The 72,089-nt window shown below is 43.5% G+C and overlaps 1 protein-coding gene and 1 pseudogene across 1 annotated transcript; one reads left to right on the forward strand and one right to left on the reverse strand.

The window, feature by feature from the left end:
- Positions 1-21,544: 21,544 nt before the first annotated feature.
- LOC105499966 (putative E3 ubiquitin-protein ligase makorin-4) lies at positions 21,545-24,687 on the reverse strand. The gene is made up of 2 exons (XM_071088431.1): positions 24,500-24,687; positions 21,545-24,460 (listed from the first exon to the last, which is right to left on the reverse strand). The coding sequence occupies exons 1-2, from the start codon at positions 24,685-24,687 to the stop codon at positions 23,185-23,187; spliced, it is 1,464 nt and encodes a 487-aa protein (XP_070944532.1). The 3' UTR covers positions 21,545-23,184.
- A 2,010-nt stretch (positions 24,688-26,697) lies between these two features.
- Positions 26,698-29,058, forward strand: LOC105464121 (TNFAIP3-interacting protein 2 pseudogene; annotated as a pseudogene).
- The last annotated feature ends 43,031 nt before the right edge of the window (positions 29,059-72,089 follow it).

Genomic DNA, 72,089 nt, shown 5'->3' on the forward strand with positions numbered 1-72,089 from the left:
AGATGCTAGGGTATGCTTGGATGACTGTCCAAATCTAACAGTCTTGCACAACACTGATTTCCTCCCCTTCTACCAGCCCTCTTAACCTTAAAAGAGGATAAAGGCTAGCACTGTGCTTGGCCAACCCTTCTTCCCTTCTTGTCTAATATGCTGTTATTGTATACTATACTATACTATACTATACTATACTATACTATACTATACTATACTATCCATACTATACTATACTATATTATACTATACTATTCTGTTATAGTCTACCAGTCACGAAGTCCTTCTTTGTTTTTTTATGATTACAACAGTAATCATGCCCTGCCCAAGTCCTATTACACTTTATGTATGTTGGCTTTTTATTGTGCTCTAATTGTTTGGTCTTTTTTTTTTTCTTTGAGACAGAGTCTCACTCTGTCGCTCAGGCTGGAGTGCAATGGCACAATATCGACTCACTGCAGCCTCCACCTCCCGGGTTCAATTGATTCTTGTGCCTCAGCCTCCTAAGTAGCTGGAATTACAGGCACGTGCCACCACGCCCGGCTAATTTTTGTATTTTTAATAGAGATGGGGTTTCGCCATGTTGGCCAGGCTGATCTGGAACTCCAGGCTGATCAAGTGATCCGCCCGCCTTGGCCTCCCAAAGTGCTGGGATTACAGGTGTGAGCCACGGCGCTGGGCTTGTTTGGCATTTATTCATCAATGTTCTTTTGGTGACAGGTGACCAAAGCCTAACTTGATCTAGCTTAAATGGAAAGCCAATGTATCAGCTCATATAAGAGAAAAGTGCAGGTGTACTGACTTCATTCAAGTATGGTTGGATCCAGGTACTCAGATGATGTCATCAGAAAGACACCTTTCTCTGCTTCACTTAATATTGATTTCCTCTGTGTAAGCTCCATTCTCAGGCAGGCTCTCTCCACTTGGTAGTGAAAATGGCCGTTCTAAAGATGCGATGGCGGGGGAGGGGGAAGGGATAGCATTAGGAGATATACTTAATGTAAATGACGAGTTAAAGGGTGCAGCACACCAACATGGCACACATGTAATACACAAATACAGAGAATTTGCCCAAGTCCCAGAGCTAATAAGAGGCACAGATAAAAATACAGAGATTTCTGACACTAGAGCCCATCAAAAGATTAGACAGTAGATAGAGTAGATATATAGACAGATGGATGAACAAACAGATAGACAGACAGATAGATGATGTTCATGAGGAAGAGAGTCTCTACTCTTAGCTCAAGAGAGTCTCTACTCTTAGCTCTTAGTGGTTAACGAGAATCACAGACTTATTTAGGGAGGTGGTCAAGTTGGTTACAAGTTGAAACCTGGAATTCTCACATGGTTGCCCTGGTTCCCAGAGCTCAGAGCTGCCATAAAGAAGCCCCATATGTAACAAACCTGCACGTTCTGCACATGTACCCTAGAACTTAAAGTATAATAAAAAATAAATAAATAAATAAAAAGAACAAAATCATGTTCTTTGCAGCAACATGGATGCAGCTGGAGGCCATTATCCTAAGCAAATTCATGCAAGAACAGAAAACAAAATACTGCATATTCTCACTTACAAGTGCAAGCTAGATATTGGGTTCTCATGGACATAAAAATGGCAACAGTAGACACTGGGGACTAATAGAGCAGGGACGAAGGAAAGGAGGCAAGGGTTGAAAAACTATTGGGTACTATGCTCACTATCTGGGTAATGAGATCATTCATATCCCAAACCTTAGCATTATTTCATATACCCTAGTAACAGTCCTATACATGTACCCCCACAAATCTAAAATAAAAGTTGAAATTTAAAAAAAAAAAAAAGATGCGATAGGTTGAGAATTTTAAATTCTATAGTACTTTGAAATCCTCACCAGATAATTATGTTTCACATTATGCCTGGGACCTCAGTCAGCCACATTTTAAAAGCCGCTTAAAATGTCAGCCACATGTTACAGAAACTGAGCCCCAGGAAGTGTAAAACCATAACAGAGAACAAAGACAAGCCCTGGAAAGCAAAAATGATGGGATATAAAGACCTCGCTCTGATCTTTTATTAATGAATCTTTTAGAAATGGACTGTTACAAGTCCCAAAGCATTTTGACTCATTTATCAGACATTTACTCACTACCTACTATGTATCAAGTATGGTGCTGGGGGTTCAGATGAGTAAGACTTGATCCCTCTTTTCACGATCTCAGAAGGTAGTAGACAAGATAGGCACACTACCAACCATATTGCAACATAGCGAGGGCTACTGTGCAAGTGTGGGCTGGGCAGGTGCTTGGTGGTACAATATTTAGGAAAAATCGTGTTGAAAGTTTTCTAAAGTCCCTTTTAGTTTGAAATTTCTGCAGTTTATTTCTGTTTCTGAAGTCCTCCTTTCTATTGTAACAGGGGCATTTAGCTCTGTGGGGATGTGGGTGGACTCCAGCTAGATCTACTTACAGATCACCTTAGGAGTTTTCTCGCACGGTAAAAGCCGTTTCCAGGGCCACTGTTTAAAATTACTTATGTACGCTCCAGAAGAAAATTACTTGGAATGACAGAAGCAAAGCCTCGTGACTTGTAGAGAGAATGGAAAGTAGGTGTGTTCGATGAAAATGTTAAAAGAACTGCAGAAGGAGAAAGACCAACTGCACAAGAAGAATTTAATTTGAATAGCCCAATCTAAAATTTACAATGCAAATACATGCTAAGACAAGGAAAGGACCTTAATTTTATTTTGGTCTTTATGTGGAAACCCATGGAAGTTTTGTGCTAAGCCTTAGGTATTGTAACACATCAAAATTTGAAGTGTTTCTGTTTCTTAATCTCTTGTATGTGGCCTTTTCTGTTCTTCCCATTAGCTATTAGAGAGCTATTAGTCCTGCAGAGAGGAGATATCTGCATAATAGTGGCCACCATTCATGGAACACTTAACATAGGCCACTGTGCCTTTCATCCTCACATTTAAAAATACTTGACTCATTTAATCCTCATTCTATGATTGGTAGGCAGGTAGTGACATTATTATGCCCATTTTTAAGGTGTAAAAAGAGGAACTCGGAGAAATTGAATTTGCCCAAGTCCCAGAGCTAATAAGAGGCACAGATAAAAATACAGAGATTTCTGACACTAGAGCCCATCAAAAGATTAGATAGTAGATAGAATAGATATATAGACAGATGGATGAACAAACAGATGGACAGACAGATAGATGATGTTCATGAGGAAGAGAGTCTCTACTCTTAGCTCTTAGCGGTTAACGAGAATCACAGACTTATTTAGGGAGGTGGTCAAGTCGGTTACAAGTTGAAACCTGGAATTCTCACATGGTTGCCCCCAGAGCTCAGAGCTGCCATAAAGAAGCCCCATTAAAGCCCAGAGTTTAGCCTGGCTGGGGACCCTTCCTCTTTCAGCTTCTACTTCCCAGAGGAATTTCTAAGGCTCTTGAGGCAATGGATAATCCTATTTCCCAAACCTTTTGAATGATAATCACCTGGGGTAATTTTTAAAATTCAGAGTGTATGTTGAAATGATTACATGTTGAAATGATAATATTGTAGTTATACTGAGTTAAATAAAATATTAAAATTTAACCCATTTCCTTTTACTTTTTAAAATGTGACTGCTAGAAAACTGAAAACTACATATGTGGCTTGCATTATATTTTATTGGAAAGAAGTACTCTATAGAATATGCTAACTTAGAAGGTTAGTTTTAAAGGTACTAAAAGTGTCACTGGGATAGGCAGGGAAAAGAGATGGGACAGGAGTTCAGTGTGAAGCTGTCTTCATAGACAGAATTAAGAATAATTCAGGACAGAAATATAGTCATAATTAAGCATTAATCAGGCTGCACTTTGGCCCACTTCCTTGCAACCGAAAGTCATGTAGCACTAGATACTGACCATTTGTATCTCCACTGTTCTTATAGATAGGATTTCTGACATTAGAATCATAAGGCTTTTAAGAATTACTTAAGGCCAGGCGCAATGGCTTGCACCTGTAATCCCAGCACTTAGGGAGGCTGAGGCGGGTGGATCACTTGAGGTCAGGAATTCGAGACTAGACTGGCCAACATGGTGAAACCCCTTCGCTACAAAAAATATAAAAATTAGCTGGGCTTGGTGGTGCACACTTGTAAACCCAGCTACTCGGGAGGCTGAGTGAGGAGAATTGCTTGAACCCTGGAGGCAGAGGTTGCAGTGAGCCGAGATTGCACCACACTGCACTCCAGCCTGGGTGACAGAGGGAGACTCTGTCTCAAAATAATAATAATAATAATAATAGTAGCTTAGTATGTTTTTCAGATCCTGAATTCCATTAGGACAACAGATGCCAACCGGCTTGAAGACCCCCACAGAGGAACCGAATCAGCGTGAGAATACAGCTGTTTCTTCTCCCTGTCCCATGACTTCACCCTGCACTCTTCAACCCATCAACAATCTCAACACTTCGGCCCACTCCAACACTCTTGAAATCCTTAGCCCCAAACTCCTCAAAGAGATGGATTTGAGGTTCCTTTCCATTTCCTCATTTGGCGACCCTGCAATTAAACCTCTTTCTCTGCTGTAACCCAGTGTCACAGCCTATTGATTTGTCCCTCACATTGGGCAACAAACCTATTACGATTACAAGGGAGGCTTCTTTTTCTTCCCCATCGTTTCCTACTCCTTCAACTTCCTTAAAGCAAAAAGGGCAAGTTATTCCTGGGTGTTTCATAAAACCCAAGGGCAGGATAAAGCGGGAAAGAAGTTGGGGCTAGAATGTTCTCTGTCCCTTGTTTCTGCCTCTTTCTGTCTTTTTCCATCTGCTCCATCTTCTTTCTTTTTTTTCTTTTACTTGAGATGGAGTCTCGTTCTATTGCCCAGGCTGGAGTGCAATGGCACAATCTCGGCTCACTGCAACCTCTGCCTCCTAGGTTCAAGTGATTCTCCTGCCTCAGCCTCCTGAGTAGCTGGGATTACAGGCATGTGCTGCCACACCTGGCTAATTTTTTTTTTTTTGTTTTGTTTTGTTTTAGTAGAGATGGGTTTTCATCACGTTGGCCAGGCTGGTCTTGAACTCCTGACCCCAAGCCTCACAAAGTGCTGGGATTATAGGCATGAGCCACCACGTCCAGCCTGCTCCATTTTCTTTCTTACAGCAACCCTATCATCCCTGTTTCCTAGTCTATATGACAGAAAATGGCCTCCACCAAAGGCCCACAATTTAGATTTCCTTAGTTAGATAGAAGAGCTAAAGTGAGTTTAAGTGTTAAGAGTGTCTATAGACAATACCAAATATAAAAAAATAATAATAAGAGCCACAATTTCCAGAGAAGGATTGTGATTGGCACAGCTTGCATCTAGTCCCTTTCCTGGATTCATCAGCTGTCCCCAGGGTGCCATGGGCACAGTGTACTAAGTTAGTAGTTCTTAAGGTAATAACCTCATTACCAAAGTGGGAGGGGCAGGGGTGATTCCCAGAAAACCAGGGAGGGAGAAGGGAATAGGAACACATGAAGCAGACGAGCACATAATTGGCATCCACTCGGTGCAGGGCTGTGTTGGCACCTATGCCCGCACATAGTGCTGGCTGTGGGAACCAGCACAGATGGTGCAAAGAAGCTCTGTCAGTGCTCTGTAACTGCGAGTGTTTGTTATGAATTGAATTGTGCCCCGACTCCCAAATTCGTATGGTGAAGCCCTAATCCTCGATGTGACTGTGTTTGGAGATAGGGCCTTTTAGGGAGGTAATTAAGGTTAAATGAGGTCATAAGGGTGGGGCCCTAATCCCACAGGACGTGTGCCTTACATGAAAAGGAAGAGAAGCCAGAGTGCTCTCTCTGGCTCTCTCTCTTTGTCTCTCTCTCTCTGACTCTCTGTCTCTCTCTTTCTCTTCATGCACACAGAGGAAAAGTCAGGTGAGGATATTATAAGAAGGGCAGCTATTTACTAGCCAGAAAGAGAGGCATCACTAGAAACAAGTCCTGATGGCACCTTGATCTTGAACTTGTAGCCTTCAGAATTGTGAGAAAATAAATTTCTGTTGTTTAAGCTACCCAGTCTGTGGTATTTTATTATGGCAACCCAAGCTGACTAATACAGTGTTGTCATTAAATTTGAGCTTACTGCCCTAAGCTCTGGTGTGATTTCTCTGAAATTAGTAAAAGGCTTTCATGAAGTGCCTTTTAGAGAAAAAAAAAAAAAAAAAAACATAGGAGATGATCTTCTGGATCTAGAGCTAGGCAGTCTTAGACTTGATACCAAAAGCATGAGCTACAAAAGGAAAAATTGATAAACTGCACCTCACTGAAATTAAAAAAACTTTTGTTCTGTGAAAGCCCGAGTGAAGAGAATAAAAAGACAAGTTACAGCCTGGGAGAAAATATTTGCGAACCACATATTTGACAAAGGACTACCATCTAGAACATCTTTTTTAATAACTCTCAAACCCAACAGTAAGAGAACAAACAAGTCAACTGGAAAATAGGCAAAAGACATGAAGAGACACTTCACTGAAGAGGATGTACAGATGGCAAATAGACACATAAAAAGACGTTGAACATGATTAGCCATTAGAGAAATAAAATTAACACACAATGAGATATCACTACGCATATATCTGACTGGATACAAATTTAAAAGACTGACAACACCAAATGCTGGGGAGGATGCGGAGAAACTGGATCACTCATAGATTACTGGTGGGAATACAAAAATGATATAGCCACTTTGGAAAACAGTTTGTCAGTTTCTTTAAACACTAAATATACAACTGCCATACAACCCAGTAATAGCACTCCTGAACACTTATCCCAAAGAAATGAAGACTCATGTCCAAACAAAACTGTCACAAATGTTCTTAGAAGCATTATCTGTAACAGCCTAAAACTAGAATCAGCCCAGCTGTTCTTCAACAGATGGTTAAACAAACAATGCCGCAGTATGGAATTCTATGCTGTGTAGTATTTTAACTACTTAACAATAGAAAGGATCAAACTATCGATACTCACAACAACCTGGATTAATCTCCAGAGAATTATGCAGAATGAAAAGAAGCCAAACCCAAAAGGTTTGTGTGATCCCATTTATGTAACATATGTTGAAATGACAACATTTTCAAAATATAGGACTGATTAGTGGTTGCAGGTAGTTGGCAAATGGGGGTGAGAGGGAGGTGGGTATAATTATAAAAGGGTAAGAGAAGGGATCATTGTAGTGATGGAAATGGTCTGTATCTTGACTGTGATGGATGATGATGTGGATACATGAGCCTACACAGGTGACAAAATTGTTTAGGGCCAGGCTCAGTGGCTCATGCCTGTAATCCCAGCACTTTGGGAGGCCAAGGCAGGTGGATCACCTGAGGTCAGGAGTTTGAGACCAGTCTGACCAACATGGTAAAACCCTGTCTCTACTAAAAATACAATATTAGCTGGGTGTGGTGGCGCATACCTGCAATCCCAGCTACTTGGGAGGCTGAGGAAGGAGAATCATTTGAATTCAGGAGGCAGAGATTGCAGTGAGCTGAGATGGCGTGAAACTCCGTCTCAAAATAAATAAATAAATAAATAAATAAATAAATAAATAAATAAAAATAAATAGTTTAGAACTTACACACATAGCACACAAACATACATACACATACATGAGTACAAGTAAAACTAGAGAAATCTGAAAAGGCTCAGTGTATTGTATCAATATGAATATCCTAATTGTTGTGCCAGGTGCAGTGGCTCATGCCTGTAATCCCAGCACTTTGGGCTGAGGCAGGAAGATTGCTTGAGGCCAGGAGTTTGAGACTAGCCTGGGAAATATAGTGAGACCTCATCTTTAAAAAAGAAAAATTATTTTTAAACTTAGCTGGGTATGTTGGTGCACACCTGTAGTCTCAGCTACTTGGGATGCTTGAGGCCAGGAGTCGGAGACTGCAGTGAGCTGTGATTGTACCACTGCACTCCAACCTGGATAACAGAGCAAGGCCCTAACTCTTGGAAAAAGAAAATCCTAGTTGTGATACGACAATATAGTTTGCCAAAATGTTAACATTGGAGGGAAACTGAACAAAGTGTACAAGGATCGCTCTATATTATTTCTTACAACTGTTACTGGCAGCAAATCCATATGGGTCTGCAGCAACCTCAATTCTTGCCTCCTCAGAAGAAAGAATTTAACTAAGGGGCATAGGCAAAAGGAGAGACCAAGGCAAGTTTTAGAGCAAGAATGAAAGTTTATTAAAAAGCTTTAGAGTAGGAACAAAAGGAGGGAAAGTACACTTGAAAGAGGACCAAGTGGATGACTTGAAAGACAAGTGTGTGCTTTGACCTTTTGACTTGGGGCTTTATATGCTGGCCTACTTCCGGGGTCTTGCATCCCTTCTCCCCTGATTCTTCCCTTGAAGTTGGCTGTCCGCATGCGCAGTGGCCTGCCAGCACTTGGGAGAGGAGCATGCACGGTGTGTTTACTGGAGTTGTATGCATGCTCACTTGAGGCATTATTCCCTTACCAGCCAAATGTCCCTAGGAAGTCATATATACCAGTTAAACTCTGACATTTTGCCATTTTGTGTGCATGCTTGAGCCCATTCGCCCAGCTCCTGAGATCTTATTGGGGCGCTACAGATCACCAGTTTCGGGTGTTTCCTCTCTGTAGGGAGACTGCCTTTCCCTGGCACTGGCTGCAACGAATTAGTATTTTAGAGAGACAGTTAACAACCGCCTGACCCTCACCTGATGGTCGCCTGACATTCCTGGTTGGGAAGGCCCTCTCCTGCCTTGTTTATGTCTGACTAGCTACCTACATAACACAACTACATGTGAATCCACAATTATCTCAATAAAAACATCAATTAAAAATGTGGATTACTTACTGTGGGATAAGGCAAAGGATTTGAAAGCTATTACAGTGCTGTGTAAGGAACTTTAAAGTCTTATTCCCCAAACAAAATTGTACTGTTTCTTCCTCCGTACTTCCACTATAGTGTTTATCACATTGTTTGCTTTCTTTTTTTTTTTCCTGAGGTGGAGTCTTGCTCTGTTGCCCAGGCTGGAGTGCAGTGGTGCAATCTCTCTCGGCTCACTGCAACCTCTGCCTCCCAGGGGTTCAAGCGATTCTCCTGCCTCAGCCTCCCAAGTAGCTGGGATTACAAGCACCCACCACCATGCCCAGCTAATTTTTGTATTTTTAGTAGAGACGGGGTTTTGCCATGTTGGCCAGGCTGGTCTTGAACTCCTGACCTCAGGTGATCTGCCTGCCTCGGCCTCCCTAAGTGCTGGGATTACAGGCTTGAGCCACCGCGCCCAGCCTATCACATTGTTTTCTAATTGTAGACTGTCTGTCTGACTACACTGAGCTAATTAAGGTAGGGGCCATGATTCATTCTTTATAGCCTTAGTGCCAGCTCCATGTGAGCCTCAATATGCTTTGGCCAAATTAAATCATTCTGCTCTATGTACACCATACAGTTTGGCATATAATAAATCTTCAATAAATTTTGTTGGCTTGAACTAGGTTGTAGTACAGTGTTGTCAGTGGCATGTGAACCAAAGCAACCCCATCTTAAATAGGGGCTGGGTAAAACGAGGCTGAGACCTACTGGGCCACATTCCCAGATGGTTAAGGCATTCTAAGTCTCAGGATGAGATAGGAGGTCAGCAAAATATACATGTCATCAAGACCTTGCTAATAAAACAAGTTGGAGTAAAGAAGCTGGCTAAAATCCATCAAAACCAAGATGGCAACGAGAGTGACCTCTGGTTATCCTTACTGCTACACTCCCATCAGCACCATGACACTTTACAAATGCCATGGCAACATCAGAAAGTTACCCCATATTGTCTAAAAAGGGGAGGCATGAATAATCCACCCCTTGTTTAGCATATATCAAGAAATAACCATAAAAAATGGGCAACCAGCAGCCCTTGTGGCTGCTCTATGGAGTAGCCATTCTTTTATTCCTCTACTTTCTTAATAAACTCGCTTTCACTTTACTGTATGGACTCACTCTGAATTCTTTCTTGCATGAGATTCGAGAACCCTCTCTTGGGGTCTGGATCAGGACCCCTTTCCTGTAACAATTCGATTTCAGAAATGTTAAAAGCTTGAGGTCATTGTGCCCCTTTGACCCAAGGAATGACAGTAATGAAAGAAAGTGACATTGCAGTCTGAAAAGCTGCCTTTTGTCCTGGGAGATGCTGACTAGTTTCCTGAATTGGCTATTGTATTGCAAAAAAAAAAAAAAAAAAAAAAAAATTTCCTCAAGTATAGGGGGCAACTACTGGAGAAAGGGGCAGGTCTGAAGTGAGCTAGTTACACCATGAGAACAAGAAAAGTCTGCAGTATTTTCTTAGTTAACATCACCCACTAAAACCAAAGGGTGGGAGGATTATGCGTTCCTGCTGGCTGATGCTGCTGACAGCACGCTGTTTGGACAGAATCCCAGGCACTGCTGGCAGAAGCAGAATTTCTCTCACACAAAAACATGGGGGGAAGGGGCAGAGATTCAACCAGAGCATTTAGCTATGGAAAACGGAAAACGAAAAATGTCTCTTTAAATGCTAGTGCGGTCACTCCCATTGCCTTTCCAAATTCAGGCCTCCTTAGGGACTTTGCTGAAGTCTTCAAGATAGCTCTTGTCACTAGTTATGACCAAAATAAAATCACCTCCTTCTATGGGATGATTTGGTAGTTGCTCCCTGAAACAGCCTCTGGCCCCTTCAAAAAAATTCACCTCACTGGCCAGCAACAGATGCTTGAAATTCCTCTTTGGCAAAAGGAATTCCCCCTTTCAGACTTCACTTTTTTAAATGCAAATAATGCCAGAGTGGGGGTGCCACTTACTGTAATGTAAATCAGTTTGTCAGAGATTATCAATGGATTCTCACAGGAACAAATATAATACAAAATGGAAATTGTACGAATAAAGGACTGCATTAAGGACTGTGACCTCTATAGCCTATTGATAGAGAATAATTTCATTTGCACACGTACTTTCTGGCATTTGTGGAGCAACGCTGATGAAGTGCAACAATGTTAAGGTAAAGTACAATCTGGCCCCTACCATGTTTCAGGCACTGAATGAGGTACTGGAGATAGAAAGAAATGGTTTCTCACCATAAAGGGCAAGGGACAAAACACGTGAAGGACAATTACAACATGAATGCTAAGTGCTATGATAAAACTATGTATAAGGTGGGACATCTAATGGGGGCTGGGATAGACAGTCAGGGAAGGCTTCTTGAAAGACTGATGGCTAAGTCAGTCCTGAAAGATAAGTATGCATGTCCTGGGGGAAATAGATGGGGAGGTCAGGCACCTCAAATAGCAGAAACTGTGTTAGCAAAGACAAAGAAGTGGGAAAAATCACACTAGGCAGCCACGGAGGTGAACTTGCTTCTAAGATCTCCCTTCCAGAAAACCTGCTATAGGAAGTGTAGTTGGTCAACAGCTTCCAGATACCTCACTTTCAGGATCTGCCATTGCATTCATGCTGAGGCCAAATTTTTTTCTGCTTTACTCCCGCCAATGATCTAGCATGGCAGGAGTGTCACTGGAAAAGGGGTCTTGCCCCAGACCCCAAGAGGTCTTGGATCTCACACAGGAAAGAATTCAGGGTGAGTCGCAGAGTATAGTGAAGTTAAGATAGTTTATCAGAGATTACGCTGTTACAGGGTAGGGCATCCTCAGAAAGCAAGAGGAGAAACTCCCCGATCTTAAGCATAGTGCTTGCTTATACAGGCTGTTAAGAATAGTGTACAAAAAAGCTTGTGATCACAAAAGCTTGTGATCAGCTTGTGTTAGGCTATCAGTATTGTTATTTTCCTATGTTACTATTGATTTCAACAAGAATTTACAAGTGTACTATTATCTTCAAAACAAAACCTATTCTTAAACTAAGAATGCTTTTTGTTCTTTTTTTTGAGATGGAGTCTCACTCTGTTGCCCAGGCTGGAGTGCAGTGGCCGGATCACAGCTCGCTACAACCTCTGCCTCCCGGGTTCAAGCGATCCTCCTGCCTCAGCCTCCCGAGTAGCTGGGATTACAGGTGCCCGCCACCACACCTGGCTAATTTTTCTATTTTTAGTAGAGACAGGGTTTCACCATGTTGGCCTGGATGGTCTCGAACTCCTGACCTCAGGTGATCCACCTGGTCGGCTCCCCAGAGTGCTGGGATTACAGGCATGAGCCGCTGCGCCTGCCAGGCTGCTTTTTGTTCTTAATATATTTGGACATTTGCATAAGTTCTGGTTCTTTACTTAGTCAGCGTCACTGACCATAAACATCTTGTGACCAAGAGAGTCCAATTCCCTGGGAATGTAACCCAGCAGGTTTGACTATATCCCACTTGTTTTCAAGATGCAGTCACTCTGGTTAGGATGCTTCTGACAGGAGTTCTAGAATTGAGCCATTTCTTGCTGATGAGGGATTCCCTAGTGGTCAGTGTTTACCCTGGGGTTCTCAACCTGCCTGACCAAGACTTTCTCAGAGAGCTGCACTGCAACCTAAGCTCCTCCTGTCCAGTTCTTCCTTCTATCCTTTTCTTCTTTCATAGGTGTTAGAACTCTATCACAGTTTGAAGGCTCTGTCTGTCTATTCCCACTCCCTCTGCCCTTTATCCTTCTGAGGTGTTTCCCTGAATAAACCTCATGTGCATCTACATCTGTCATTGCCTCTGCTTTTCAGAGCCCTTGAATTGACACAGCGTTTATGGAACTACCAGGAGTTTAGTGTTGTTGGAGGGTAAAGGGAAGAAGGGTGGGGCAGGAAGAGATGTCCATATCTAGTTTGGGATCCTAAAGGAACGACCTCATAAACTAAGCTAAAGAGAATGGACTTTATCATAGGCAGTGAGAAGCCACTGTAAGGTTTATGTGTAACCACCAACAGGTTAATCTTGCCCACTGCCCAGATAGAGCCAATTTATCAAGACAGGGGACCTGCAATAGAGAAAGAGTTTCATACATGTAGAGTTGGCTAAACAGAAGACCAGGTTTTTTGTGTGTGTGTGTTTTTTTTTTGTTTTGTTTTGTTTTTGTTGTTGTTGTTGTTGTTGTTTTGAGACAGAGTCTCATTTTGTTGCCCAGGCTGGAGTACAGTGGTGCAATCTTGGTTCACTGCAACCTCCACCTCGACTAGGGTTTTATTATTACTTAAATCAGCCTCTCTGAACATTCAGAGGCTAGGGTTTTTTAAAGATAGTTTGGCAGGCAGGGGGTTAGGGAATGGGTACTGCTGATTGGTTGGAGGTGCAATCATAGAGGTATGGAAAATGGTCCTTGTGCACTGAGTCTGTTTCTGGGTGGGGGCCACAGGACCAGTTGAGTCTTGAGTCTTGGGTCTGAGTGGAGTCATCTGTTTGTCAGAAATGCAAAGGTAGGAAAGGATGTCTCAAAAGGCCAATCTTAGCTTCTATAATAGTGATGTTATTTATAGGAGTAATTGGGGGAGATACAAATCTTGTGAGCTCCAGAACAATGGCTGGTAATAGTTTAACTATACCTACATCTTAGCAGAATTCAGGCCCCTTTCATAATCCTAAACTTGTGGCCTTTAAGCTTTATAAAGGCAGTTTAGTTTTGGGAGGGCTATTATCATTTAAACTATAAATTTCTCCCAAAGTTAGCTTGGCCCATGCCCAGGAGTGACCAAGGGCAGTTTGGAGGTTAAAGGCAAGATGGAGTTGGTTAGGTCAGATGTCTTTCACTGACATAATTTTCTCATTGTTAAAATTTTTGCAAAGGCAGTTTCATAAGCTGAAGAACAATAGGGTCATATTTGTATTTTACAAATATTCTGAGTATTGTGTGGCAGATGGTACAGAGGGACACAATGTTAGAAAAAAATGAAGCTTTTATTAAAACTCTGAGGCCAGGTGCAGTGGCTCACACCTGTAATCCCAGCACTTTGGGAGGCTGAGGTGGATGGATCACGAGGTCAGGAGTTCAAGACCAGCTTGGCCAACATGGTGAAACCCCATCTCTACTATAAATACAAAAATTAGCTGGGTGTGGTGGTGGGCGCCTGTAATCCCAGCTACTTGGGAGGCTGAGGCAGGATAATTGCTTGAACTCAGGAGGCAGAGGTTGCAGTGAGCCAAGATTGCACCACTGCACTCCAGACTGGGTAACAGAGCGAGACTCTGTCTCAGAAAATAAAGAAAGAAAACTCTGAAGCACTCCACACTACAAACTGCAGATTGCCTCAACTGAAGAAGTAGCAATGGTATTGGAGAGAAGAAATTGATGGTGGAGATATGTAGGCAATAATATGGCAAAAATTGGTGATGAATTGGTTGTAAAAACATGTCTTTTTTATTTGTTTGTTTGTTTGTTTGTTTGTGTTTGAGACTGAGTCTCACCCTATCATCCAGGCTGGAGTGCAGTGGTGCAATCTCAGCGCACTACAACCTCCACCTCCCAGGTTCAAGTAATTCTCCTGCCTCAGCCTCCCAAGTAGCTGGGATTACAGGCACGCACCACCATACCTTGATGATTTTTGCATTTTTAGTAGAGACAGGGTTTCACCATGTTGGCCAGGCTGGTCTCAAACTCCTGACCTCAGGTGATCCGCCCACCTTGGCCTCCCAAAGTGCTGGGATTACAGGCATGAGCCACTGTGCCCAGCCATAAAAACATGTTAAATTAAGTTTAAAGCTGCCTCCTAACATATTTTAAGTTCAGCCTAAACATTTCTCCATACATAGTGAACTGTAGCCTCACTGGATGTATAAATATACTATAACCTACTCTGTGCCAATCACAGAGCTTCAGCCAATCACAGGCAGCCAACTGTTCAAACAGTATTTAAACAAGGCAAACACTGAGCTGCAATCAATCCAGCTGCTTCTGTACCTTACTTCCATTTTCTGTACATTGCTTTCCTTTTTCTGTTCATAAATATTATCTGACAATGTGGTAGCCCCAGAGTCACACTGAACCTATTCTGGTTCTGGGAGCTGATTGATTTGTGAATTGTTCTTTGCCCAGCTAAACTCTGTTACATTTCTTTTGTCTGAAGTTTTTTTGTTTGTTTGTTTGGTTTTGAGACAGGGTCTCGCTCTGTCACCCAGATTGCAGTGTAGTGGCGCGATCTCAGCTCACCACAACCTCTGCCTCCCAGGCTCAAGCAATTCTCCTGCTTCAGCCTCCTGAGTAGCTGGGATTACAGGCACATGCCACTACCGCCCAGCTAATTTTTGTATTTTTAGTGGAGACGGGGTTTCACCATGTTGGCCAGGTTGGTCTTGAACTCCTGACCTCAAATGATCCACCCACCTTGGCCTCCCAAAGTTTGGGATTACAGGTGTGAGCCACTGTGCCTGTCCTAAAGTTTTTTGGTTTTTGTTTTTTTTTTAAACTCACATGAAGGGAGCGTATAAAAGGAACTAAATTGCCAGCATTATATAAAAAGATAGGGTAAATTCCTCTGTCAACCATGATGGAGCAACAAGTACAAGACTTGCCTTTCTAATGTAAACAACTAGAAACTGGACAAAATACATGAAACAACTTTTTCTAGACATTGAACACTAGGCAGCATGGAATTGCAATATCTGAAAGAAAGTAACCAAATGAAGAGATACCTACTCACTGGGGGCACTTTCCAGAATGCAGTGTGAGAGGGGAAATCCAAGCACAGCACAGAAGTCTTGATGAGTTGAAGAGATGAAGATTGGAGTTCAGGAAAGCTGAGATAGCTGGAATTTGGGGAGAAGACTACCAGAGAAGAGTGAGCTATGCAGAGAAAGCTAAAATGATCAGCTGACTTCCTTTGGCTGACTATAAATTAATGCATACATAATAGGTAAGACCCCACAAGATTAGGCAAAGGATAACTACCACATAAAGGAGTACCACCAAGGAGCTGTTAGCTGAAAAATTCTCAGAGTTTTCATAGGACTGGGAGATGTTTGACTTCTACCACTCAGAGTGGAGAAACACCAGGGTATTCAGTAGACCCCAGAAAGTTTAAGCCTCAATAATAGGTCTAAACTAGCCCTAGATGAAAGGCTATTCTAGACCTGCCGTAAGAGAGCTAAAAAATAAGCCATGAAAAGATCAGCCTGAACTGTATGGAACTTAATTGTGTGTCAAAACAAAACTCAGCATGCCTTAAAGAATATAATAAAATCCAGACCTCAACAATGTAACATTCATAATGTTCAGCATCCAGTCAAAATTACTAAACTTGCTAAAAGGCATAAAAATGTGACCCATATCAGGAGAAAAATTAGCCAATAGAAATAGACCCAGAGGTGACAGAGATTAGGGAATTAGCAGACAAGGACTTTAAACAGCTATTATAAGTATGTTTATATACTTAGAGGAAAACATAACATAAAGAGGAGAAAAATAAAAGACTTTTAAGTTTTACTTATTTATTTATTTAGAGACAGAGTCTTACTGTGTCACCCAGGCTGGAGTGCAGTGGCGTGACCTTGGCTCACTGCAACCTCCACTTCCCAGGTTCAAGCAATTCTCTTTCCTCAGTCTCCCGAGTAGCTGGGATTACAGACGTGCGCCACCACACCCGGGTAATTTTTGTATTTTTAGTAGAGATGAGATTTCGCCATGTTCGCCAGGCTGGTCTTAAACTCCTGGCCTCGAGTGATCCACCTGCCTCAGTCTCACAGAGTGCTGGGATTACAGGTGTGAGCCACCACGCCCAGCCAGAAGACTTTTTAAAAAGAACCAAATGACAAATATTATATGATTCCACTTATATAAAGCAGTTAGAATAGTCAAATTCACAGAGACAGAAAGTAAACTGGTGGTTGCCAGGGGCTGGGAGGGAGGGAGAAACTGGGTGTTTTTGTTTAACGGGTACAGAGTTTCAATTTGGGAATATGAAAAAGTTCTAGAGATGGATGGCAGTGATGGTTGCACAAGAATGTGAACATACTTAATGCCACTGAACTGGACACTTAAAAATGGTAAAAATAGTAAATATTATGTTCTGTATATTGTACCACAATTCTTTTAAAAAAGAGCCAAATGGAACTTCTGGAGCCAAAAAATATAGTATTTGAAATGAAATATTCACTGGATGGACTTACCAATAGATTAGAACCTACACAAGAAAAGGTCAATGAATTCTAAAAAATAGCAATAGAGTCTGTCTAAACTGAAGTATAAGGAGAAAAAAGAGGCTAACAATGAACAGAGCCTCAGTGGCCTGGGAGAAACAATATTAATGATCTAACAGATGTGTAATTGAAGTCAGCAAAGATGAGATTAATAGTAGATTAGATGCTGCAGAAGAAAAATTAGTGAACTTGAAGACATAACAATAAAAACTATCCAAAATGCAGCAGACACAGAGAAAAAGACCGAAGAAAAAGAAGAAAGGAAAACGACCTCACTGACCTGTGAGACAATATCAAGCAATCTAGCATACTCAAAATTGACTTTCAGGAGAGGAGAGAAAGGGTAGTAGCAGAAAAAAATATTTGAAGAAATAATGGTCAAAATTTTAAAAACTGGGCAAGGCACAGTGGCTCACACCTCTAATCCCAGCACTTTGAGAAGCCGAGGTGGGCGGATCACTTGAGGTCGAGAGTTTTGACAAAACCGTGTCTCTACAGAAAATACAAAAATTAGCTGGGCATGGTGGCACGCACTTGTAATCCCAGCTACTCGGGAGGCTGAGAGGCACGAGAATCACTTGAACCAGGGAGGCGGAGGTTGCAGTGAGCCCAGACCATGTCACTGCACTTTAGACTGGGTGACAGAGTGAGACTCTTTCTCAAAAACATTTTTTTAAACTGGATGAAAATTATAAACATACAGATATGCAGCTATGAGAAGCTCAATGGTCCCAAATAGAATAAACATTAAGGAAATCATACCAAGGAAAATCATAATCAAATTCCTATAAAACAATGATAATGAGAAAATATTAAAAATAGCAAGAGGAAATGGCTTTGCAGAGGAGCAAAAAGAGAGAGAAATAGAAAATAAACTGCAGACTTCTCATCAGAAATTATGCAAACCAGAAGAATATGAAATGACATATTTAAAACACTGAAAAAAAATTTCAACCTAGAATTCTGTACACAAAGAAAATACAGGTAAAATATGAAGGTGAAATAAAGACTTTTCCAGATAAATAGCTGAGAGAATTTGTTGCCAGCAAACATGAACCACAAGAAATGTTCAAAGAAGTTATTCATGCTGAAGGAAAATAATACCAGATGGGAACTTAAATTTATACAAATGAATAAACAGCACAGCAATGATATAAATATAAAATACCTTTTCCTGGCTGGGTGTGGTGGCTCACGCCCGTAATCCCAGCACTTTGAGGGGCTGAGGCAGGTGGATCACTTGAGGTCAGGAGTTCGAGAACAGCCTGGCCAACATGGTGAAACCCCGTCTCTACTAAAAATAGAAAAATTAGCCAGGTGTGGTGGCGGGCACCTGTAATCCCAGCTACTTGGGAGGCTGAGGCAGGAGGATCACTTGAACCCAGGAGGCAGAGGTTGCAGCGAGCTCTGATCCGGCCACTGCACTCCAGCCTGGGCAACAGAGCGAGACTCCATCTCAAAAAAAAAAAAAAAAAAAGAGAGAGAAATGGGCCTAATGGTAGGTGTTGGGGTAACGGGAGATGCATCCCTCATGAATAGAGTAATGCCCTCCCCATGTGGAGTGGGGAGTGAGTGAGCTCTCACTCTATTAGCTCCCTTGAGAGATAATTGTTAAAAAGAGCTTGGCACCTCCCTCCCGTCTCTTACCTTCTCTCTCACTGTGTGATTTCTGCCAGCTCCCCTTCCCCTTCCACCATGAGTGCCAGCAGCTTGAGGCTCTCACCAGATGCAGATGACAGCACTCTGCTTCTTGTACAGCCCTGCAGAACCATGAGTTGAATACACTATTTTTTGTTTGTTTGTTTTTTGTTTTTTTTTGAGACAGGGTGAAAGGCACTTTGCAGGTGTGATTACGTTAAGGATTTTGAAATGGGGAGATTTTTCTGAATCTAGTTGGGCCTGTTATAATCACAAGGTTTTTACAAGATCAGAGTCAGAAAAGGAGACATGATGACAAAAGCCGAGGTCAGAGTGATGTGATTGCTGGTTTTGCAGGCAGCCTCCAGAAGCTGGAAAAGGCAAGGGAATGGAGCCACCAGAAGGAACCAGTCCTGCCAACACCCTGATTTTAGTTCACTGACATCCATTTTGGACTTTCGACCTCCAGAACTGTAGCCTCAATGTCCTCATCTATAAAGTGATAAGATAAACTCATAAGGTAGGTACTATTTTATTAGAGGACATGCCAGATAAAGAGGGAGCCAGATAAAGGCTGTTATACAAAATGGGGAGAAAGTCAGATAGAGGCTGGGCAAGTTGTCAGATCGTGACGCAAGACTAACCCAAAGTGGAGAGAGAGACAGAAGGTCAAGACTAGGAAACATCCTAGACTACCATGAAGCCTAAGGAAGTTTCAGCAAGGACTAGGGGGAGCCTCGAGCCAAAGTCAGCTCACAGAGGAGTCCTGTGTATCTGAGGAAAGTGTCAGCCTTAGTATCCTTGCTGTCACTGGCTGGGAGTAACTCATGGGAGGTGTGGCTTTAGTGCAAACATGGCAACGGATTTCAGACTATAGCATTGGGGGCCCTTGTTCAATTATGCTCTCTGTCATTGCAAGTCTGTGAGGTGCATTTTTGTTTTTTCTTTTGAGACGGAGTCTCACTCTGTCGCCAGGCTGGAGTGCAGTGGTGCAATCTCGGCTCACTACAACCTCCTTTCCCCAGATTGAAGAGATTCTCCTGCCTCAGCCTTCCAAGTAGCTAGGACTACAGGCATGGACCACCATGCCCAGCTAATTTTTGTATTTTTAGTAGAGACGGGGTTTCACCATGTTGGCCAGGATGGTCTAGATCTCTTGACCTCATGATCTGCCTGCCTTGGCCTCCCAAAGTGCTGGGATTACAGGCGTGAGCCACTGTGCCCGGTCCTGTGAGGTGCATTCTTACAGCCACTGCATAACCTCAAGCGGTCCCCAAGTCTAGTCAAAGTGAAGTTGTTCCATGTCCTAATTCATGGGTGCCACCAATGACTCTGACGGCACCTTTGAGAGCCCATAGCAGTCTTTTCATCCTCTGAACCCCTAGTGGCCTTGTGGGCTGTTCCCTTGTTTGTTCCTTATTTGGTTTGTACTGTCCTGAATTAGAAGCCATTTCTTGCTTTTTTTCAGTCACTTAAAAACTTAGTAATCCAGTTAGGAATTAGAGGCACGCCAAATTGCTAATCACATGTGGGAGTATCAAATCACCTAAGGGTTATCACAAAACATTTTTTTTATTTCTTCAGGTTTTCATTTTATGATGAAGCTGATATATTCCAACTGCAAAAGTATTAGTAACCATAATGGCTGGCCACAGTGACTCATGCCTGTAATCCCAGCACTTTCGGAGGCGGAGGGGGAATGGATCACTTGAGGTCAGGAGTTCGAGACCAGCCTGGCCAACATGGTGAAACCCCGTCTCTATTAAAACAACATAAATTAGCTGGGTGTGGTAGCGCACGCCTGTAGTCCCAGCTACTTGGGAGGCTGAGGCATGAGAACTGCTTGAACCTGGGAGGCAGAGGTTGCTGTGAGCCGATATCATGCCACTGCACTCCAGCCTGAGCAACAGAGTGAGACTCGTTCTCAAAACAAAAATATTAGTAGCCATAACTATTACTGACATGCAGACAGTAAAAAGTGAGTGAATTTTTTCCTATTTACTATACCTTTGTTTAGAATGCTTTTGTGTTATATAAACACATATACATACACATTTCCTTTTATGAAAATGAAATTATTGGGGGGAGGGGGGAGGGATTGCATTGGGAGTTATACCTGATGTAAATGACGAGTTGATGGGTGCTGACGAGTTGATGGGTGCAGCACACCAACATGGCACAAGTATACATATGTAACAAACCTGCACGTTATGCACATGTACCCTAGAACTTAAAGTATAATAAAAAAAAAAAAAAAGAAAATGAAATTATTCTATACACACTACCTGCCACTTGCTTATTTCCCTTATGTGTTATGGACATGTTAGTACTTATTGATGGAGCTAATTCTACACAAAATGCCATTGTATACTATTCTTTACCAGTCCCTTTTGGTAAGCATGTAAGTTATTTGCAATTTTTAATCACAAACAATCTAATAAACATTCTTGTCTATACATTATCATCAATTTATGAAAGAAAATCAGTAGCACAATTCTTAGAATTACCTTGTTGAGTCAAAGAGTATTCACATTTAAAATTTTGCTAGCTACTGCCAAAGTGCCTTCCAAACAGTTGTATCAATTTATACTCCCATGGAATGACAATTTTTTAAGCTCATGTCTTTCATAGGACAAAGATGCTTTTCTGAACCAGATATTAAACTTCAAGACATTAAAAAAAAATTTCCTGACTTGCATTTACTATGATTAACTTGTCATTATAATTATTATAAAAGCACGGAAAATTAAATATTGGTCTCCACTTAAAGTATGTGTATTGGTTGTTTATTGCTGCTGTAACAAATTGCCACAAACTGAATGCCTTAGAACGCAGTTTTATTATCTTGACAATTCTGGAGGTTAGAAGTCTGGCACAGGTCTTATTGGGTTAAAATCAAAGTGTCAGGCTGCAGTAACAAATTTCCACAAACTGAATGGCTTAGAACAACACAATTTTATTATGTTAACAATTCTGAAGGTCAAGATTCTGGCAGGGGTCTTATTGGGTTAAAATCAAAATGTCAGGCTGCTGTAACAAATTGCCACAAATTCAATGGCTTAGAACAACACAAATGTATCATCTTAACAATTCTGGGGGTTAGAAGTCCGGCACAGGTCTTACTGAGTTAAAATCAAAGTGTCAGGATGGGCGCAGTGGCTCACGCCTGTAATCCCAGCACTTCAGGAGGCTGAGGCAGGTGGATCACCTGAGGTCAGGAGTTTGAGACCAGCCTGGCCAACATGGTGAAACCCACAACAAAATGCCCCAAATGAGGACAAATGTTTTTCAGAAAATGCCTATATTGGAAAGACTAGATCGTAAAACATTAAATACAACTGTGTATCCAAGACCCAGTTTGGGTTAATATATGGGATAACCAGGTAGTTTTAACCTCTATGGCTAACTCCATTTCTCTTATTTATATAAACATAGCTAGTACTGCTATATTGACAACTACCAATATACTGCTTTGTCCTTTAAGATCTAACTGCCATACAAGACTTAAACCACTAAACCAAGGTCTTCTACCAAGGCCAATAATACTGCATCTATGCAGGTTTGAGAAGCTTAGAAGGCTACTGGCCAGCTTAGATCCCTTCACCCATCACTCCTATCATTGGATCCCAAAGCAGGGCCACTGCTTTTAGTTTTGAACCTGGGGTCCTCAAAGTTAGTGTGTGAAAAGTCCATAAACACAATCTGGTTGAAAACAGATGATGCAACACACCTAAACTAACTGTCCGACAGTTAAATTCGTGTTACAAAAAAACTAACTTTAAGGCCGGGCACAGTGGCTCATGCCTGTTACAAAAAACTAACTTTAAAGCCAGGCGCCGTGGCTCATGCCTGTTACAAAAAAACTAACTTTAAAGCCAGGTGCCGTGGCTCATGCCTGTTACAAAACACTAACTTTAAAGCCAGGCGCGGTGGCTCATGCCTGTTACAAAAAACTAACTTTAAGGCTGGGCACGGTGACTGACACCTGTAGTCCCAGCATTTTGGGAGGCAGCGGCAGGTGGATACCTGAGGTCAGAAGTTCAAGACCAGCCTGACCAATATGGTGAAACTCCGTCTCTACTACAAATGCAAAAAAAAATTAGCTGGGCATTGTAGCATGCACCTGTAGTCCCAGCAACTTAGGAGGCTGAGACAGGAGAATGGATTGAACCCGGAAGGCGGAGGTTGCAGTGAGCCAAGATTACGCCACTGCACTCCAGCCTGGGTGACAGAGTGGGACTCGTGTCTCAAAAAACAAACAAATAAACAAACAAACAAAAAAACTAACTTTAAGACTTATTTTTGTAACTTTTTTCAACAGGGAAAACAACACACTCGTTGGGGAAAGGTGAGGGGGTTGAGAAGACAGGCCCTGGGTAAATATTCTTACCACAGCACCTGGAGTTGATAGGCCTGCCTAGGAGAGAACACAGGCACTGCCACACCACCCCAGGGGACAGCTGCTGTCTGGGGTCAGCAGACCAGCTCACACACCACGCAAGGTTTCTATAGATCTAAGACACAAAATTCTTCATCACAAAACAAGTCCCACACATCTTCAGAGCCTGTCAGTTCGTCGTCCCCACCTGCAGTCGAAAGCATAAGCAACATCTCTCCCAGCTCAAAGGTGACAGCCTCTTCTTCATCATCAAAGGGGTTGCTGTTCGCTCCTTCCTCAAAGAATTCCACGAAGTGGTTCCTTCCTTGGGCCTGGTGTCTGCTTGATGTTTCCTCTTGCTGTCTCTGTGGCTCCTCTCTACGGCCATCAGGGTACACATGCTTGTAAAAACAATTCTCCCCAAATGGGCAGCTCCCACGTCCTTCATCAAAATACCTGCATGCCTTGTTGCTCATTGCTTTCTTGTATTTCTGAATGAGTTTCTGCTTCTCTTCTTTCTCCTCCACCCAGTACTCACTTGGAATGACAAAGTTAGATGTGATTCGGCATTGTGGGCAGGACTTGACGATCCTGCTCTCAAATTCCTTAGCACTCCTCCACTTGCGAATGCACTTGAGACAGAAGGTGTGGTTGCAGTTGGAGAGGATCCCGAAGCGGTGCTCGCTGGGGTTGGCTTTCTCATAGACCACCTCCATGCAGATCCCACACACCCTGTCCTTGCTGCGCTGCACAGCAAATGAGAACTCCATAGCCTTCTCATGGGCTTCAATGCACGATTGTATATGCTGTGATCTCTGGGCAGCATCCATCGGATGCAGGGCCTGCAGCCCACATATGTCACATAAATCTCCGTGGAGATACACACAGTTCTCCCCATATCGGCACTGTCCCACTGCAGCATAGGGGCACAGCTCCTTCGTTTCCACCGCGGTTTGCTCTTTTTCTGATTCTTCCTTGGTCACTGGGCCCTGCAGGGGTGCTTCAGTGCAGGAAGGCACAGTACGGCCACAGTAGGGTTGCCCAGGAACAAACTCAATGGCATTCGCCCAGTCCTCTGAACCTGCTCCTACAGTTGCAAAGTTTGAATTTCTTGACTCAGATTCGTTTGTATTCATTTCAACAAGTGGTCCAACTATCGAGGAGAGACTTGAGGAAGCAGCAAGGGATGATTCTGTAGTTAGCTCTGTAGCAGTTGCTTCTTCCTGTTTCAACGGCTTACTATGTTCACATCTGCAGCGGTCTCCATAAAGACAGTACCCTCGCTTAAAACAACTGCACACTACTCCACACGGACGGTCAGAGAGGTCATGCGAGTAGCGACAGTTATCTCCTTCCTTACAAATCCCATACACAAAATACCTACAGGTGACCTGTTTAGTCCAGCTGTTGCCGCTGCCGCCGTACGCGCCGCTGCCGCCGCACGCGCCGCTGTCGTCGCTCGCAGCACTGTCGCCGCTGCCGTCGCTGCCGCCGACCACTCCGCCCGCCCTCGGGGACGGGGCGGTGACTGTGGGGATCGGAGTCGGGGAGACCGCTGCCGCCGCCTCCGCCGCTGCCGCTCCTGCTCCTGATGTTGTGGCTGTTGTTCCGGGAGCTGCAGCCTCCGCCATTACTGCTTATCCAATGCTCCAAAGGCCCTGGAACGCCCAGGACAGCCCCAGAAGGCCCCGGAACTTCCGGGATCACATAGGTCCAAAGGCTCCGGAACTTCCGAGATCACATAGGGCCAAAGGCCCCGGAACTTCCAGGATCACATAGTTCCGGTCTGGCTGTGAGGAGAGGATGGCGAGGACCAGGTGAGGGGAGGGGAAGGAGACTGAGGCACCTGCTCGGTCCCTGCCGGCTCCGCCTCTTTTTGTTTAAGAGAGTTTTTTTCTCCTTCTGTATGTATCCTTTGTTGGGAGACAGTTCTTCATAGCTCTTGTGTGCTTGCACATCTTGCAAGTAAGGCACTGTGCTGTCCTGTGTTCTGGACTATGTTTTCAAGGATATTTGTATAGAGTGCATCCTTGAAAGACAGAGGTAGTGTCTCCCTCCAAAGAAAAGGGCAAGCATGCTTACTGTCTAACATAGTAAAGATAATGTTTACATCTGAAGCAAAGGGCAGGCATACTTACTGTCCACTATAATAAAAATAGTCTCCCTCTGGAGTGAAGGGCAGGAATGATTACTGCCCATTATAAAAGGTTCAGATTCCCTAAGTCCAGGGTTTCTCTCCTATAATGCAATCCACTGCACATGCAGGTGTTACCTGGTCCTCTTTAGAGTTGTGAGAATGTGTTGAGCAGGCTTACAGATTTGACTGGTAAGGGGACAACAAGCACTGATTAGATTCAGACAGTTTATTACATAGACAGAAAAAGAACAGCATGGTGTCAGCTCCCTGCATTCCTTGTCCCACAGTAGGACACCAAAACAAAAGAGGCCAAATGAGAAGAAACATGAGTGTTGGGGCACCCTGTTGCTGAGGAGTCATTTCATTATTCTTTCTTTTTTTTTTTTAATTTCTTTTTTTCTTTCTTTCTTTCTTTTTTTTTTTTTTTCGAGACAGGGTCTTACTCTGTCGCCCAGGCTACAGTGCAGTGGGGCATGATCTTGGGTCACTGTAACCTCCACCTCCCAGGTTCAAGTGATTTTCCTGCCTCAGCTTCCTGAGTAGCTGAGATTACAGGCACACACCACCACACCAAGCTAATTTTTGTATTCTTTTTTTTTTTTTTTTTTTTTGAGACGGAGTCTCGCTCGGTCACCCAGGCTGGAGTGCAGTGGCCGGATCTCAGCTCACTGCAAGCTCCACCTCCCAGGTTCACGCCATTCTCCTGCCTCAGCCTCCCGAGTAGCTGGGACTACAGGCGCCCGCCACCTCGCCCGGCTAGTTTTTTGTATTTCTTAATAGAGACGAGGTTTCACCGTGTTAGCCAGGATGGTCTCGATCTCCTGACCTCGTGATCCGCCCGTCTCGGCCTCCCAAAGTGCTGGGATTACAGGCTTGAGCCACCGCGCCCGGCTAATTTTTGTATTCTTAGTAGAGACAGGGTTTCACCGTGTTGGCCAGGCTGGTCTGGAACTCCTGACTTCAAGTGATCCACCCATCTCGGTCTCCCAAAGTGCTGGGATTATAGGCGTGAGCCACCTCGCCAGAGGAGCCATTTCTATACTGTAGCTAAGTAGTTTTATAGCCTGCAGCTTAGCCTCCCTAAGGGAGAAGGGACAAGCTGGAAATTCCCACACCTCATTGAAACCAAGAGGCGATGAGAAACTCCCTCAAGATAGAGAGCCGGCGGGGCCCGGGCACGGAAGTTGCTGGTGGCCGCACGGCCTCCCAGGCAGGCCCACAGTCACGTGCGGGGACCCGGGGTCGGGCGGCTGGGAGGGGGCCCAGCGCGCAGCTCGGAGCTCTGCGGCCTATACTACGAGGTCGGGTAGTGGCTGCGGCGCCTGCAGGACCAGCTGGCCGCCTGCGACTTCCTCATCGCGTGCCTCCGCGCTTGGCTGACCGCGCTGGAGGGGGACACTGCACGGTCCCTGGTGGACGCGCTGCTGGAGCAGGTGGCCCGCTTCCGGGAGCAGCTGCAATAGCAGGAGGACGGCGCCGCGGAGGCCCAGATGCACCAGGAAATAGGAAGTTGAGAGGCTTACTGAGCGGCTAGGAGTGAAAGAGAAGGAGATGCAGCAGCTGCTGAGCCAGCCACAGCATGAGCGAGAGAAGGAAGTTGTCCTGATGCGGAGGAGCATGGAGGAGGGGAAACCGGCCCGGCGGGCCAGTGACGTTCTGTGCCTCTCTTTGGCCAACGAGACCCACCAACTGCGGAGGACGCTGACCTCCACTGCCCACATGTGTCAGCATCTGACCAAGTGTCTGGATGAACGACAGCATGCACAAAGGAACGTGGGGGAGAGAAGTCCTGAAAGTCAGAACATACAGGTGGGGACACCTCTGTCCAGAGTGTTATTGAGGAAGAAAATCGACTGTTAAAACAGAAGGTGACTCACGTTGAAGACCTCAATGCCAAGTGGCAGCGATACGATGTCAGCAGGGACGAATATGTGAGGGGGCTCCATGCACAGCTCAGGGGGCTGCAGACCCTCCAGGAGCCCGAGCTGATGAGGAAGATCTCCCAGCTCAACAGGTAGTTGGAAGAGAAAATAAACGACTGTGCAGAAGTGAAGTAGAAGCTGGCGGCCTCAAGGACGGCCCCAGATGCTGCACGGGAATGGATGCAGATACTGGAACAGCAGATTCTCGCTTACAAGGATGACTTCATGTCAGAAAGGGCAGATCGGGAACGGGCTCAAGGTAGGAATCAGGAACTGGAGGAAAAGGTCACCTCTTTGCTGCACCAGGCCTCCTGGAGACAGGATTCTCAAGAGCCAGATGCCTGCTGGATTCATGCTGGGAGCAAAACTGCCAAGTACCTGGCCACCGATGCAGTGGAGCTTATTGCGCCTGGTGGCTGGAGGCCTGGGACTGGGTCCCAGCAGTTGGAACCCCCTGCAGAGGGCGGGCATCCTGGCACAGCCCAGAAAGGCCAGGGGGACCTTCAGTGCCCTCACTGCCTGCAGTGCTTCTGTGACTAACAAGGTAAAGAGCTCCTCAGGCATGTGGCCGAGTGCTGCCAGTGACCAAGATTCCACCCATGCCCTTGCGTCCCCCTTGCCCGGCACAGCTGCCCTCAGGGACAGGGTGCGTGCTCTCAGATGCCATGGATTAAGCTCCACTGAGATCCAAGGCCCCTAGAATAGGTGTGAGGCACTGTGATCGTTCACTTTGGTCCCCCTTTGGCTATGGAACAGGCTGGGTCACAGGGAACTCCCAGTGAGGCTAGAGGCTGGAGGTGGTGATGGGGTCAGGAACATCTGGCAGAGGGAGATCCCAGTTTTGTGTCTCCATCAGGCTGAAGCCAGAGCAATCTGGGGCCAGTGTGCCAGCCCCTCCCCCAGCCTGCATCTGGGTATGCCACGGCTTGCCAGAAAAGGGTGGCTGCCTATGGGAGCCACTTGTATGGTCCCCAGGGTTGAACCCCCATCCTGTTCTATAGAATAAGGTGTCTCCTCTCTGCCTTGAACCAAGAGGTTTGTCAAATGGAGCACTGTGGCTGCACATCACACTAGGGGGCCCATCCCTGTCATTGCAGAGCCACATGTCTGCATTTAAAAACTGCATCACAATAGCATTTGTCGTATATCCAGAAGTTAAAGCACACTTATTTTATCCACCTATTTTTATAATAAATGTTCTTGCTCCTGTGGGAAAAAAAAATAGAGAGGCAAATAAGGAATGGCGGTATGGCAGCTCCTCACAAGACTGCCTATCCTCTCATGCTTGGGGAGGATCACAGGGCCTTCTGCCATCGGCTTGCAGTTGAGCCTTGCCTACATGGCCTTTGAGGATGTATGCACGGTTTTCAGGGCACCAGCACAGAGGAATTCCCCTGCGTAATCGGGGCTCAAGAAACTGGTGCCAAAATGTTGATATCTGGTGACTGGCCTTTCTACAGTAAAACACTGTCCATCTCTGTGTCTCATGTTTTCTACCAGATTCCATGAAACTGTGGTGGGCTGACTTGTTAGCTTGTTGAGTAGGACAAAATCTCAGACCTTTTATAGTTCTTGACAGCTTTAGTGAGGAGGGTGGGATACTGACAGAGACATGGCTTTCTAGAAGGAGAAGGATGGGGATATTGTGGGTACATTTAATGAAATTTGAGGGCCAGGCTTGGTGGCTCACACCTGTAATCCCAGCAATTTGTGAGGCCAAGGCAAGCAGATTGCTTGAGCTCAGGAGTTTGAGACTAGCCTGGGCAACATGGCAAAATCCTGTCTCTACTAAAAATACAGCAATTAGCTGGGCATGGTGGCATGTGCCTGTGGTCCCAGCTACTCAGGAGGCTGAGGTGGGAGAATTGCTTGAGCCTGGGAAGTCGAGGCTGCAGTGAGCCAACAGCATGCCACTGCACTCCAGTCTGGGCAACAGAGCAAGAAAATAAATTCGAGGAAAGTCACTGAAATATGTTGACCAAATTATCTGCTCAACTAGGCCATAAATAGTTCTTCACTTTATTGCCTGTTAATGATGGAGATTGAAGAGGTGGATGCAGGCTGAGTACCAGGAAGCAGATTCAAAGACCCCTGCTCAAATGGTGCCCTGGTTCTTGCTAACTCTCCTGCTGGTGTAGAACTTCCTGAACAATTTGAAGTTAGCTTCAGGTCTGCCCCACTGTAACAACTAGTACTAGGTATTGTCTGGTGCACATAAAAGATTCTGCCCTCTTTTGGACAACAATTGCAGAGATGTGTGGAAGGAGGGAAATTTATGACCACTGTGGGCAGAAACCAGGCACATCATTAGGAGTTTGGCTGGTTCACTTGGGAGATGAGGAAGTGGGGCTAGTAATGCTTGTCAAGGAAGAATGGCAACGTAAACTGGGTCTTATGGCTCAGCCCCTCCTGCGGTCCATCGTGTCTGCCTTAGATCCACTAGGAGAGAACAGTAAAAGGTCTTAGAGGGGTTTTTTTTGCAATAGATCCTGGCTGCAATAAGGGAGCTGTGAGCCTTTCAGGGAGATTTCCGAGACAGACAAACTCCCATGGGAAACCATAGATGAGGCATTGAGTAGTATTCAGGCTCTTACTGCCTTGAATTGGGGCTTACGATGCCGGCAAAGGTGATCCACTGGAGAATGAGAAACTGACCCAATCAAACCTAGGTAGATGCTGCTCCCCTGGAAAACTTGCCTTGTGTTGAAACTGGGTGAGAACATAAGCGATGTTATCTTGGTGATGGGGCAGCAGAATTTTAATTCTCAAAATTCTTTGAGAATTAAAGTGGAATTCTCAAAGAAGGTTGCTGCTGTGCAAGCCTGGGTCAAGTCAGCCAGGGGTCACAAACCCAGTAGCTTCAGCTAGAAAACACGCAGCTATGACTGAGTGAAGGGGTCTCCAAAGCTGAAATTGATAGTGTCAACCATCAGGATCTCTACCCAGTCAGTTTAAAGTGTGAGTAGGAAAAAACACTGAAAGTTTTTTTGGTTGCACCATAAGCTTCTGCCACACTCCTTAAATGCAAAGCTTTTTTGTTTAATAGCTCAGAGCCACTCTCTCCCTCCATGTCCCTGATCTCTCCCTCCTTCTCTACCCCAACCTCAGCTACTTTAAAAAGAAAGATTATTAGAGGTGGGGCCAAGATTTTCCTGACCCTAAAGAGAATTGAAAACTATGTCTACTCATCCAAGGGGAATTTGGGGAAAGTGAGGAATTTAAACTGCTATGGCTCTGTTGAACATAGGTGCCCAAGTCATTATCCTACCCAGACCTGGGGAAGGCAAAAGCCCTCAGATCCAGCTAATGGTGCTTAGGCAGGGTTCACAGTGAAGAAGGAAATCTAACTTGTGGGTAAGGTCCATTGGGCCAATTCAATGTACTGTGGTTGTTACTTCTGCATCTGAATGTACAGTAGGAAAGACGTATTATATTCCCATCCCATAAGTGCCAGGGTTGGGTGAGCGGAGATTTGCAGGATTCAGAAGAGTGGCATATAGAGAAATGTTTATGGGAGGTATAAGTTGCTTCTCAACCCACCTCTCTGTCTCCTCCTTGATGGTCCAACAGAAGCTAAAGAATCCCAAGAAGAGAAAGGGAAATCATAGCCTTGATTAAGGGCTTAAAGGCATCAGAAGTGAAAAATAAGGCATTATCTCAATACAATAACCCTGTATGACCAGTGAAGCAGGTGATGAAGGCTTAGAGTAGATTATTGCTGACTGATGTATTGTTGTTTTCATAGCCATGGCTGTTCCAGATATTGCAACTGCAACTGAATCCATTACACAGGCTGATTACACCTGGTTTGCTATCTTAGACTTTTACCAGCACCTTCTCACTGACACTTGAGGATCAATATCAGTTCACATTCACGTAGCAAGGCCTCCGGTGTATGTTTATAGGCATTCCCCTAGGGGTACTTAAGGTCTCCTGCCATTTGTCACCAGTGGGTGAGTCAGGATTTAGCATGAGTTCTTCTACCTTTTGATGTCCAAAGCTTTCACTATACAGATGGTGACTTGTTGGCTTACCAAGCAAAATTTCTTGGAACTATGTGGATGGATTTATAACACTCAATCCCTGTGGTGGTCATGGAAAAACCACTCTCTCTTTGGTTCCCTAAATCAAAAAGGAAGTCCAGTACCTTATTGGATTCTTAGGGTATTAGAAACAGTATGTGCCTCACTCAGTCATGCTACTTGATCTTTTTATCAGTGAACTTGCCAAATCAGCATCCTTTGAGTGGGACTTAAACCAATAAATTGTGTTTGAAGCTGTCCTGCAAGCTGTGGCATGCTCTCTACCTTTAGGGTGCTATAAACTTAATGATCATGACAGATTATTTTGCTAATTGAAGTCTCTGACAAAGGGAGGCAGCTTCCACCCAGAAATGCCCCTTGGGATTTAGGACTAGTCGTCTCCTTGATATAAGATTACTAGAAACAACGCTTTTGAAAAGCAGCTATTAGCTTGCTACAGCTCTTGTCAAAACTGAACACCTGACTCATGGAGGCCTTGAGACTCTCCAGCCTTATATCCTTATTTTGGGGTGGGTCGACTCAAACTCAGTGACTAACAGGTCGGAATGGGCCCAATAAGCTTTCCTTGTCAAAAGGAAATGTATTCAAGAAAGCAGCTGACCTGGTCCAAGCAGCATCTTGACTTAGATGAAAAAGTAACAGTTATCCCCATTCAATTATTCCCCTGATCACCCTCCTCAAAAATCAAGTGGTTGCCTGAAGCAAAACCACTGACTCAATGGGACTGTTGATTCACAGAAATTTCTCTAATGCCTGGGCCTGTTTCACTGATGGTTCAGCTAAACTGAAACCCAATAGTGTCTACTGGAATGCTGCAGCTATTCGACCTCACCACCAGCTATGCAGAAGCAAAAATGAATGTGGCTCCAATTAACGGGTAGAAGTCAAGGCCATTCTCATAGCTCCAGCCAATACTTCCTTTGATGAACCTTGTTATGGTTTTACTGACTTCTTGGCTATTGCCGATGGCCTATTTGGTTTGCCAAATTCATGGAAAATGAATTCATGGAAAATGAAAGCCTGACAGTTTAAAGACATCTCTCTCTGGGGCTATGTACTGTGGAAACAAATCATGACTGGCTGATCAAACCATCTGGGTCACTCATGTAGATGCCCATGGAAAGGCCTGTTCTCTGATGAGACCAAGCAAGCTGCTAATCAAACCTGCACTGCCCAGATTACCACCATTGCTGCCTGGATTAGACATGGCAAGACAGCCACCGTCATAAACTGGTCACAAAATGAAGGACTTTATGTTTCTGATGCAGAGGCTATCGTGGCATACCAGACTTGGGACTCCTCTCTCATAGCGAAGGAGCCCACATTGCGCAGGGCACTGCTCCTGCAAGATTGACCGCACCACATTGGACCTTTGATCCCCTCTTGGGCCTATCAGCAAGGCCCCACTGCTGTTGACACTTTTTCAGGTTACTGTGTTGCTGTTCCAGTCTGATCAGCAGAGTCCAAACAAATCACTGTGACCCTTGAAACTAATCTATATCATGTGATCAGCTTCCCAGACAATTTGCAGGCTGACAATAATGCCCTTTATTGCAAAAGCCACACACAATGGGCTGATTGTCAAGGTGTTCAATGGACCTTCCATGCTCCCTACCATCCAAAGGCATCTGGTATTGTGGAGTCTAACCAACCTCCTCAAAAATCAACTTTAAAAAATTTCTGACCGGGCATGGTGACTCACACCTGTAATCCCAGCACTTTGGGAGGCTGAGGCAGGTGGATCATGAGGTCAGGAGATCGAGACCATCCTGGTCAACATGGTGAAACCCTGTCTCTACTGAAAATACAAAAAAAAATTAGCTGGGTATAGTGGTACATGCCTATAATCTCAGCTACTCGGGAGGCTGAGGCAAGAGAATCGCTTGAACCTGGGAGGCAGAGCTTGCAGTGAGCCGAGATCACGCCACTGCACTCCAGCCTGGCAAGAGAGCGAGACTCCATCTCAAAAAAAAAAATAAAAAAATAAAAAATTTTTTTTTTTTTTTTTTTTTTTGAGACGGAGTCTCACGCTGTTGCCCAGGCTGGAGTACAGTGGCGCGATCTCGGCTCACTGCAAGCTCCGCCTCCCGGGTTCCTGCCATTCTCCTGCCTCAGCCTCCTGAGTAGCTGGGACTACAGGCGCCCGCCACCGCGCCCGGCTAATTTTTTGTATTTTTAGTAGAGACGGGGTTTCACTGTGGTCTCGATCTCCTGACCTTGTGATCCGCCCGCCTCGGCCTCCCAAAGTGCTGGGATTACAGGCTTGAGCCACCGCGCCCGGCATAAAAAATAAAAAAATTTAAAAATTTCTGACTCTATTTCCCTCATCTCCTCCTGGTCTACTTGCCTTAGTAAGGCAATTTGTCAGTGAATGCAGTTGTCCCCAGGAAAGAAAACTGTCCCTTCTCAGCTATTGCCTAAGTAATGATCAGGACAAAGGGGTGGGGTTTATAGAGATCTATTTGAAAATTCAGTACTTTTGTAATCATTTCTAGGCATTCTGCTTCTTTCTTTCCCTTAATGGAAACCCAAGCCAGCCTGGTTGGTTTACTCTCTGTATGGCAGCTCAGCTCAAAATGGACCTAGAGTATTGAAACTTAATTCTAGTTCAGCCATCTGGATTCTCTTGCTGGACTGCCATCATCTAGATCATAATGATAATGACCACTTGGTTGAGTACACTGCTCACTGGCCCCCCCATCCTACAATGATCCACATGGGAGGGCCAAAGTGGGGGAACATAATGGGTCTCTATAAGTTTTATTAAAATATCCTTGTCCCTCTTGCATCTGACCTTTGTGGACAAAAGGTCTGGATATGCGTAATGGATGATTGGGAAAAGGTGAAGTTATAACTGCTGGAATAGGCCACACCAATTTTATGGAGGTGGAGCGAGAACAATGCCAGCACCTGGGGAGGAAACACTCCAGATGCCAAGGCGAACAGGGGAAGGAGGAACATTAATGATCTTTCATCTTCTGGAACCACCCCTGGAGCCTTCCTTTTGAAGGAAAAATTCCCTGGTGTGGCTCTCCATAACTGTTTTGCTTGCACACTTTAAACTGACTTCTAGGTCTGCTGTCCTCTGCTAGTCAGCTCTAACTACAATTTGGTCACCGTTGTCCTTTGTCCTACTGAGAAGTCTATCAGAAACAGTGGAGGAGCTGACAAACTTTCACACAAACCAGCTGTCAGCATCTTCAGATGTCTTCCCCAATCCCATTCTTATAGCCATCTCTCGGTCATTCCATGAGGTGACACATGCCCCCAAGCTGGTGGTGTGGACAAATAGAACAGGCTGGACTGACTGCCCTTCAGTCAACCTCTCCAAAAATGAGGACCAGACTCAATTATTCAGACAGAACCCAGAACTCTAAGGTTTATCACCTGCCCAGAAGGCCACATTGGAGACACTGTTCATCTGTGTTCCCCAACTGATGTAGGTTCTAATTGCAAGAGGAAGGGCAGAAATTGTCTAGCTTATATTGACAAGTATCCTCATCATGTCCCTTGCTGGTGAGTAGAATAATAGTTCATCCTTTCACTGAGGGACCTTTTATCTCTCATCCCTGCCTTGCTTCTTGTTTGCTTTACCCCAGGGCAGTCAAAATATGAATGCAAGCTTGCCAACTTGGTTTCAACTTTCGCTTTGTCCTGTCTCCCCTCACATTTAATTGTTTCACCTCAGCTATTCATTTTAAGGGATATTTGTTATATTTACCCAGAATTCCTATGTATTTGTAGTTGAAGGTTTTTGAAAATAACTGGCTTGTGGCCGGGTGCGGAGGCTCACGCCTGTAATCCCAGCACTTTGGGAGGCTGAGGCGGGCAGATCACATGAGGTCAGGATTTTGAGTCCAGCCTGGCCAACACGGCAAAACCCTGTCTCTACTAAAAATACAAAAATTAGCCGGGCGTGTCGGCATGTGCCTGTAATCCCAGCTACTTGGGAGGCTGAGGCAGAAGAATCGCTTGAACCTGGGAGGCAGAGGTTGCAGTGAGCTGAGATCCCACCACTACACTCCAGCCTGGGCGACAGAGCAAGACTCTGTCTCAGAACAAAACAAAACAACTAAACCCAAAAATACTGAAAAATAAAAATAAAAATAACTGGCATGAAACAGAATGCCATCTCTGGTTTACTCCTTTCTTCTTTTCTGCATAGCTCTCTCTAACTCTGAGTTTTTGCCAATTCACAGTTTATGCTGCTTTGTAATCTGAGTTTGTTCTGACCCTTAATGGTCCCAGCAGTAATTCATGGCCTTTCTCTAAACATGTGTTCATCTTCAGCTTCCTTTGCCATCTGTTTCATGTTTTCTAGTTCAGATACCCAAGAGAGGTAATATGATAAAGCCAGTTTGGCTTTTGGGCCAGGCTACATCATAGGTTCTGGGACTACCTATGGATTGACTGTCACTCATTGGTCAGGTGCCCACCCTGGCCAAGTCTGCTATCATCACGATTGGTGGTAGGGAAGGGGGCACACTAGGCCATATGGAACAAAATAGGAAACTGTCTCAATAGGAGGTGAAGGTGGAGTAGGTTCCCTTAGAAGGGACTATGGGCAAAGAAGTCAATGGATATTTCTAGAGGTTGCTCTGGGCAGAGCAAGTGATCGATATATCAACCTCTTTGGAATCTGCATCTTCTCTTTCTGGAGAGGGAGAGAGCAAGGTACAATAGGTTGGTGAGTGACTAGAAAGTGAAAGAGTGGAGACGATCAAGCATAAACTATTCTAGGAGTCTAAACTTTTTTCGTTTATGACCCCTTAAAAGAAAGAATTTTTAAACAAACTGTTTACTTTTTCACACATTTGGAAGTTATCTCATATTTTTCATTATAAGTTTAAACAGTTGCTAATTATGTATATTAGTTATGGTGAAAGGCTACATGTTATAACAAAGAGGTCCCCAACATTTAGTAGTTTAAAGAATAAAGAAGTTAATACAGTCCCAGGAAGGGCCCAAGGATTCTGTTTGAAATGCTTGTTCCCCAGTGCTGTAAAGAAATAGCACTTGAACATAAATTTAATTTTCTCAGCAAGGCCATTTTTCCTTCTTGCAGAGAGGGTACACTCGCCAGCAGTTTTGCCACGAGAGTACACCAAACATTTATAACCTGATGCGTCCACCCTACTGCTGTGTCCAGTTTCCATTGTCTGGAATGGGACCTCACATTCTGTATTCATCTTGATTGGCTAGCAACTTAGAACTTTTTAAAAGTGGCAAAGGCAGAGGAGAACAAAGGAAGGAGGAAGTAACTTGTGGAATGCTGAGAAAAGTAAAAACACCTTCAAATAAGGAAGAGGAACAGACTATGACCTAATGCTTGCTTGGACCGGTATAAGCATGCCAGGGCAAATACTTAGGTTAAATTGTGGGAGCTAAGAACATAAAGTATATTGATTTCTTTACCACGGCTAGCAGATATTTAAGAATGTTAGCACAGGTCTTTGAATAAATTTTGCTTCTAAGAGAAGTTACTATTTATTCCTAATTAGATGGGGAGGAAAGTCTTTGAAGAGGAACCTCTGCTTTACTTTATACAGAGCCCAACAGGTTCTCTTTGTCCACTGCCTAGACAGGGCCAATTTATCAAGACATGTGAATTGCAGGAAAGTTTAATTCATACAGAGCCAGCTGTACGGGAGATTGAAGTTTTGTTAGTACTCAAATCACTGGGGATTGGGCTTTTTGTTGTTGTTTTTGAGACAGGGACAGGGTCTTACTCTGTCGCCCAGGCTGGAGTACAGTGGTGCGATCTCGGCTCACAGCAACCTCTACCTCCCAGGCTCAAGCTATCCTCCTGCCTCAGCCTTCTGAATAGCTGGGACTACAGGTGTGCACCACTACGCCCGGCTAGTGTTTGTATTTTTTGCAGAGACAGGGTTTCACCATGTTGCCCATGCTGGTCTCAAACTCCTGGGCTCAAGTGATCCGCCTGCCTCAGCCTCCCAAAGTGCTGGGATTACAGACATGAGCCACTGCGCCTGGCTGGGGATCAGGGTTTTTAAGGACAATTTGGTAGGTAGGGGCCAGAGAGTTGGGAGTGCTGATTGGTTGGGTTGGAGATGAAATCTTAGGGAATCAAAGCTGTCCCCTTGCACTGAGTCAGTTCCCGGGTGGGGGCCACAAGATCAGATGATTATCTGTCTGGGTGGTGCCAGCTGATCCATCAAGTGCAGGGTCTGCAAAATATCTCAAACACTGATCCTAGGCTTTACAATAGTGATGTTATCCCCAGGAGCAATTTAGGGAGGGTCAGAATCTTGTAGCCTGCAGCCGCATGACTTCAAAACCATAATTTCTAATCTTCCACTGCGCTGTACATTCCTTAGCAGTTCCTGGGCCAAATGCGTTGTTGATGTTGTGAGTTGTCTCCACTGCTTTATGACCCATTTGAATAAAATTGCTCAAATTTGCTTTTTGTCTAACATCATTTTCTTTTTTTTTTCCTTTTTTTTTGAGACGGAGTCTTGCTCTGTTGCCCAGGCTGGAGTGCAGTGGCACAATCTCAGCTCACTGCAACCTCTGCCTCCTGGGTTCATGCCATTCTCCTGCCTCAGCCTCCCAGGTAGCTGGGACTATAGGCGCTCGCCACTACGCCCGGCTAATTTTTTGTATTCTTTAGTAGAGACGAGGTTTCACCGTGTTAGCCAGGATGGTCTCGATCTCCTGACCTCGTGATCCACCCGCCTCGGCCTCCCAAAGAGCTGGGGTTATAGGCGTGAGCCACCACGCCCGGCCTCTAACATCATTTTCATAGTCTAAAATAAATATAAAATAAACAGTAAGCAGTAAGTCATTACCAAAAAACGCAAAAAAAAGTGCATTAAAATGACCTGTAACATAACCACATTTATTTAAGAATGTATTCCAATATCAAATGGCAAATTTCAACAATGCAAAAACCGCGATTACATTTGCACCAACCTAATGAATTTTGTTTTCTTTTTTTTTCCTGATAAATATTTTGCTTACTTATTGAAATGAACTTTGACTAAGAGGCTTATCTCTTGGGTCCAGAAACAATTAGATTTTCCAATCCCATCAGGCTTTTAATATAAAGATTCTCTGTATTCTCTTTCACTTCTGTTTGCAAACTGACCAATTCTTGCCTGAGCTTATCTCTTTCTTGTAATACCTTGCTAAACCACTACCAGTTAGCATTCAGGATCTTACCGGAGAGCTACTGGTAGGCATGTGGTCTGTCTTTTAAGTTATTAAATAATATAGGTAACAGTTTTACCAGTTGTCTTGAGGCTCCCAGCTTTCTGGCTCACACTATTTCTTCATCACTCACTGCCTGAGAATTAAACAAGTGCTGTAAAATTTAGGTTTTTGTTATAGTAGTCTCCACTTTCATGGTACCAACTGTTGTAGTAGTTAAGGCAGGCCTAGCTGCTGTAACAAAAAGGCTCCATCAAATTTAGAGGCTTAAAAAACAAAGAAGTCTATTTCTCTCATGTCACATTGTAACCTGAGGCTTCTAGGTTTCCACATAGTCAGACAGTGATCCAGGCTTCTGACAGATCTGCCATATTTAATATGAGAATTCCAAGGTCACTGTAGTCATTTTCATTCCAGCCAGTGGAACAGGAGAAGGAGGAATCATCCAGGGCCAGGAACTGTCTCTTAAGCAATAGACTTGTACTCATTATTTCTGCTCAAATTCTACTAATGAGAGCTCAGACCTATGGTCACATTGTTGACTTAAATAAATAAACTGAAGCAAAATTAATACAAGTAGAGAGTCTATTTGGGCCAAGGTTGAGGACTGCAGCCCAGGAAACACTGGGAAGTACTCTGGGCTTTGTTACAAGTAGGATTTTAAAAGCAAAAGGAAGCAAAGAGTGGGTTGATATAAAGTTGTTTGATAGGAATCTCATTGGTTTACAGAAATAACATTGATTAGTAATTAGCTATATATCGTTGAACTACAAGATATGAGTTATGGTGTCCAGAATATGGCATTGTTAGGTTAATTTATGGCTACTTGACATCTGTCATTCTAGAACCCACATAACAAGTGACTTCAACAGGTGAGATTACTTATCTCAAACAGAAAGTGAGATGTGACTACTGTTATATTTCATTGCCTCTCTGGGCTTGATAATTTAAAGGGGCTCATATTCCTCAGATAAAGTTTCTTTTCTTTTTCAACATCTAGTTTCAAGGTGAGGCAGGAGAATAGGGTCTGGGGGCAGGGAACCTAAGGAATTCCTAGAACTAAATTAAATGGAAAAACTCCAACTCTCTAAGGCTACGTCAGCTACGACAGGAAATATCCTATTTATTTACATAGGGCACACACGGAGTAAATGACTTTGTAACTTACTTCATCCTCTTCATTGACATAGGGCGTATACCAAGCAACCAATGGAAACCTCTAGAGGGTATTTAAACCCCAGAAAATTCTGTAACTGGGTCCTTGAGCTGCTTGCTTGGATCCAGTCCCATCCTGTGAAGTGTGCTTTCATTTCCAATAAATCTCTGCTTTTTGTTGCTTCATTCTTTCCTTGCTTTGTTTGTGTGTATAGTCCAATTCTTTGTTAAAAACGCCAAGAACCTGAACACCCTCCACTGGTACATATTTTAGTGAGGCAGCCAGGAGATAAGCCCAAAGTTTGGGATTTATTTTTCTCCTCTTTCTGCTCTATACAGGGAAATCTCTCTCTCTCTCTCTCTCTCTCTCTCTCTCTCTCTCTCTCTCTTCCTTTCCAACTCAGGACCGTTGGTGGGCAGCGCCTAAACATGGAGGCAACTGCAGGTTTCTGGCTGCGGCCACTCTCCAGTGTTATCTGAAGGCCAAGACGTGAAAGAGGATAGTTGCCCAGCCCAGAAAGGGGAAGGACTCTTTTCCATTTTTTCCAGTTTTGGTCCTTGATCCCTACTTGTGGAGCTGCTCCCCCGGGGGAACTTGCACGCATTTCAGATGGCTTAAACCTTCTTTTTTTATGCTAAATTCTTCCCTTCCCCCTACTCAATTGGCTAAGGACAAAGGAAACTTACCCAGCCTCCAGTTCCTATCATTACAGTTCATGGCTATCACTCTAGTGGAATGGGAAACATGGGTAAGTGTGGCCTTATCAAATTATAAGGATACTAAGAGTCAGGATTACACCCAGGAAACAAAGGAAAGCTCATAGTAGGCTGTTGCCTCTGGAGGGAACGCATGCAAAGTGGCACCAGTGCCCACCCCACCTAAGGTTAGAGATGTCTGACACTCGAAAATTGGACCCCAAAGGGGGACACCCTGAAGGATCCTCCAGACCTCAACCTCCCCAAAGGGGATGCCCTCGGCAGAGATTCTGAGGCCTAGTACTAAGCCCTCCTTAGAATTTTCTCTCACAGTTACAATATTGTTTGGCTCCCATATTGTTTAGAATCTGGAATTTGCTGTTGAATGGGAAAGTGGGATGGAGTTGCATGTATCCAGGCTTTTGTGCTGCTGTTCTAAGCAGGGTCCTGGTTTATGTGTGATGCTCTCCTTTGGTACTATTTGCCCCCAGTGTTCTTTGCAATCTGGGGAGGTTTGACCTTTAAAAATCAAACTGCCATGGAAACTGCTTTACCCAAAATTTTGGTTCAAAGCCTTTATTGGATTATCTATTAGGGCAAACAAAGTAAAACTGTTAAGCCTGTATTGCTATCTCATGGCTAGAGTTCCAAGGTAAAAGCTATTGGATCTTCATTTGTGTGTGTGTGTATACATGTCTAAATATGTTTAGTTGTATGTACATTTATTGTTATATACTGTGTCTGCCAAATTAGCTTATAAGTAAGAGTACTCATAAATTAAGTAAATAAGTCTAAGCAATTTTCAAGTTCATGTGACTTAAGTATAACTTTACTAAACAAGCTGGTTTTAAAATTATTGGTAAAATAAAAATAGAAATACCTTCAGAATTGTCAGCATACATTTTTGTCTGGATTTTATGTTTGTCTTTGCTAGATATTTTGAGATGTCAATGTTGGGCATAGAAGGTTATAAAGCTGCTAACCCAGCCAAAACGAAATTATCTTGGTTTGCGTGCCTTTTTTTTTTTTTTTTTTTTTTTTTTTTTTTTTTTTACAAATGAGAGTAATTTAATGTTAGCTAAATCTTCTGAGTTACTGGCAAAAATACCTATGTATTTAACTTTGAGATTCTTACTTAGGATTAGGTGAGCACCTGATGTTCAATGGCTATTAAAAACAGTGATCGTGGCTAATATTTCAGTTTACAGAAGTAATCTAGATAAACTGTTAAATATGAAAGAACTGAGTATGGTAAATGAGATTAATGTTTAGGTAAACTTCTTGTGTAAGTTATAAACTTGAAACTATTTTTTATGCTCATTGAATATCTAGGTAATTTCCAATTAAAAAAAGCATTGTGATATGGGGAAATAATGTTTCTAAAATTATGGAAGAAGTTTAGATAATAAAATATTCTTTAAAACCTGACAGAGAATTAGAGACATTTGGCTAATTAACATTTTCATAGTTAAACCTCTTAGTCTTGATTAAAGTAAAACAAGAAATATTGTAAAGAAATGCATCATCAGTTTGGCAATTCTTTTTTTTTTTTTTTTTTTTTTGAGACGGAGTCTTGCTCTGTCGCCCAGGCTGGAGTGCAGAGGCGAGATCTCAGCTCACTACAAGCTCCGCCTCCTGGATTCACACCATTCTCCTGCCTCAGCCTCCTGAGTAGCTGGGACTGCAGGCGCCCACCACCACGCCCGGCTAATTTTTTGTATTTTTAGTAGAGATGGGGTTTCACCATGTTAGCCAGGATGGTCTCGATCTCCTGACCTCATGATCCGCCTGCCTTGGCCTCCCAAAGTGCTGGGATTACAGGCGTGAGCCACCGTGCCCGGCCGGCAATTCTTTTTTTAATATAGTTAAGCATGAAGCCGGCTCCACTAAGTGTGGAGCCAAATTTCACATACATGCTTGCATTGCTTCACACTATGTTTACTGTTTTGCATGTATAGTGCTGGCACTGTAGTATTTACTGGTCATGTGCCTGGAGTGAATTTCTTGATTGCACAGGATGTATGGTGATAATGCTGGACTTAAGGATTAAGTATACTTTTGTAAATAGAATTTGTGTCATATTTCTCTCTCCTTGACTAATTTCTCCAAAATTTGTAAACTATTTGTGAATATTCTTAATTCATGTCAGTATGTCATAATATGAAGTATTTTAAACCTTTAACATATTTAATAGTCTTCCCAAAATCAAATTTCAGCTTCAAGATTGTATTTTCTGACCTCTAACTTTGAGATGCTACAGAGGGCTCCTGAAGCATTCAAAAGAGAGGTAAACAGGATTATTTGACATGTTAAGTTACATGGGAAGCATTGTCAAAATAAAAAATAATGTTTAATCTTCTTCAGGTTATATTTTAGCAAATGATTCAAGAGAACATAAGCATAGATTCATGGAGAACCAGGACAGCCGCTGAAACTTTTGTTATTAAAGGTTCCAAATTAAATACATATTGGTGTGGTGACGTATAAATTGCCAAAATAGTTTTTTTTGGGGGCGGAGTGTGAGAAGTCTCACTCTGTTGCCAGGCTGCAGTGCAATGGCATGATCCCGGCTCACTGCGACCTCCGCCTCCCAGGTTCAAGTGATTCTCCTGCCTCAGCCTCCCGAGTAGCTGGGATTACAGGCATGCGCCACTGTGCCCAGCTAATTTTTTGTATTTTTAGTAGAGACAGGGTTTCACCATGTTGGCCAGGCTGGTCTCGAACTCCTGACCTCAAGTGATCCACTCACCTTGGCCTCCCAAAGTGCTGGGACTACAGGCGTGAGCCACCATACGCAGCCTAAAATAGTTTATAACCAAAGTTTGGTTTGCCAAATCCATATTCCTGGGAAGACAATCAAAGCTTCAGGTACATTTGGCTATCTGATGGGTGGGCCATTTAAACATTTACAAAGAGATTTCATTCAATTGTCACTTTCTGTTTGTTTTTTTTTTTTCTCTTTTTTTGAGATGGAGTCTCGTTCTGTCACCAGGCTGGAGTGCAGTGGCGCAATCTTGGCTCACTGCAACCTCTGCCTCCTGGGTTCAAGTGATTCTCCTGCCTCAGCCTCCTGAGTAGCTGGGACTACAGGCATGTGCCACCATGCCCAGCTAATTTTTGTATTTTTAGTAGAGACGGGGTTTCACCGTGTTGGCCAGGATGGTCTCAATCTCTTGCCCTCATAATCCACCCACCTTGGCCTCCCAAAGTGCTGGAATTATAGGCGTGAGCCACTGTGCCCAGCCAATTGTCATTTTCAATGCATGTTTTCTGGCTGTATAAAAGCTTTCCCCTGCAAGAGGGCTGATGTTTTAACAGTAGATTATTATGCTACATTGTATTTTCACCAGGTTAACAAAGGTTTTTATGGTTCGTGGAGGACAATCAACCCCTTCACAATCTCCAACCCAAAGAGTGGCTCTTCTGAGAACATCCACCATAAAGGCTATAGTTACACAACAGACTTTAAATTCTTTTGTGAAAGTTATGATAGAATTGGCTGAACAGAGAAGTATCTGTGCAGCTGCTGGCACTTGTGGACTATGGAGAAATACATCAAATGAAAATCACAGAGATTCAGCGGTAGAGGATTAATGAAGAGAGTGCTTAGTTAAGTGAGTAGACTCTTTATCTAGCTCATTCTTTGATCTATTTGATTTTAGGTGGTTTGGATTATGGGGACCCCGGGTAAGGATCAAACTCCAAACTCTTAGTATTATCCTCCTGATAGTAATAATAATAGTCTCCCTTGTGAGCTGTATTTTCTCAAAGGTTTTAAATGTTTGCATGCATTCTAGAGATGTCTAGAATGTCAAATGATCTTTCTTCAACTGGAATGACAAGAGCTGAAAGAAATGTGTGACCAGGAGTACACTGTAACCTATGAACGACGTGCTGAGATGGGAAACATAAAACGATGGTAACTGAGAGTGATGCTAAGGCCGTAAGCTTTGGTCACACTCTCACCCAAGTGAGAACCTGACCAAAAAGGGGTAATGTTTTTGAAGCAAAGTTCTGGAGGCCATTGTTTTGTACTGAGCTCATGCATTAGGCCCCAACAAACCAAACCAAAATGGAGTCGCTTGTGCTAAGACTTTAAGGAAACACTTAGATCCTAGAACAGACCAGGTTGTTTTTCTCCTGAAAATCTCTATAACAAACATTCCTGACAGCATAGGTATCCAACCCCTGAAGTTCCCATTAAATCTTTTCTTTTTTCTTTTTTTTCTGAGACAGAGTTTCACTCTTGTTGCCCAGGCTGGAGTGCAGTGGCACAACCTTGGCTCACTGCAACCTCCACCTCCTGGGTTCAAACAATTCTCCTGCCTCAGCCTCTTGAGTAGCTGGGGTTACGGGCACCTGCCACCACGCCCAGCTAATTTTTCATATTTCTAGTAGAGATGGGGTTTCATGATGTTGGTCAGGCTGGTCTCGAACTCCTGACCTCAGGTGATCCATCCGCCTCGGCCTCCCAAAGTGCTGGGATTACAGGCATGAGCCACCACTCCCAGCTCCCATTAAATCTTTTAACCAAATTGCTTTCCTCTCGCCTAGACACCATCAAGCTTCAGATGATCACCAGTTCCAGGTGAAGACACTACCCCTGGCCATCAAGGAGCTACCCTATCTCCACTAGACAGAGCAGGGTGAGAGTTCCCTGATCCCTAGTAAGTAGCGACTATACCCCAAACCAGCATGAAGCAGTTACAGAAGAAAGACGATCAGTCCCTCTGCGTCCCATAAAGATTTATGGGGATCATGTCCTTCAGTGGGGAAATGAGGCAGGAGAATAGGGTCTGGGGGCAGGGAACCTAAGGACTTCCTTCAACTAAATTAAATGGAAAAACCCCAACTTTCTAAGACCAAGTCAGCTATGACAGGAACTATCCTCTTCATTTACATAGGTTGTACACCAAGTAAATGACATTGTAACTTTACTTCATCCTCTTCATTTACATAATGTGTACACTCAGTAACCAATGGAAACCTCGAGAGTGTATTTAAACTCCAGAAAATTCTGTAACCGAGCCCTTGAGACGCTTGCTCAGGCCCAGTCCCATCCTGTGGCGTGTACTTTCATTTTCAAGAAATCTCTGCTTTTGTTGCTTCATTCTTTCCTTGCTTTGTTTGTGTATTTTGTCCAATTCTTTGTCAAGAACCTGGACACCTTCCATTGGTAACAAAGGGAGACTAGGAAATTTAGTCCCTAGTTGGGTAGCCATATATCAGTTACTATAATGGAGAGAATAGATTTTGGGGGACAGCAAGCAATTTCCATCACAGGATATAATTTCCAACATTTTAAAATGGAAATTTTAAAATGAAATATACATCATTTTATCAAATATATCCAATGGTTGCTAAATTCTGTAGTGATTTAATATCCACCACCAAATTCTGTAGTGATTTAACATCCACCATTATCAATTTTGGTAAATACTTGAACGAGCTCTTCTTTAACAGCTGGATATGTTATATTGTTCCTTTCTCTCCTAGAAGTCATAATTCCATTTCATCTCCTCCACAAAATGTTATGCTTATGTAATATATTTTAGTTTTAAAAACCTTTTATTAATCATCCTATCATACTTCTATGAAAGCAAAAATATGTGTGTACATATGTATGTGTACATAGGAATATACAAATATAGATATATTTAAAATTAAAATAAGTGTTTAATTTTCTGTGATCAAAAGGCTCCAAGTGTTAAATAATTGTTCTTCCAGATTAAGTTATCATTATAATAATTAGTTGTACCCAGTTGATCAAAACAACATAAATTTATTACAGATTTTAAAAATTAATTATTAAACCTTTATTTAAAACACATTGCTTATAAGTTGGATGGGCTTTTTTCATAGTCCATGTATCCATGGATGACTAGTATTTATTGCTAAAATGAGACACGTTGAACATCAATTATCCCTATTTTTCGTTTTTGTAGATGAAAGTGTTGAGAAAAATTACCCATGTAAATAAGTAAACAGTAATGAAAGAAGTTTTGTTATAACAACATTACTTAATTTTTTGAACTCCTTGTCTCAAGGAGTGCAAAGAAGAGATGACTGTGATCAGAGCACACACAAAGTGGAACATTTAATAGGAAACCCTTCCTATAAAACTGGGACCCTACAGGCAGTACCACCATATTGCCCAACAATAGAACAATAGAAAGCACCTCCATTCATACTGTAGTCTACAACATGTTCACTGAAAATGTGAATATGGTGCTTTCTGGAGTGGAACAATATGGAGCCCCCACCCAAAGAATTTATTCCTTTAACGTAAAGGTGAACAGGAAGTATACCTCAACTTCAGGGAACATTAAAGAAAATAGAATGTTTTGATTTTCTATGGAAAAAATTATAAAACTATCAGGAAATATTAAAGATCTAAATGAAATGAGAAATATACCATGTTCATGGGTTAGAAGACTAATATTGTAAAGATGTCACTTCTTCCCCAAGTGATCTATAGATTCAATGCAAACCCAATCAAAACCCCAAAAAGCATTTTGTGGAATCTGAGAAGCTGCTTCTAAAATTTATAAGGAAATGCAAATGGACAAGAATATCAAAATTACTTCCAAAGGAAAACAAGGCAAAGAGAACTGCTCTACTGGATGAAAAGTCAATATAAAGGTATAATAATTGAGGTAGTATCGTATTGTACTACAGATAAAGAGATCAATGGAACAGAATAGAAAGCCTAGAAATAGGCCTACACAATCACAAACACAGTATACAGCAGAGGTGGTTATTTCAGATCAGTGAAAAGAGATAAATTTTTCAATAAATTGTCTGAGACAATTGGATCTCTGTGTGTAAAAGAAAAAAAATAAATTGTACTCCTATCTCACACCACACACAAAAATAAATTCCATGTAGACTAAAGACACTGCCAAAGAAATTTGCACATCTTTTTTTTGAGATGGAGTCTCACTCTGTCGCCCAGGCTGGAGAGCAGTGGTGCGATCTTTGCTCACTGCAAGCTCCACCTCCTGGGTTCACGCCATTCTCTTGCCTCAACCTCCCGAGTTGCTGGGACTACAGGCACCTGCCACCACTCCCGGCTAATTTTTTTTGTATTTTTAGTAGAGACAGGGTTTAACCTTGTTAACCAGGATGGTCTCGATCTCCTGAACCCGTGATCTGCCCGCCTTGGCCTCCCAAAGTGCTGGGATTACAGGCGTGAGCCACCATGCCTGGCCTACACATTTTTTTTCTCTCATGACAGACCAGAGTAAAACATTTCTCGTCAAGGGAGGGGAATTCAAATCTCTTTTTATTCATTTATTTCAAAAGTGGTGTATGCCAAAGACAAATAAGGGTGTCTTGGTCACATACTGCTCCAGGCTCTGTCATAATCTTTTTGGGCTCTGTAGCCTATGTTTAAGGCTTGGCCACAGGCAGACACAGAGAGGGAAAACTATCTCTGCTGTCAATGCTAGAGCAACCATACCTAGTTCTGCTTTCCCTGCCCCACTGTTGCAGTACTTTGTTCCTTAGTTCAGCTAAAACCAGGTGGTTGTCCCACAACGAGGAAAATTTAGGCATGTGGACACATTGAAGGGTGAGTAGAGCAGGATTTTATTGGGTGAAAAGGGAAAAAATGAAAAAAAAAACTCAGTAAAGTGAGACAGAGTCCTGCTAACGGGCCCCCCACCTCACAGATTGAATCCCAGGCCACCACACAGGAACTGAAGAGGCCAGACTCCTCCCCACTGCAAACAGTGCAAACTTCCCCTGGCTCCGCCCTGTTCTCCCAGGGCACAGGCCAGTCGCAGGTTCTCTGGGGACCCTTTCCCTTATCTTCCTCCTGCATCTATCACCACTTTAGCAAGAGACAATTGGTTCCACAAAGCCACATTCATATGAATAGTGTCAAGGAAAGCACTAATTGTTATCTGATGAGATAAAGCTGTGTGGAGACAACCAGACTAGATAATTCTGCTCAATAAATATGAATGGGAGGCCGGGTGCGGTGGCTCAAGCCTGTAATCCCAGCACTTTGGGAGGCCGAGACGGGCGGATCACGAGGTCAGGAGATCGAGAGACGATCCCGGCTAACACGGTGAAACCCCGTCTCTACTAAAAAATACAAAAAAAATAGCCGGGCGAGGTGGCGGGCGCCTGTAGTCCCAGCTACTCGGGAGGCTGAGGCAGGAGAATGGCGTAAACCCGGGAGGCGGAGCTTGCAGTGAGCTGAGATCCGGCCACTGCACTCCAGCCTGGGTGACAGAGCAAGACTCCGTCTCAAAAATAAATAAATAAATAAATAAACAAATAAATAAATATGAATGGGATCAGATCCGGCTTTTTCTACTTCTCAGATTCACTCTATAAATGCGAACCTTCCCAATCTCAGAAACAGTAGAAAGGGGGCAAAGTAAAAGATCATTATGGTCCAAATTGCTAAATGGTTTGAACTTAATATTTTCAGTAGGTTGGGATTACTGCACCTGCTGTGTTCCCATCTGCCACTTTTCTCTCTGCCTTTTAACTGAAGTGATGAACTTCTGAGGAAAGGGGTGATGACTCACCCTAGAGTCCCAGGCTCTCGTATGAGGGAGGCATCAGTGACTGTTGATGGGACTAGGGAACTCTGCCTCCACTTGGTTCTGCTATTCCAAAGTGGTCAGGACTGACAGCTGCTAGGCAATTCCTGCCTCAGACCCCAAGATGGGATTGCTGCAAAGTTCTAATATGGAGATCAGCTCTTCTCCTGCGTACCCCTTCCACTGCAGCGGATTCAGTGGAATCAGCACTGGCCTGATCATCTATCCCAGATGTCTGTTGCCATTCACCTCCATACTAACCTTCTGTGTTATACCACTAGGGCTGGAAGCCTACAGTTCACATTTCCCAGACCCCCTTGGCAGCTGGGTTGTGGTTGGGTTCTGACAACAGGAGGCAGTCGTGTTAGATTAGAAAGCAGTAAGAAGGTAGAAGCCATTCTGTCTGTGAAGTTGCAGTGGCAGCAGCGGTCCAGGTAATATCAGCAGTAAGTATCTGCTCATGAGCTTCAGTTCCTGGGTGGCAGCAACTTCCTGATAGTTGGCCAACACCCTCTCCCCCTGGAATAGAAACTGGTTTTTTTTGGTTTTTTTTTTTTTTTTTGAGACAGAGCCTTGCTCTGTTGCCCAGGCTGGAGTGCAGTGGCGCGACCTCGGCTCACTGCAACTTTCACCTCCCGGGTTCAAGCAATTCTCCTGCCTTAGCCTCCCGAGTAACTGGGACTACAGGTGCACACTGCCACGGCCGACTAATTTTTTTTTTTTTGTATTTTAGTAGAGACGGGTTTTCACTGTGTTGCCCAGGATGGTCATGAATTCCTGAGTTCAGGCAATCCACCCACCTTGGCCTCCCAAAGTGCTGGGATTACAGGTGTGAGCCACCGCACCCAGCCAATGGATGTTAATTGAGCACTTACTAAGTGCACAGCAGAGTATGTCCTGGGATATAAGGATGTTTGACTTGACCTTTGACAGTCTAGAAGAGATGATTAGAAACATCTACAGAAAACTAATGCAAATTTCAGAAAAATAAATGTCATAAAAAAGGATGTATTTCTGAAACCACTAGATCTTCTCTGAACAGTCTCAGTAGGCAATAGCAACGATAATAATAGCAAGGTGCTAAGTGTCCTAGATACTTGTCTCCTGACCCACTATTATATCCACTGAGGAAAAAAAAGAAAAAAATTATCTTATAAATACAAAAAATCATTGGAAAATGGAATATACATATACTCATGCTCCTCATAATGACATTTTGGTCAACAATGGACTGCATGTATGACAGTGGTGCCATAAGATTATAATGGAGCTGAAAAATTCCTATCATCTAGTGACATTGTAGCCATGGTAACATCATAGCACAATGCATTACCTTTTCTATGTTTAGATACACAAATACTTACCATTGTGCTACAGTTACATGCAGTATTCAATACAGCCACAGGCTGTTCGGGTTTGTAGCCTGGGAACCATAGGCTATACCTTATAACCTAGGTGTACAGTGGGCTATACCATCTAGGTTTGTGTAAGTACATCTATTATGTTCACACAAGGACAAAATAGCCCACTGACACATTTCTCAGAACATATACCTGTCCTTATGTGATGCATGACTATATTCATTTCATTTGCTCAGAGCGAGCCTGGAAAAAAGACAGTTGGGGTGAATGAAATTCAGATAGACCTCAGCAAGAGTGGAAAGACACTGAGCTCAGCAGTGTGGACCACAGTGGTAAATTTGGACATTAGAGCAAAGCCCAAGGAGCTCTGTTCATTAGTTTCTTGAGGACTTGAGGTCCCTCCAACCCATGCTGCTCCCTCCCCTGAGGGTGGTGCTAGCTGGTCCCAAGTCTGTAAGCTATGCCGAGCTGTCTATCCTCTGGGGTAGCTGACTGGGAATGGTGGGAGAAAGGAGTCTCTGTACTTTAATCATGCTGTGACCCTCTCACTAGAATGTTCTGGGATCAAAACCACCATTGCAAAATTATAACTGAGACAGTGAAAGACCTAACTAACTCCTGACCTCCAAGCTGTCCTTGTTCATTCCTGGGCGTAGGCCAAGCCAACTTTGGGAGGAAATTAGTTTATACTCTATGGTTTAAAACAAATACCATAACAGCCCTTTCCCAAAACAAACCCCCTTCCTGCCTGGGGACTAAACTGCCTTTGTAAGACTAAGAAATTAGCCACAAGATTAGAAATTATGATTTAGGAGTCATGCAGCTGGAGGCTACAAGATTCTGACCCTCTCTAAGTTGCTCCTGGGGATAACATCACTATTATAAAACCCAAGATCAGTGCTTGAGGTATTTTGCAGACCCTGCACTAAAAAGATCAGCTGGCACCACCCAGACTGATAAATTGGCTCCTCTGATCCTGTGGCCCCCACCCGGGAACTGACTCAGCGCAAGACGACAGCTTTGACTCCCTATGATTTCATCTCTCACTCAACCAATCAGCACTCTCGTCTCACTGGCCCTCACCACCCACCACATTATCCTTAAAAACTCTGATCCCCGAATGTGCTAGGGGAGACTGATTTGAGTAATAATAAAACTCTGGTTTCCCGCACAGCCGGCTCTGTGTGAATTACTCTTTCTCTATTTCAAGTCCCCTGTCTTGATAAATTGGCTCTGTCTAGGCAGTGGGCAAGGTGAACCCATTGGGTGGTTACAGGATGAAGGAAGAATGGAGTCTCTGTACTTTAGTCATGCTGTGACTCATCCATCTGAAACAAGTGAATTTTATTTTCAGTCCAGTGATCTATAATTTAGGGAGGGAAGGGAGAGGAAAATGGACACAGTGTAAATGTAGGAAGGTTGTTGGGCTCCTATAAATTTTATCAAGAAATCAAAGTGATTAAGTACAGAGCTGAATCAGAGGGAAGCAGTAGGAAGATGCAGGGATGTCAATGGGCTCTTTTTCCCAAGGCCTAGGAGGTTGCACTCAGCAGAATAGGGCATTAAACCACCTGGGGACACCTGAGAATCATCCAGGAAATCCCATTCTTGGTGAAGTTGGCATTTTCCCTCTATCCTGTAGCCTCCTCCATTTGCCATCTGATGTCTGAGGTCTCCTTATGATATGGACAGGAGACAGGAAAATACTAGGTAGAAGAGGGCAGTTCCCCGACAAAGGCCCCACCCTCAAGCCTGAAGACCTGCGGCCCTAAATGAGGACAGGCATTTCTGGTTTTGTGCCCAAAAAGTTGCCTTTTGGCCGGCCATGCCCCCCATCCTACCCTTATGTAAACCCACGACCTTAGAGGGCACACACACAAGCGGATGAATGTTGGGACCAGCAGACCAGCGATGGCAGAACACGGTGGCAGAGAAAGAGAGAAGAGGAGGAACATCTGGACGCCAAGAGGAGTTTGGCTGGGGGTGGTAGGAGACGATTCTGGCCTCTGGGTGGCCCGACTCCAAGGGAAGACCACCTTCCCACTCAATCCGCCCCCTTCTGGCTCCCCATCCATAGGGCTGAGAGCCACCTCCATCACTCAGTAAAATCTTGTACTCATCCTTCCAGCCCACGTGTGATCCGATTCTTCTGGTACACTGGGCAAGGACTCGGGATATGGAAAGCTATCACACTGGCCACCTGCCCTTGCAATAAGGCAGAGGGTCCATTGAGCTGATTAACACACAAGCCATCTGCAGATGGCAAAGCCGAAAGAGCTGGGTAACACATGCCCACTTGGGCTTGGGAGTCACAGACACCCACCGCTAGACGCTGCCATGGGCCGGAGCCCAAAAGCGCTCATGCTTGCTTCTGTAGCTGCCCGTCCACATGCTCCCCCTAGGGGTTTGAGCTGCGGGGTGACCAAGCAGGCCGCACCCTTGTCGCACGCATCCTGCAAGGGGAATCTGGGAACTCTACCATTTCAGCTGGGGCCCCATCCGGGATATTCATCAGAAGGTGAGTACAAATGCAAAACTGTCGAAACTATCCAATACGCCTCTTCTCTCTCTTTCCCGTGGCAGAAAGGCTGTGTTTCCCTTCAGGGAGGTCTAACCACCGCATGGGACCTGAGTAAAGACCTGGGGCAACCAAAGGCATCCCTTGCTGGAAGGCCCCAAGACTGAACTCTGTCTCCCGCCATTCTGACAGGCACCGGTGAAGACCCCCAGACTTTGATTGATGTCTTTTCCCCCACGGTTTGAAACGGCTGTTATTTCTTTCTTTATAATGTTAAGAGTTTAGCTACAGGCTGCGGCTATAATATTAAATGGAATGAGCATTTGGCTCAGCCACCAAAGGAGCAAATCAGAACAATATGGTTTCTGTTTTTACCCCGAGGTGCAATCCCTGCCTCCACCTCGACAGCCACAGATGCTGGCAGCACACCCCCTCCCCTCCCAGCTCAGGCACCTGGGCATGTCCACAGCATGCACAGGTCATGCCCAATGGCCACAAGGGACAGGAGAAAACCACAGCCAATGCTGCGACCCTGCAGGGCTGGCTGGTCAGCGCTTTCCACCTGCCACACCATCGGAACTCTACCTTATCTGGCCAAGTAGTTCAGCCAGGCTTGAACTGGGGGAAAGATACAATGACTGACGGAACCCATTTGCACTGAGCAAGGGGTTCTTCCCCCAGGACCTTCCCCTTTCACCCCTCAAACTGTTTGTGTGTGTGTGTGTGTGTGTGTGTGTGTGTGTGTTTTCTTTTTTAAGTGAGAGGGTTTCCCCTCTTCAGCACTCTGCTGTTGATAGGGAAAATAACGGAGGAGCAGCTCCCGCTGGCAGGGCCCATTTGAGCCTTAATCTAAAAAGATACATGCAGCCCCTTAAAATACCTTTTAGTCCCAAACTCAATTCCAAGCTTCAGGCTGAGGCCCTAGAAAGGAAAACCAGATCTGAGGGATCCAAAGCCAGGCAACAGGCACAATGTAAATGGGCAGGTCCAATTCCTGCTGACTGAACACCCCACCCCCGTGGAAGGAGGCCATGGTCCATGGCATAAATGAGGCCCAGGGAACTCAAAGGCTGTCAACAGCAGGCGAAGACAGAGGCACAGGTCAGTGCAGATAATGCCTATTCTCTAGGCCTTCCCTGCTTCATGTGTGTGTGCTGCATGGGCAGTCATGCTCATCACTTGCCAAGGTCACTGGGACTCGGGGATAAAAAGATGGAAGAGAAAAGAAGATGCTCACTTTCTGTCTCCATCACACTCCGAGTTTTTCACTGAAAGAAGGAAGAGAACTGAAGGGTGCCTTTATTCCCTGTCTTTCAGAATGGGCAACCAGCTCTCTTCTCCATCCTCACCTTATACTCCTCTGGAAAATCCTGAACTGTTGGGACTGCTTAGATCCTCAGAATCTGGAGGGAAAACGCCTCATAGCCCTCTGCACAAAGGTTTGGCCAAATTACGAAGAACTGGGTTGGCCTCATTCATTTCTGTACCATTCAGCAGTTGGACCTTTTCTGTAGATGTGAGGACAGATGGTCTGAGGTTCCATCTGTGCAGGCTTTCTATACCTTGCAAGGAAATCCAGACCTTTGCTGACAGTGTAGGATGGACCCAGCCCTCCTGTTTGCCGTCTCAGGGAAGGCGGCAAGGGGCAAGCCCAGGGAACTAAAGATACTAATTCCAGAGGCACCTTCAGCAGAGGAGCCAGCTCCCTCCAGCCCTGCAACTCTGGGTCCACCCCAACCTCCCTGTCCAGCTTCGGCCTCTCACTTGCCCTCTCCTAGAAATCCTTGCCTTAGACAAACCCCAGTCTCACTCTTGCACCTCCAACAGGTGCCTAGTGAATTTGGGTCCAGTGAGGTCCAGGTCCTCTTCTCTCTACAGGATTTAAAGCAATGTAAAGGGGATCTTGGTAAGTTTTCAGATAACCCTGACAGATATATAGAGGCTTTCCAGAATTTCACCCAAATATTTGAACTCTCCTGGAGAGATGTTATGTTACTTTTGAATCAAACCCTGACAGACGCTGAGAATCAGGCCACTCTGCAAGCAGCAGAGAGATTTGGGGATAAGCTTTGTATCACATATAGCATCAGGGAAGTGGGAAAACATTATCCAGCTGGAAGAGAAGCAGTATCAATGGATGACCCTAAATGGGATCCCAATGACGAGAGGGAAACCTGGAAGAGGAGACACTTTCAGGTGTGCATAGTGGAGGGCTTACGTAGGACTAGGACGAAGCCTCTCAATTATATGAAGTTGTCCATGATCGACCATGGATTTGATGAAAATACCACTGCCTTCCTGGAAAGGCTAAGAAAGGTCTTGGTAAAGCACACTGCTTTATCTCCTGATTCACTCAACGGACAGATAATCCTAAAGGATAAATGTATTACTCAGGGAGCCCCTGATATCAGGAGGAAGCTGCAAAAACAGGTCCTGGGACCAGATAGTGCTTTAGAGAACCTCCTGAAAGTAGCCACTTCAGTCTTTTATAATAGAGATAGGGAGGCCCAGGAGAGAGAGAGGAAATACAGGAAAGAGACAGAGGCTTTAATGGTCACCAGGCAAGCCCACAAACACCAGAATTCCCAGGGTGCGCCTAGTTGCTACAGATGTGGCAAGCCAGGGTATTTCAAAAAGGATTACCCAGCTGGCATGAGAAAGCCACCTTGACCCTGTCCAATCTGCAATGGGAACCACTGGGGGGTGGACTGTTCCCAGGAATGCTGATCACTGGGTCCAGAACCAATCATCCAAATGGTCCAGGAGCAGGACTGAGGGGTCCCAGGGCCCCTTTCCCCAGCTCCGGTGGTCCAGACCACCATTACCATCCAGGCATCCCAAGTAATTCTGGAAATTGAAGGGAGGAAATTGGACTTCCTTTTGGACACTGGGGCTAGTCTCAGCTCTCCTCTCCAATCTGGGCCTCCTCTCCTCTCTTAGCACAACTGTGAGGGGCGTCTGTGGAAGGCCTTTAACCTGATATTTCTCCCAACCACTTAGTTGTAGCTGGGGAGACCTTTTGTTCACCCATGCTTTTCTAATTATGCCTGAAAGCCCAACTCCTCTGCTGGGAAGGGATATCCTGGCCTGCATGGGGACCACTATCCTGAAGGCCCCTGGGCAAACTCTTTGTCTCATCCTAGTGGAGACCAACATTAACCCAGAAGTTTGGTCAACTCGCGGGAAGATTGGCAGAACCACCACCGCCATACCGGTCCAGGTCCATCTTAAGGATCCCACCTCCTTTCCTAACCAGAAACAATATGCCCTGAAACCAGAAGTTAGGAAAGGGCTAGAAGCCATCATAGATAACTTGAAGATGCGAGGCCTCCTCAAAGCCTGCAACAGCTCTTGTAATACCCCAGTATTAGGGGTACAAAAACCCAATGGGGAATGGAGACTAGTTCAGCACCTCTACCTTGTTAATGAGGCTGTGGTTCCAATGCAGCTGGTGGTTCCCAATCTATATACCCTGCTATCCCAAATACCAGAGGGAACTAAATGGTTCACAGTCCTGGACCTAAAGGATGCCTTCTTTTGCATACTGTTACACCCTGACTCCCAGTATTTGTTTGCCTTTGTGGATCCCTTCAACCAAACCACCCAGTTAACCTGGATAATGTTACCTCAGGGGTTCTGAGACAGTCCCCACTTGTTTGGGCAGACATTATTAAGAAACCTCTCTGAGTTCCTTTATCCTCAGGTTAAAGTTTTGCAATATTTGGAGGACCTTCTCCTCTGTGCTCCAACTGAGGAAATCTCTCAGAAGAGCAGTAAGGCTCTTCTTAATTTTCTGGCTACCAGTGGATATAAAGTTTCAAAATCTAAAGCTCAGCTCTGTCAGACTTCAGTGAAGTACCTAGGCTTGGTCTTGTCAGAGAGGACCAGAACATTGGGCAAAGAAAGGATTAAACCTATCTCCTCCTTTCCTTTCCCCAAAGCCCTCAAGCAACTAAGGGGATTCTTGGACATTACAGGATTCTGCAGAGTATGGATACCTGGATACGGTGAAATGGCTCATCCCCTTTATCACATAATAAAGGAGACTCAGGCAGCTGAAACTCATTGTCTAACTTGGGAACTGGAGGCTAAAAAGGCCTTCAACCAACTAAAACAAGCCTTGCTTAAGACACCAGCCCTCAGTCTCCCCATAGGGAAAACGTTTAATCTTTACGTGTCAGAAAGAAAGGGAATGACACTGGGAGTCCTAACACAGGCCCGGGGTCCAGCCCAGCAGCCTGTAGGCTACCTGAGTAAGGAGCTCGATTTGGTAGCCAAAGAATGGGTGGCCTGCTTCCGGGCAATCACAGTAGTAGCCTTGCTGGTAGCAGAGGCTACTAAGTTAACCATGGGGAATAACTTAATGTGGCAGGACTACTGTCTTCTAAGGGGAGTCTCTGGCTAACAGACAACTGCCTCCTGAGGTATCAAGCTGTGTTATTAGAAGGATTTGTGGTCCAATTAAGAACCTGTCCCTCCCTAAATCCAGCCACCTTCCTCCCAGAGGAAGTTGGGGAACTTGAACATGACTGCAAACAAATAGTAGTACAAACCTATGTGGCCAGAGAGGACCTCAAGGAAACCCCCTTAGAGAACCCAGACAGGATTCTGTCTTTTTAAAAAATTATTTTATTTTTCTGTAAGTTGTTGGGGTACAGGTGGTATTTGGTTACATGAGTAAGTTCTTTAGTGGTGATTTGTGAGATCCTTGTGCACCCATCACCTAAGCAGTATCCACTGCACCCTATTTGTAGTCTTTTATCCCTTGTCCCCCTCCCACCTTTCCCCCAAGTCCCCAAAGTCCATTGTATCATTCTTAAACCTCTGCGGCCTCATAGCTTAGCTCCCATATATCAGTGAGAATATATGATGTTTGGTTTTCCATTTCTGAGTTACTTCACTTAGAATAATAGTCTCCAGTCTCATCCAGGTCATTGCAAATGCTGTTAATTCATTCCTTTCTATGGCTGAGTAGTATTTCATCATATATATTATATATATATATATATACCACAGTTTCTTTATTCACTCATTGATTGATGGGCATTTAGGTTGGTTCCATGATTTTGCAATTGTGAATTGTGCTGCTGTAAACACGTGTGTGCAAGTATCTTTTTCATACAATGACTTCTTTACCTCTGGGTAGATACCCAGTAGTGGGATTGCTGGATCAAATGGTAGTTCTACTTTTAGTTCTTTAAGAAATCTCCACACTGTTTTCCATAGTGGCTGTACTAGTTTACATTCCCACCAGCAGTGTAGAAGTGTTCCCTGATCACTGCATCCATGCCAACATCTACTGTTTTTTAATTTTTTGACTATGGCCATTCTTGCAGGATTTAGATGATATAGCATTATGGTTTTGATTTGCATTTCCCTGATTATTAGTGATGTTGAGTATTTTTTCATATGTTTGTTGGCCATTTGTATATCTTCTTTTGAGAATTATCTATTCATGTCCTTAGCCCAGTTTTTTATGGGATTGTTTGTTTTTTTCTTACGGATTTGTTTGAGTTCGTTGTAGATTCTGGATATTAGTCCTTTGTCAGATGTATAGATTATGACGATTTTTCCCCCACTCTGTGGGTTGTTTGTTTACTCTGCTGACTGTTCCTTTTGCCATGCAAAAGTTCTTTAGTTTAATTAGGTAGTAGCTATTTATCTTTGTTTTTATTGCATTTGCTTTTGGGTTCTTGCTTATAAAATCCTTGCCTAAGCCAGTGTCTAGAAAGGTTTTTCCAATGTTATCTTCTAGTCTCTTTATAGTTTCAGGTCTTAGGTTTAAGTCCTTAATCCATCTTGAGTTGATTTTTGTATAAGGTGAGAGATGAGGATCCAGTTTCATTCTCCTACGTGTAGCTAGCCAGTTATCCCACCACCATTTGTTGAAAAGGGTGTCCTTTCCCCACTTTATGTTTTTGTTTGCTTTGTCGAAGAGCAGTTGGCTGTAAGTATTTGGGTTTATTTCTGGATTTTCTGTTCTGTTCTATTGATCTATGTGTCTATTTTTATACCAGTACCATGTTTCGGTGACTATGGCCTTATAGTATAGTTTGAAATCAGGTAGTGTGATGCCTCCAGATTTGTTCTTTTTGCTTAGTCTTGTTTTGGCTACGTGGGCTCTTTTTTGGTTCCATATGAATTTTATTTTATTTTTTATTTATTTATTTTTTTTTTTTGAGGCGGAGTCTTCACTCTGTCGCCCAGGCTGGAGTGCAGTGGCACCATCTCGGCTCACTGCAAGCTCCGCCTCCCGGGTTCGCGCCATTCTCCTGCCTCAGCCTCCGGAGTAGCTGGGACTACAGGCGCCCGCCACCGCGCCCGGCTAATTTTTTGTATTTTAGTAGAGACGGGGTTTCACCGTGTTAGCCAGGATGGTCTCGATCTACTGACCTCGTGATCCGCCCACCTCGGCCTCCCAAAGTGCAGGGATTACAGGCGTGAGCCACCGCGCCCGGCCCATATGAATTTTAGAATTGTTTTTTCTAACTCTGTGAAGAATGATGGTGGTATTTTGATGGGGATTGTATTGAATTGCTTTTGGCAGTATGATCATTTTCACAATATTTATTCTACCCAATGGATGTGTTTCCATTTGTTTGTGCCATCTATGATTTCTTTCAGCAATGTTTTGTAGTTTTCCTTGTAGAGGTCTTTCAACTTTTTTGTTAAGTATATTCCTAAGTATTTTATTTTATTTTTTTGCAGCTATTGTAAAAGGGCTTGAGTTCTTGATTTGATTCTCCACTTGGTCTCTGTTGGTGTAGAGAAGAACTACTGATTTGTGTACAAAATCTTGTATCCGGAAACTTTGCTGAACTCTTTTATCAGTTCTATGAGCTTTCTGTTGGAGGCCTTACGGTTTTCAAGGTAAATGATCATATCATCAGTAAACAGGGACAGTTTGACTTCCTCTTTACCGATTTGGATGCCCTTTATTTCTTTCTCTTGCCTGATTGCTCTCGCTAGGACTTCCAGTACTATGGGGAAGAGGAGTGGTGAGAGTGGGCATCCTTGTCTTGTTCCTGTTCTCAGAGGGAATGCTTTCAATTTTTCCTCATTCGGTATCATGTTGGTTTGTCATAGATGGCTTTTATTATATTATGGTATGTTCCTTGTATGCTGATTTTGTGGAGGGTTTTAATCATAAAGTGATGCTGGATTTTGTCAAATACTTTTTCTGCATCTATTGAAATGATCATGTGATTTTTGTTTTTAATTCTGTTTATGTGGTGTATCACATTTATTGACTTGCATATGTTAAACCATCCCTGCATCCCTGGTATGAAACCCACTTGATCGTGGTGGATTACCTTTTTGATATGTTGTTGGATTTAGTTAGCTAGTATATTGTTAAGGATTTTAGCATCTATGTTCATCAAGGATATTGGTCTGTAGTTTTCTTTTCTTTTGTTTTTTTTTTTGTTGTTGTTGTTGTTTTGTGATACAGCCTTGTTCTGTCACTAGGCTGGAGTGCAGTGATGCCATCTTGGCTCACTGCGACCTCTGCCTCCTGGGTTCAAGCGATTCCCCTGCCTCAACCTCCTGAGTAGCTGGGACTACAGGCACGTGCCACCACACCCAGCTATGTTTTGTATTTTGGTAGAGACAGGGACTCACCATGTTGGCCAAGATGGTCTCGATCTCCTGACCTTGTGATCCACCCGCCTCAGCCTCCCAGTGTTGGGATTACAGGTGTGAGTCACCGCACCTGGCCAGTTTTCTTTTTTGATTGTGTCCTTTCCTGGTTTTGGTATTAGGGTGATGCTGGCTTCATAGAATGAATTAGGGAGGGTTCCTTCTTTCTCTATCTTGTGAAATAGTGTCAAAAGGATTGATACCAATTCTTCTTTGAATGGCTGATAGAATTCTTCTGTGAATCCTTCTGGTCCTGGACTTTTTTTGTTGGTAATTTTAAAATTACCATTTCAATCTCTCTGCTTGTTATTGGTCTGTTCAGGATATCTCATTCTTCCTGATTTAAGCTAGAAAGGTTGCATTTTTCCAGGAATTTATCCATCTCTTTTAGGTTTTCTAGTTCATTTGTGTAAAGGTGTTCATAGTAGCCTTGAATGATCTTTTGTATTTCAGTGGTGTCAGTAGTAATATCTCCTGTTTTGTTTCTTAGCGAAGTTATTTGGATTTTCTCTCTTCTTTTCTTGGTTAATCTTGCTAATGGTCTATCAATTTTATTTATCTTTTCAAAGAACCAGCTTTTTGTTTCATTTAACTTTTGTGCCTTTTTTTTTTTTTTAATTTCAATTTCATTTAGTTCTGCTCTGATCTTGGTTATTTCCTTTTTCTGCTGGTTTGGCATTTGATTTGTTCTTCTTTCTCTAGTTCCTTGAGGTGTGACCTTAGATTGTCTATTTGTGCTCTTTCAGACTTTTTGATGTAGGCATCTAGGACTATGAACTTTCCTCTTAGCACTGCCTTAGCTGTATCCCAGAGGTTTTGATAGGTTGTGTCATTATTGTCATTCAGTTCGAAGAATTTTTAAATTTCCATCTTGAGTTGGTTTTTGACCCAATGCTCATTCAAGAGCAGGTTATTTAATTTCCATGTATTTGCGTGGTGGTTTTGAAGGTTCCTTTTGGAGTTGATTTCCAGTTTCATTCCACTGTGGTCTGAGAGAGTGTTTGATATAATTTCAATTTTCTTAAATATATTGAGGCTCATTTTATGGCCTATTGTATGCTCTATCTTGGAGAAAGTTCCATGCACTGTTGAATGGAATGTGTATTCTGCGGTTGGATGAAATGTTTTGTATATGTCTATTAAGTCCATTTGTTCCAAGGTATGGTTTAAATCCATTATTTCTTTATTGACTTTCTGTCTTGATGACCTGTCTAGTGCTGTCAGTGGAGTACTGAAGTCCCCCACTATTACTGTATTGCTGTCTATCATGTTTCTTAGGTCTATTAGTAATTGTTTATAAATTTGGGAGCTCCAGTGTTAGGTGCATATATTTTTAGGATTGTAATATTTTCCTGTTGGACAAGGCCTTTTACCATCATATAATGTCCCTCTTTGTCTCTTTTAACTGCTATTGCTTTAAAGTTTGTTTTGTCTGATATAAGAATAGCTACCCCTGCTCACTTTTGGTGTCCATTTACATGAAATGCCTTTTTTCTACTCCTTTTCTTTAAGTTTATGTGAGTCCTTATGTGTTAGGTGAGTCTCCTGAAGGCAGCAGATGGTTGGTGAGTTCTTTTTTGTTTGTTTGTTCTGTTTTTTGTTGTTGCTGCTGTTGTTGTTTTTTTGAGATGGAGTCTCGCTCTGTCGTCCAGGCTGGAGTGCAGTGGCATGATCTCGGCTCACTGCAAGCTCTGCCTCCTGGGTTCATGCCGTTCTCCTGCCTCAGCCTCCCGAGTAGCTGGGACTACAGGCACCCGCCACCACACCCGGCTAATTTTTTGTATTTTTAGTAGAGATGGGGTTTCACTGTGCTAGCCAGGATGGTCTCGATCTCCTGACCTTGTGATCCTCCCGCCTCGGCCTCCCAAAGTGCTGGGATTACAGGCATGAACCACTGTGCCCGGCCAGTTGGTGAGTTCTTATCCATTCTGCGGTTCTGTATCTTTTAAGTGGAGCATTTAGGCCATTTACGTTCAATGTTAATATTGAAATGTGAGGTACCCTTGCATTCATCATGCTCTTTGTTGCCTGCATACTTTGTTTGTTTGTTTGTTTTGCTTTTTAACTTGTGTTTTTGGTTTACAGGTCCTGTGTGATTTGTGCTTTAAAGAGGTTCTGTTTTGATGTGTTTTCAGGATTTGTTTCAAGATTTAGAGCTCCTTTTAGCAGTTCTTGTAGTGGTGGCTTGGTAATGGTGAATTCTCTCAGTTTATGTTTGTCTGAAACAACTGTATCTTTCCTTCATATATGATGCTTAGTTTTACTGGATGCAAAATTCTTGGCTGATAATTGTTTTGTTTGAGGACGCTGAAAATAGGGTCCCAATCCCTTCTAGCTTGTAGGATTTCTGCTGAGAAATCTGCTGTTAACCTGATAGGTTTTCCTTTACAGGTTACCTGGTGCTTCTGTCTCACAGCTCTTAAGATTCTTTCCTTTATCTTAACTTTGGATAACCTGATGACAATGTGCCTAGGTGATGATCTTTTTGTGATGAATTTCCCAAGTGTTCTTTGTGCTTCTTGTATTTGCATGTCTAGGTCTCTAGCATGGCTGGGGAAGTTTTCCTTGATTATTCCCCCAAATATATTTTCCAAGCATTTAGAATTGTCTTCTTCCTCAGGAACACCGATTAGTCTTAGGTTTGAGTGTTTAACATAATCTCAGACTTCTTGGAGGCTTTGTTCATATTTTCTTATTCTTTTTTCTTTGTCTTTGTTGGATTAAGTTAATTCAAGGACCTTGTCTTTGAGCTCAGAGTTTTTTCCCTCTATTTGTTTAAGTCTATTGCTGAGACTTTCCAGAGCTTTTCGCATTTCTAACAGTGTGTCCAAAGTTTTATGAATTTTTGGTTGTTTTTTCTTTAAGCTATCTATTTCCTTGAATATTTCTCCCTTCACTTCTTGTGTCATTTTTTTGGATTTCCTTGTATTGGTCTTTGCCTTTCTCTGGTCCCTCCCTGATTAGCTTAATAACTAGCCTCTTGAATTCTTTTCCAGGTAAATAGGGTATTTCTACTTGGTTTGGATCCATTGCTGGTGAACCAATGTAATTTTTGGGAGGTGTTGATGAGCCTTGTTTTGTTATATTACCAGGGTTGGTTTTCTGGTTCCTTCTCATTTGTGTAGGCTCTGTCGGAGGGAAGGTCTGGGACTGAAGGCTCTTGTTCGGATTTTTTTGTCCCATGGGGTGTTCCCTTGATATAGTATTCTCCCCCTTTTCCTGTGGATGTGGCTTCCTGTGAGCTGAATTCCAGTGATTGTTGTCTCTCTTCTGGGTGTAGCCACCCAATGAGTCAATCCGGCTCCAGGCTCGTACTGGGGGTTGTCTGTACAGAGTCCTGTGATGTGAACCATCTATGAGTCTCTCAGCCATGGATGCTAGCACCTGCTCTGGTGGAGGTGGCAGAGGGTGCAGTGGACTCCATGGGAGTCCTTATCTTTGTTGGTTTAATGCTCTATTTTTGTGCTGGTTGGCCTCCTGCCAGGAGGTGGTGCTTTCCAGAAAGCATCAACTATAATAGTGTGGAGAGGGACTGGCAGTAGGCAGGCTGTAGAACTCCCAAGATTATATGTCCTTTGCCTTCTGCTACCAGGGTGGGTAGTGAAGGACCATCAGGTGGGAGCAGAGCTAGGCGTGTCTGAGCTCAGATTCTCCTTGAGCAGGTCTTGCTGCGGCTGCCATGGAGTATGGGGGTGAGATTCCCAGGTCACTGAAGTTGTGTACCTAGGAGGATTATGGCTGCCTCTGCTGAGTCATGCAAGTTGTCAGGGAAGTGGGGGAAAGCCGGCAGTCACAGGCCTCGCCCAGATCCCATGCAAACCAAAGAGTTGGTCTCACTCCCACTGTGCACCCTGCAACAGCCCCGAGTCTGTTTTTCCCAGACTGGATTCTCTTTACAGACTGGAGTTCTTCTGTAGAACAAGGAACCCATAAAGCAGGGTATGCAACAGCTACTCTAAACGATATAGTTGAGAGTGCACTTCTCTCCTCGGGCACAAGTGTTCAACTAACCAAACTAATTGCCCTCAAGAGGGCGCTCAAGTTAAGCAAAGGAAAAACAGTTAACATTTATACTGATTCTTTTTTCCCTTCCTTCCTTCCTTCCTTTCTTTCTTTCTTTCTTTCTTTCTTTTCTTTCTTTCTTTCTTTCTCTCCTCTCTCTCTCTTTCTTTCTTTCTTTCTCTCTCCTCTCTCTCTTTCTTTTTTCCCTTTCTTTCTTTCTCTCCCTCTCCTCTCTCTTTCTCTCTTTCTTTCTTTCTTTCTTTCTTTCTTTCTTTCTTTCTTTCTTTCTTTCTTTCTTTCTTTTCTTTCTTTCTTTCTTTCTTTCTTTCTTTCTTTCTTTCTTTCTTTCTTTCTTTCTTTCTCTCTCTCTCTCTCTCTCTTTCTTTCTTTCTTTCTTTTTGATACGGAGTTTCGCTCTTGTTGCCCAGGCTGGAGTGCAATGCCACAATCTCAGCTCACTGCAACCTACGTCTCTCGGGTTCAAGCAATTCTCCTGCCTCAGCCTCCCGGGTAGCTGGGATTACAGGCATGTGCCACCACACCCGACTAATTTTATATTTTCAGTAGAGATAGGGTTTCTCCATGTTGATCAGTCTGGTCTTGAACTCCTGACCTCAGGTGATCCACCTGCCTCGGCCTCCCAAAGTGCTGGGATTACAGGCGTGAGCCACCACACCTGACCCATTTATACTGATTCTAAGTATGCTTTCCTAGTCCTCCATGCCCATGCTACTATCTGGAAAGAGAAGAACTTCCTCACAGCTAATGAATTTCCCATTAACTACCATCAGGAAATTAGTAAGACTATTTTCCTAGGTTTTCCTCCCATGGGAATTGGCAATAATACATTGTAAAGGCCACCAAAGAGCGATGGATGAGGTAGCCAAGGGAAATTGGCTGGCAGACAAAGCAGCTAAATCAGCAGCAAAGGGGCCCAGGTCTCTGATCCACTTGAAGCCCCACTGATCTGGGAGGGCTGCATCAGAGAAATAAAACCTCAATACTCTCTTGCAGAAATAGAATGGGCCACCTCTTGGGGATACATCCTTCAGTCCTCAGGATGGCTACAATTGGAGGACAATAAGCTTCATCTACCAGCTGCCAACCAATGGAAAGTACTTAAAAGCCTTCACCAGGCCTTCCACCTAGGTAAGGATAAAACCTATCAACTGGCCCAGAGATTGTTCTCAGGTAAAAACCTAATACAAAGGGTTAAATAAATTGTTAAGGGTGGCAAGATCTGCCATAAAAACAACCCCCTTAATTGACAGCGTCTTCGGCCAGGAACTCAAAGTACAAGAGGTTACCTTGGGGAACACTGGCAAATGGATTTCACCCATATGCCAAAGGCAAGGGGCATCCAGTACCTCCTACTATAAATAGATACGTTCACTAACTGGGTAGAAGCATTTCCATGTCAGACAGAGAAAGCCTCTGAGGTGATAAAAGTACTAATCAATGAGATAATTCCCTGCTTTGGACTTCCTAAGTACCTCCAGAGCAATAATGGCCCCTCGTTCAAGGTGGCTGTCATCCAGGGGGTCTCAAAGCCACCTGGTTCTACAGTACTATCTTCATTGTGCCTGGAGACCGCAATCCCCGGGAAAGGTAGAAAAGACAAATGATATTACCAAAAGGTATCTCAGGCAACTGTCTCAGGAGACTCATCTCCCCTGGACTACCTTTCTCCCCAAAGCCCTGCTACATGTCAGAAACACTCCTTCAAAGCTAGATTTGAGTCCCTTTGAAATTATGTGTGGATAGCCTTTTCTCACCAGTTATCTCTTGCTAGACAAAGAAACCTGTGATTTAATTAAGCATATAACCTCTTTGGTCCATTTCCAACAGGAACTGAAACAACTGTTGGAGGCCCAATCCCGTGAACCAGGGCCACCTCTATTCAACCCAGGGGACCTAGTGCTAGTAAAAGTGATATCCCTTCCCTTTCTCCCTCTATAGGCCCAGGTTGGGAGGGACCCTACACTGTACTCTTTTCTACTCCTATGGCAGTGAAGGTCACTGGAATAGACTCTTGGATTCACTATACCCAAGTAGAGGCTTGGGAAGCCAACGGAGTCTTCCATTCACCCAGAAGAACACCCAAAGTACCAATGTGAAGAGGCTGGGGACCTCAAGCTAAAAATCACAAAAGATAAGCATTAATAATTAGCCTTCCGTGGATATCCTCTTTATAGTCTTGCCTATGCTTGCTGTTCTTACCTTTGTTCTGTCCTTTTTTTTTTTTTTTCTTTTTGAGATGGAGTCTTTCTCTGTTGCCCAGGCTGGAGTGCAGCGGCACGATCTCCGCTCACTGCAAGCTCCACCTCCCAGGTTCACATCATTCCCCTGCCTCAGCCTCCCGAGTAGCTGGGACTACAGGCGCCCGCCACCATACCAGGCTAATTTTTTGTATTTTTTTTTAGTAGAGACGGGGTTTCACCGTGTTAGCCAGGATGGTCTCGATCTCCTGACTTCGTGATCCGCCCACTTCGGCCTCCCAAAGTGCTGGGATTACAGGCATGAGCCACTGTGTCTGGACATGTTCTGTTCTATACCAGAGGGCACAATAGTGTTTTCAGAATAATTCATATATTTCACTTCTTTTTTTTTTTTTGAGATGGAGTCTCACTCTGTCACCCAGGCTGGAGTGCAGTGGCATGATCTTGGCTCACTGCAACCTCCATCTCTAAGGTTCAAGCAATTCTCCTGCCTCAGCGTCCTGAGTAGCTGAGATTACAGGTGTGCGCTGCCACACCCAGCTAACTTTTGTATTTTTAGTAGAGACAGGTTTCACTATGTTGGCCAGGCTGGTCTTGAACTCTTGACTTTAGGTGATCCCTCTGCCTCGGCCTCCCAAAGTGCTGGGATTACAGGGGTGAGCCATGGCACCCGGCCTCACATCTTATCTCTGTAACCCTTGGCACTAGATTCTTTCCTTACATAATGCACATTTAACCCATGGATACTTAACCTTATAAAAGTTGTTTTATTCTCTCACACCTAGAAACCATCAAACTCCAAATGGTCAGGCAACCAGAGCTTCAGACAAAGACTCTGCTTTGCTGGGGACCCTTCGATAGACCTCTGGGAGGAATCTGACTGCTATTTTCCCCAAAACAATGCTCCCTGTCAGCAGGAAGTAGCTAAGATCAGTCGTCATACATATTCTAACAGCAGTTAGATGTACCTCTTCAGAGGAGGGAAATGATATGGACAGGAGATGGGGAAATACTGGGTAGAAGAGGTGGTTCCCCGGCAAAGACCCCACCCTCAAGCCTGAAGACATGAGGCCCTAAATGAGGACAGGCATTTCTGGTTTTGCACCCAAAAAGTTGCCTTTTGGACTGCGGTGCCCCCCTGCCCATCCTGCCCCTGTATAAACCCAAGACCTTAGTGGGCACACACACAAGTGGCTGAATGTCAGGACCAGCAGACCAGCGATGGTGGAACAACGCAGCAAAGAAAGAGAAAAGAGGAGGAACATCTGGATGCCAAGGGGAATTCAGCTAGGGGCGGTCGGAGAAGAATCTGGCCATTAGGTGGCCTGACTCCAGGGGAAGACCACCTTCCCACTCCATCCACCCCCTTTCTGACTCCCTGTCCATCTCACTGAGAGCCACCTTCACCACTCAATAAAATCAATAAAATAAAATAAAAGTGTGATCCGATTCTTATTGTACACTGGGCAATAACTCAGGATATAGAAGGCTGTTACACTGGCCCCCAGCCCTTGCAATAAGGCAGAGGGTCCATTGAGCTGATTAACATACAAGCCATCTGCAGATGGCAAATCTGAAAGAGCTTGATAACACATGCCCACTTGGGCTTCAGGAGTTGCAGACACCCATCCCTAAGATGCTGGCTTGGGGCTGGAGCCCAAAAGTGCTCAGAACGGCCTCTGCATCTGCCTAGCTGCAGGCTCCCACTAGGGATTTGAGCTGCCGGCGACCAAGCAAGTGACATCCCATCACACATCCGCAAGGGGAATCAGGGAACTCTCCTGTTTCACTTAGATGAGGTGTTTAAATCTTTAGCTTTAAGACATTGATCCCAGTTCCAAGGATAACACAGCTGTTCCCAGCCATTTACTCCCTAGTGCAAATGAAGAGTTTACAATGGCAGACTTCATTGAGAATAAAAGAATCCAAGACACATAAAGATGTGGATCCACTTTCTCCTTGGGGAAGGTAGAGACAGTCACCTTGGGGAAAGTTTGGAGAAGGGGAAGTTGGCAATCAAAGCCAATTCCATATTTTGGTCAGGACTGGCTCTGGCAACTGGGTGTGGTAGAATGATGAATAGACCAGAAGTGCCATGGAGTTAAGGTCCCCAGAACAGCCCTAGTGAGAAAGGGATGAGAATTTGGTGATAAATATTGCATGTGCAGCATCCATATGGACCATTCCCCATCACCCTGTGGAAATGTGGGGAACTGCCTGCTGTGCCATGAGTAATATATCCCTTTCCTCTAATCCAGGAGTCTCCTGTCTTCTGCCAGAATCTATGAATCTGTGGCAGGCTAACTTGTTAGCTTGCAAGTATGGTAAAATCTCAGAACCTCCACACTTCTTGACATTTATATCATATCATAATATACATGTATATAATCTGTATACATATACATCTTTTCTGGAATTCCTCCAGTAAGCATTTATTCTTTTCAAAATTTTAAATGAATAAATGACCCTTTATAGTTCTTGACAATAACATACCTTCCTTCTCCTTAACATGGCTTCCTTCTCCTTCCTGTTTTACTTCCCCCTTTCCCCACCGTTCTTTTTGACAATCACCTCCCAGATGAACTATTGGCATTAAAATTCTTGACTCAGGGTCTTTGTATTAGTCCATTTTCATACTGCAATGAAGAAATAACTGAGACAGGGTAATTTACAAAGGAAAGGAGGTTTAATGGACTTATAGTTCCAAATGGCTGGGGAGGCCTCACAATCATGGCAGAAGACAAATGAGGATGAAAGGCACATCTTACATGGCAGCAGACAAGAGAGCTTGTGCAGGGGAACCGCCCTTTATAAAACCATCAGATCTTGTGAGACTTATTCACTATCATGAGAACAGCATGGGAAAACCCCACACCACCATGATTCAATTACCTCCCACCAGGTCCCTCCTATGATACATGGGGATTATGGGAGCTACAATTCAAGATGAGATTTGGATGGGGACACAGCCAAACCATATCAGTCTTCTTGGATAAGAAAACTTGAGGGCAGTGAGCCGAGATCACGCCACTGCACTCCAACCTGGGAGACACAGCGAGACTCCGTCTCAAAAAAAAAAAAAAAAAAAAAAAAAAAAAAGAACTGTTATTAGTTTGGGCTCTTTAAAGCTGGACACAGACTTGAATATGTCTCAGAGCATGTCTTCAGTATCTTCAAGGCATTCTGAAAAGATAGCTATCAGAGATTTTCAGGTGGGAGATTTGGTACTCATCATCCTAGATGAACGCCATGACAATTATGTGTTATTTACTGTTAGTCCTACTTTATATTTTCTACATTCAGAGTCTCTACCTGCCCTGGATCTCAAACCAGCTTCAGGTGCATCTAGAAGACCCTGGGTACTTGGAAAAGTAATGGAAAAAGAATACTGTCAAGCCAAAAAGGCACAAAACAGATTTAAAGTTCCTTTGGGGACAAAGTTTTACAGAGTGAAAGCCGTATCATGGAATAAGAAAGTATAACTTATGGACAAAATTAATACATTCTATGACTTTTTTTTCTGATTTGTCCTGCAGTGCTCATTCATCACTCCAAAAACAGCAGGCCATCTTTTTATGCAAAAGTCAGCGTGACAATATGCTTCATTGGTGTACATCATTTACTTTTTAACTGGCTTCATTTTAGGAATAATTAATTCATCAAAATCCTTGGCTGAATTAAAATGGTTTTTGTTTTTTGTTTTTACCCAGACAACTCTAGAAATGCGGACCAAACTAGTTCATTTTCTCAAAGGGCATACCTTGTGCATTGTGGCTTATGATGAGCCATATTAATTGCCTGTTAAATATACACTAGCTTGAACTTAGATGTTAAATGTTATTATTACCAGCATTTGTCCTTTTGTGAAATCAGTATCAGAATACTTGCACTCTTTAACACATTCTTTATAAAATGTATAAATTCTTCAAAACTATTTAAAGAGGAGTGTTATTGCATGCAGATAATCATTTTGAGTTTGCCTCAGTAGATTACTAAAGCAAATTGTTTCAGTTTTCTTAAATGCCCTTTGATGTTTCAAAAAAAAGGAACTGTAATTTGATTGACTGATTTTAAGATCAGCCATAAATAATCAGCAATCTTCAAAAGCACTTTCAATGGATTGGTCATCTGGGTTCTAAAGGGAAGAGTCTGTGCTACTAACCATTTCAAATGCAGACTCAAACCTTCCCAACATCTTTATGACTCTAGAATAATCATATTGATGAAATCGTAATTCATGGTTGAGTTTCAGAACAAAAGATATTCATTGCACATTAACCATTTAGAGGTCATTTAAATAACAAAATATTGTATTGTAAAAGAACTGTACAATTTTAAAACAATAAAGATTTGAACCTGTAAATGTGTGTGCCTTTTAAAGAAGGATACATTTTTAATATATTTGAGTGATTGCTGGGAAGTGTGAAAATATTGTTATGTATCATATCAAAGAGAAACATGTTTATTACAAAAATGTTCTTTAACTATATACTATGTAACAGGGTAAACAGTGTTATGTAGAATAGAATTGTGTAAACTAGATCTTTAGAGAAGTTGCCATTGAGCAAAGTTATTTAAATGAGTTAGTTGAGTTGGATGAGAATTGTTTGAGGTCTGTTGCTAGAGAACAATAATAAAATAATTCTTTTTCAGAAAATATTTAATTTCTTCATAAAAATAAGTTAAATATTTTTTAAAATATGTGTATCTAATAGTACAAAATGGAATAAACATCATAGTGTATAGAAAACTGAATTTGACAAGTTAATGAATAAATGAACAAATGATTTCAAAAAAAAAAAAAAAGAAAGAAAACTTGAGACAACCAATACGTTCCACAAATGTTTGTTCAACTGCCCTGCACACTCCCAATCTCAGTCTGAAGGAGATTAATGCAAGTTTCCACTAAATTAGAGGACTAAGGGGCAGAGTGGGGAGATAGGGGAAACGGAAAGGCTCAGGCTTTTTATGTACTTCCTGCTTGCATTGGAGAGTGTGCTTTGAATAAGTCCCACCACTGCCTCCCTCACCTCCTCACCACCTCTGGATGCCCTTTCACTTTCTTTCCATTCATTTAATTCCCAAATAACATATTCATTTAATGACTCCGTAAAATGGTTTAGACCCCATGGAGAATGGAGTGTAACGATGGATGTGGGATGTGGTACATTTTTCTGAACAATGAATTACAATAATAAACAGTCATCAAATACTGAACAGGAAACACAAAAAAAATTAATTTAAGAAAGTGCTCTGGTAATAAGTGCAAATAAATAAAGGCAGGGTCAAATTAAAATGCAAAGTAGCAGCTAGATAAAAATTATAAAGGATGAAGAAGCCAGTGGGGGCCTAAAAGATAGACATCATGGAAGTTGATTCAAAGTGTTTTTCTCTCATATGGATAATAAAACATGCTATTCATATTCAAGTATTCTGCAAAATGTAATGAGAGCAAATCGAATTTTAAATAATGATGCTTTATTTATTTATTTATTTATTTATTTATTTTTGAAACAGAGTTTCACTTTATCACCTAGGCTGGAGTGCAGTGGCATAAACTTGGCTCACTGCAACCTCCAACTCCTGGGTTCAAGCAATTCTTGTGCCTCAGCCT

The sequence above is a fragment of the Macaca nemestrina genome, chromosome X (assembly GCF_043159975.1).
Source record: "Macaca nemestrina isolate mMacNem1 chromosome X, mMacNem.hap1, whole genome shotgun sequence".
Lineage (NCBI taxonomy): Eukaryota > Metazoa > Chordata > Mammalia > Primates > Cercopithecidae > Macaca > Macaca nemestrina.

Coding starts and splice junctions, on each gene's coding strand:
- LOC105499966 (XM_071088431.1), bottom strand. CDS start 24,687: ATGGCGGAGGCTGCAGCTCCCGGAACAACAGCCACAACATCAGGAGCA. Junction 24,461..24,499: donor GCGAGCGACGACAGCGGCGC/GTGCGGCGGCAG, acceptor CAGCGGCAACAG/CTGGACTAAACAGGTCACCT.